The sequence below is a fragment of the Pristis pectinata genome, chromosome 16 (genome assembly GCF_009764475.1).
Source record: "Pristis pectinata isolate sPriPec2 chromosome 16, sPriPec2.1.pri, whole genome shotgun sequence".
Classification (NCBI taxonomy): Eukaryota; Metazoa; Chordata; class Chondrichthyes; order Rhinopristiformes; family Pristidae; genus Pristis; species Pristis pectinata.
In genome coordinates, this window is record NC_067420.1 from 11083398 (window position 1) to 11144452 (window position 61055).

A 61055-nucleotide genomic window follows, 5' to 3' on the forward strand; every position below is an offset into this window, starting at 1 on the left:
GGTACATATTGGGGAAGCTGAAGTCACCCAGCATGACAACCCTGTTTTTGCACCTTTCCCTGCTCTTCCTGCATATCTGTTCATCAATGTCCCAATGGCTACTGGGGTCCCTGCAGTGTAATTGCATCAAAATGATTGTACCTTTCTTATTTGACATCATCCTTTAGTAGGTGTTAGTTATACCTGGTGAGAGAGCTGACAGCAACTGTCTCCCTGTCCCCATTTTCCTGCCCCTCTGTGGATGGCGGAATCCATTGGCAGCATGTCCACTGGGAGACGTTGTGGCAGGAGTTGGGAAGAGGGGGAGGGGGAGGGGGAGGGAGATTCAGCTCACACATCTTTGGGACGATAGTTCTTTTGATTTTTAAACTGCTGCAAAGCTTGAAATATAGGAGGCGGTTTCTCAAAATATAGCACTGTACTTACAGTGCTTGTGGGATTTCTTAATTTGTTCAACGACCATAGAGAGAAAGATCCAGAGCTCTATTAAGAATTTTACCAAATTGAAAAAAAATGGACTTACATTCAAACCATAATCCCCCGTCATCACCACCAACCCTCCCCAAAACACTGCGGTTTCAGAATACCCAATTGTGAATATAGATAGGATATGGGTCAAACGCAGGCAAATGGGACCAGCCTAGATGGAAATCTTGGTCGGCAGGGACGAGTTGGGCTGAAGGGCCTGTTTCGGTGCTATCAAAGTCGAGTTTATTGTCATCTGCACATGTGTTGTATATGTTCGCACAGGTGCAATGAAAAACAACAGCATCACAGACACATTGCATCAGATAAGCAGCATTCACAAGTAAACCAAATCAAACATAAATTATACACAATTTTTACAGGAAAGAAGACAATTCGAACAAAACAAAGTCCGTTTTACTTTATGACTCTATAATATACGGGGCTCCGGGATCCCGGCATTGTGGTCACCTCTGGCTTTCATGCTTCAGTGTTCATGCTACACCGCACGCTGCAGGTCAATGATGTAAGAAACGGAGCCTCTGTGCACTTTGGGACACGCACCGTAATGTGATCCCAGGGACACAGCCGCACATCTCACACCTGCCCAACATGACCGACGCCGGGAGCAATGCAAAGGGGCGCAACTTCTCCCTGTCCTTAAACCTGGCCGGCACCGACCCACAGAAGGTGAAGGTGTCGGTTGTGGACGGCAAGCTCACCGTGTCCGGAGAGCAGATGCAGAAGGTGAAAGAAGATTTCGGCCTCAGTAGGTACAATTATTGTGGCTTTTCCAACGATTTCCCCCTCGACGCCGATTTGGATTTAAATACCCTCAAGGCCACAATTGTCGACGAGAAAATCATCAAGATCGAAGCTTCTTATTATCCCGAGCTCTCCGCTGCCCCTGAAGTTCACGCTGATCCGGTAGGGAGGAAAATCCCAGTCTTTCTGAAATACACCTGGGCGCATTCCAACACCAGCCGGAACAACAACTTCATCTGGACGCCTTGCGTCTTGCCTGTGCCCGGCTCTCCGTGCGATGGGGAACCCAACCCGTTAGCCTACCGTTGCCAACACTTCCTACCCGGCACACTATGCACCGACACTCCCCATTCCACAGGACAGTCCGCCAACAAAAGCCTCCACCCACAACCCGAGAGCAACCCGTGAGAAGCTGCTGGTCACTGCCAATGGAACCGTGCAGGTGGGTAGATCATTGTACAAACACACTGCTTGGTCGGGCAGGGCGATGGGGAAACCATGGTATCGAGCTTCGCCCTGTCCAACTCTGTCTTATGAAACCCCACGGAGTGCAAGTTGCCAGTTTGTTGTCAGTTTGAAGGTGGCACACGCAAAATGTGTTGCATAATAAAAGTGAGAGTTCACCTCTGTCCATTCGGTCAAATTCATTCACCCACATCACACTCGCGTTGGGAGGGTCGGGGGCTTTGTCTAAGTTTGTTAATTTATAAGTAATGTGAATTGGTATTGGTTTATTATTGTCACTTGTACCGAAGTACAGTGAAAAGCTTGTCTTACAAACCTATGGTACAAGTCAATTCATGACACTACAAGTGCATTGATGTAGTACAGGTAAAAACAGTAACAGTACAGAGTAAAGTGTCACAGCTGCAGAGAAAGTGCAGTGCAATAAGGTGCAAGGTCACAACAAGGTAGATTGTGAGCTCATAGTCCATGTGGATCATGTTGAGAAGAGAATTCAGGGAATCTGGTTAATTTAATGAGATACATCCTGACTGGAATGCAGTAATTAAACTGCAGAAATATCATCTGTTTGAATCTGTAAAACAAAAACACAGATGTGATCTATTTCCTGAATGTGCATGAACAATTGATTATGGCTTACAATAGCTTAACCTGGTGCAGTATAATTCATTCGATTTTGGGGACCTGGGGAAGCCAGCAGTTATTACTCGTCCCAAATTTGGCCTTGCCAAGAAAAATGGACCACAGTAATGAGAAGGAAAGATTATAGATTTTGGGACAGTGTTCCCATGTTTTGTCTAAAAATTATTGATTACATAACACCTTGGGCATTGAATCTCAACAAAATTCAAATTTGTATAAATTTAACATCTGCACATTTTCTAAAATAAGGAGAGCTTGGACAAACTAGGGTTGTTTTCTCTGGAGCGGTGGAGGCTGAGGGGAGACCTGATATAAGTCTATAAGATTACGAGAGGCATAGCTGGAGTAGACAGCTGGTATCTTTTCCCCAGGGTCGAAATGTCGAATACTAGAAGGTATGTAGTTAAGGTGAGAGTGGGAAAGTTCAAAGAAGATGTGTGGGCCAAGTTTTTTTTCACACATAGAGCAGCAGGTGCCCAGAATGGTGCCAGGCATGGTGGTGGAGGCAGATACGTTGGAGGCATTTAAGAGGTTCTTAGATAGGCACATGAATATGCAGAGAATTGAGGGATATGGACAACGTATAGGCAGAAGGAATTAGGTGTCATTAGCTTAATTAGTTCGGCACACAAGGGTTGTTTCTCAGATCAGAGGCCTGTGTCTCGTGGTGTGCTACAGAGGTCAGTGCTGGAACCTTTGTTGTTTGTAATTTATATAAACGATTTGGATGTGAACGTACAATGTATGGTTAGTAAGTTTGCGGATGATACTAAAATAGGCAGAGTTGTGGACAGGTTATGAAAAATTACAGGGGAATCTTGATTACAGCGGAATTGAAAAATTACAGGGGAAGCTAAGTATGTGGGCTGAGGAGTGGCAAATGGCTTTCAATCCAGATCAATGTGAGGTATTGCATTTTGGGAGATCACACTAGGGTAGGACTTATACAGTGAATGGTAGGGCCCTGGGAAGTGCTATGGAACAGAGGGACCTATGAGTGCAAGTGCATAGTTCGTTGAAAGTGGTGTCACAGGCAATAGAATGGTGAAGAAGACATTTGGCACGTTGGTCTTCATCAGTCAGGGCACTGAGTATAGGAGTTGGGAAGTTCTGATGCAGTTATATAGGACATTGGTGAGGCCTCACTTGGATTATTGTGTACAGTTTTGGTCACCCTATGATAGGAAGGATATTATTAAACTAGAAAGGGTGCAGAAAAGATTTACCAGGATGTTGCCTGGACTTGGGGTCCTGAGTTACAAGGACAGGTTGCTTGGACTAGGATTTATTCCCTGGAATGTAGGAGATTGAGGGGTGACCTGATTGAGGTATCTTAGATCATGGGGGCAGAGACAGGGTGAAAGCACATAGTCTTTTTCCCAGGGAGTGGGTGTGAAAAACAAGAGGGCATAGGTTTAAGATCAGAGGTGAGAAATTTAAAAGGAACATCAGGGATAGCTTCTTCATGCAAAGGGTGGTGTGTATTTGGAATGAACAGAAATAGTGGTTGAGGCAGGCACATTAGTAACATTTAAAAGCCATCTAGATAAGTACATGGATAGGAGCGGTTTAGAGGGTTCTGGGCCAAATGCAGGCAGATGGGACAAGCCTGCTGGGAAACACAGTTGGCATGGACGAGTTGAGCTGAAGGGCCTGTTTCCATGCAGTATAACTGTAAACATTGTGGACCGAAGGGCTTGTTCCTGTGCTGTACTGTTCTATGCTCTATGTTCTATTAATAACAATTCCGCTAATTTCCTAATGCTAGATGGCTTAAGTTCCTTAAGGACTCTACATCAGAGTGTAGAATATAGAACAGTACAGCACTAGGCAGACCATACAGCCCACAATGTTGTGCCAATCATGATGCCAATTTATACTAAATGCCCTCTTCCTGTGTATCATCCATATCCCTCCATTCCCTTCATATTCATGTGTCTAAGAGCCTCTTAAACTCCACCAAACTGCCCACTTCCCCTGATAATCCACTCCAGGCACCTACCACTTTCTGCATTAAATACTCGCCCCTCTCGTCACTGTTAAACTTCTCTCCTCTAACCTTTAAAGCATGCCCTCTGGCATTTAACATTTCTACCCCGGGAATAGATTCTGACTCTCTACCCTATCTATGCCTCTCATAATTTTATAAACCTCTATCAGATCTACCCTTAGCCTCTTACCCTCAGGGGGAACAACCCAAGTTTGTCCAACCTTTCCTTATAGCTCATACCCTCTAATCCAGGCAGCATCCCGGTAAACCCTTTCTTCACCCTTTCCACAGTCCCTGCATCCTTCCTGCAATGGGGCAACCAGAACTGCACACGATACTCCAAGTGCGGTCTGACTAAAGTTTTATACAGCTGCAGCATAACTTCCTTACTCTGATACTCAACACCCCTACCAATGAAATCAAGCATTACATACGCCTTCTTTACCCCCTTATCCACTTGTGCAGCCACTTTCAGTGAACTATGGACTTGGACCCCAAGATCCCTCTGTACTATTAATGTGCCTACCATTAACTGTAAACTTTCTCCTTTCATTTGACCTCCTAAAGTGCAACATCTCACACTCAGCTGGATTAAACTCCATCTGCGACCTCTCTGCCCATATTTGTAACTGATCTATGTCCCACTGTATTCTTTGATACACTGTCCACAACTCCACCAATATTGGTCTCATCTGCAAACTTGCTAATCCACCCATCTATATTTTCATCCAAATCAGTGATATCTATCACAAACAAGAGAGGTCCCAGCACCAATCCTTGCGGAGCACCACTGGTCATGGACCTCCAGCCAGACTAACAACCTTCCACCCTGACTTTCTGTCTTCTATGGGCAAGCCAGTTCCAAATCCAAACTTGCACTTCACCCTGGATCCCATGCATCTTTATCTTTTGAATCAACCTACCATGAGTGACCTTGTCAAATGCCTTACTGAAGTCCATGTAGGTAATGTCCATTGCCTTATACTCATCAAGCACCTTTGTCACCCCCTCAAAAACCTCAATCAAGTTTGTAAGGCATGACCTGCCCTACCCGACGCCATCATGACTGTCCCTCAGTGCCCTTTCAAATGTGCATAAATCCTATCCCTAAGTATCCTCTCTAATAGCTTCCCTACCACTGACGTGAGGCTCACTGGCCTATAATGAACTGAATTATCCCTATTTTCCTTCTTGAACAAAGGCATGACATTTGCTACTCTGCAGTCGTCCTGGGCCTCATCTCTTGCAAGTGAGCACACAAAGATCTTTGTCAAAGCCCCAGCAATCTCCTCACTTGCTTCGTTCAATATTCTGCGATATATGCCATCAGGCCCTGGGAACTTATCCACCTTAATGCTTTTCAGAAGATGCAGCACCACCTCCTCCTTAATCTCAAAATGTCCCAGCACATTAGCACACCCCACTCTGTTTTCACTGTCCTCCAAATCTTTCTCCTCGGTAAATTCTGACACAAAGTACTCATTTAGCAGCTCAGCCACTTGCTCTGACTCCAAGCACAAATTCCCTCCTTTATCCTTGAGTAGACCTACCCTCTCCTTAGTTATCCTCTTTTTCTTAATATAAGTATAAAATGCCTTGGGATTATCCTTGAACCTGCTCGCCAAGGACATTTTATGGCCCCTTTTTGCCTTCCTAATCGCCTGCTTGAGCACTTTCCTGCTATCTTTATATTCCACAAGGGCTCAGCGTGATTTTATCTTCCTAAACCTTACATATGCTTCCTTTTCCTTCCTGTCTAAATTTAGGACTTCTCAGGTCATCCAAGGTTCCCTTACCTTACCCTCCTTGCTCTTAGTCTTTACCAGAGCATGCCAATCCTGAACTCTGATCAGCTGGTCTTTAAACAACTCCCACACATCAGACGTAGACTTGTCTGACAGCAGTTGCTCCCAATTGGTGCCCCTTTGCTCCTGTCTTATCCTGTTGTAATTTGCCCTCCCCCAATTCCACAAGATCTAATCCCACAAGATCTAATTTTATCCTTACTCATAACTATCTCAAAACATGAGTTGTGGTCACTATTCCCAAAACGTTCACCCACTATCAGGTCTGTCACCTGGTCCTTTCCCCAAACTAGGCCCAGTATGTTCTTTCCTCCAGTTGGACTCTCCACATGTTGTTTCAGAAACCCTTCTTGGAAGGCACTGAAGAAATCCTGCCCCATCTAAGCTTCTTATATTAAGTTCCAGTCAATACTGGGGAAGTTAAAGTCCCCAACTATGACAACCCTGTTGTTTCTTCACCTTTCCATAATCTGTCTGCATATCTGTTCCTCCACCTCTCAGTGTCTATTGAGGGGGCCTATGGTATAATCCCATCAGCATAATTGCACCTTTCTTATTTTTTAGCTCCACCCAAATTGTCTCTGTGGATGAGCCCTCCAGTGCGTCCTCTCTGAGTACTGCTGTGACATTCTCCCTTATCAGTAGTGCAGCCCCTCTACCCCTTATAGCCCCTTCTCTATCACGTTGCAAACAATGAAACCCAGGAATTTTGAGCTGCCAGTCCTGTCCCTCACACATCCAGATCTTTGTAATGGCAACAACATCATAATTCCATGTACTGATCCAGGCTCTAAGTTCATCCTCCTTACCCATAATACCCCTAGCCCATCAGTCCCACCGTGTTTATTAGCCTGTCCCTTGCTCTCCTTCCTTTCAGTCTTACTTGTCATATCATCTTTCTTGCCCTCAACCCTACCCACCTGTTGCCCTGCTGCTGTGGTTCTCATCCCCCTGCCACTCAAGGTTAAACCCTCCGGAGTAGCACCAGCAAACCTCCCAGTGAGGGTATTGGTTCCCCTCCAGTTCAGATGCAAACCGTCCTGTTTGTACATGTTCCACCTGCCCTGGAAGAGAGCTCAATGATCCATAAATCTGAAGCCCTTCCTCCTTAGCCACATATTGAACTGCACCATGTATCTATTTCTCACCTCACCAGCACATGTTACGGTTAGTAATCCTAAGATTACAACCCTGGAAGTCCTTTTTAACTTTCTTCCTAGCTTCAAGAGATCACTTTGCAGGACTTCATCCCTGCTCTTGCCTATGTCATTAGTACTGATATGGACCATGACCTCCGGCTGCTCACCATCCCCTCTCAGAATGTCCTGTACCTGCTGCGAGACATTCTTAACCCTGACAGCATGGAGGCAACGCACCATCCTGGAGTTTCAATTGCGGCCACAAAAACACCTATCTGCGCTCCTTACTATCAAGTCCGCTATCAATATCGGTCTGCCTGACTTCACCCTTCCCTTCTTTGCCTCAGAGTCGGGCATGGTACCACTGAACTGGCTACTGCTGCTGGCCTCTGAAAGGTCATCCCCTCCAACAGTATCCAAAGGGGTATACCTGTTACTGAGGGGAATGGCCACAGGGGAACCCTGCACTCTATGGGTATTGGGTTTGTCTGTGTATTGGGTTTGTGAGGGGTTCAGTCATGGAAAGGAGAAAATGATTCTACTTCAATTAATTTTCAACTACTGAGGTCCAAGATGGGTAAAATGTCAGGGAAAAGCAGCATTTCTGAGAAGAGAAACTTACAAAGCAAGCACTGATGTATGCTTACAAAGACAGTCCTGAGGATGTATCATATATCCTTGGTTATGAGGCGAGAGTAGTGTGTCGCTTCAAAGTGAGTACTGAACAGAATAAAATATATTGTCCTGGATGGTTTGGAATCATCCAATCTTCCAATCTCAGCATCAGTATGTGGTTTGGGTAAGTCCTGGAGTCATGTCCTAGGAACTGTTACTGTGCCTTGTGCATTCATAAGGACTGCTTTCCTTGTTGCTGAATGGATCTCCTTGGGGCTGATCTTGTGAAGGGTACACAGAGCGTCTCTCGAGTCACTCCCCAGGGTGGTATGGACATTAACACAGAAGTATAAAAATCAAAACAGGAGGAGGCACCTGGCAAGTAGTAACGTTCTCAAGTAACAAGACTAAAACCATACACCATCCTTCATATGTGGTCTCGCTGAGGTCTGACACAACTGCAGTTTAACTTCATTACTCCTGCAATCAAAAACCCTCACATTACAAAGGCCAACATACCATTTGCCTGATGCAACTACATGTTGGACATGTACAAGCACACCCATGTCCCTCTGAACATCAATACTCCTCAATTTCTCACCATTTCTGTTATATATTTCATTTTTCCACATTACATTCCATGTGCCATGATCTCATTCAGTCATTCAGCTTGTCCATAAAGCCTCTTTACAACTTTCCCCATTCTCAAAACCCTTTTGAGGTTAATATCATCAAAAAAAATTGGAAATGTAATAAAAAATTATTGTGATAGATTGTGAATAAGTGTGGCCTGCACACTAATCCCACTAGCCAGCTAGAGAATGATTTGTGTACTTTTTGCTTTCTATCCAATAGTCAGTTCTCAATTCACGTCAGTATGTTATTCCCAATTCCACGTGCTCTAACCTTGTTGATCAACTTCTTGTTTATCGAAACTCTTCTGAAAATCCAGATCGACACCCACTGGTTCCTTGTCATCCATTCAACCATTCACATCCTTAAAGAACTCCAGCAGAGTGGTCAAACACAATTTTCTATTCATAAAGGCATGTTCCTATTGGGGAGAATGGCAAGGCTGGCAGATTTCAGGAACTCTGGTTGACAAGAGATATTGAGACTCTGGTTGAGAAAAAGAGGGAAGCGTTCACTGTGCATAAGCAATTGGGAACTAGTGAATCTCTTGATGACTACAGGAAGTGTAGGAGTGCACTTAAGAGAGGAGTTAGGAGGGCAAAAAGAGGATATGAGAAGGATCTGACAGGCAAGGTGAGGCAAAATCCCAAGAGATTCTTTAGGTATATTAAGGGTAAATGCGTGGCTAGATAGAAAATAGATCAGCATGGCTGTCTGTGTGTGGAACCAAAGGAAATGGGTGAGATTTTTAATGAATTCTCTTAACTTTTTACTGTGGAGAAAATGATGGAAGCTAAGGAAATGGGGGAAATGAGTGGTGATGTCTTGGAGCACATACGAATTAAGAGGGAGGAGGTACTGGAGGCCTTATTTATCCACCTTAGTGGATAAATAAGGTGGATAAATCCCCAAGGCATGACCTGATGCATTCTCGGACCTTGTGGGAAGCTAAAGAAGAAATTGCGGAAGCCCTTGCAGAGAATTTTGCTTCATCCCTGGCCACAGGTAAGGTTACAGAGAACTGGAGAGTGGTTAGTGTGGCAACATTGTTTAAAAAGGGGAGCAAAAACAAGGAAGGAAACTACAGGTCAGTGAGTCTGACATCGGTGGTGGGTAAATTGCTAGAGGGAATTCTGAGGGACAGGATTTACCAACATTTGGAGAGACCGGGTCTGATTCAGAACAGTCAGCACTGATTTCTGCATGGGAAGTCATACCTGACAAATTTCTTGGGGTTCTTCGAGGGTAGATGAGGGTAGGGCAGTGGATGTTAACTATATGGACTTTAGCCAGGCCTTTGCCAAGGTTCCACATGGCAGCCTGGTCTAGAAGGTTAGGTCACATGAGATCCAAGGGGAGATAGTGGATTGGAGTCATAATTGGCCCAAGTACTGGGAAGCAGAGGGTGATGGTCGAAGGTTGCTTCTCAGACTGGAGGCCTGTGTCTAGTGGTATGTCACAGGGTTCAATGCTGGGACCTTTGTTGTTTGTAATTTATGTAAACGATTTGGACGTGAATGTACAAGGCATGGTTAGTAAGTTTGGGGTTGATTCTAAAATAGGTGGAGGTGGTGTTGTGGATAGTGTGGATGGTTATGAAAAATTACAGGGGAATCTTGATCAGCTGGGTATGTGGGCTGAGGACTGGCAAATGGCTTTCAATCCAGATGCATGTGAGGATCTGTAGATCATACCAGGCTAGGACTTATAGAGTGAATGGAAGGGCCCTGGGGAGTGTTATGGAACAGAGGGACCTAGGAGTGCAAGTGCATAGTTCGCTGAAAGTGGTGTCACAGGTAGATCAGGTGGTGAAGAAGGTGTTTGGCACGCTGGCCTTCATCAGTCAGGGCACAGAGTATAGGAGTTGGGAAGTTACGTTGCAGTTATATAAGACAATGGTGAGACCGCATTTTTAGTACTGTGTACAGTTTTGGTCACCCTGTTATCGGAACGAGGTTATTAAACTAGAAAGAGTGTAGAGCAGATTTATCAGGATGTTGCCCGGACATTATGGGCCTGAGTTACATGGACAGGTTGAGTAGACTAGGACTTCATCTCCTGGAATGTAGGAGATCGAGGGGTGACCTGACGGAAGTATATAAGATCATGAGGGGCATAGACAGGGTGAAAGTACATAGTCTTTTTCCCAGGGAAGGAGTGCTAAAAACAAGAGGACATAGGTTTAAGATCAGAGGCGAGAGATTTATAAGGGACATCAGGGGCAGCTTGTACACACAAAGGGTGGTGCATATTTGGACCTGCCAGAAATAGTGGTTGAGGAGGGCATATTAGCAACATTTAAAAGCCATCTAGATAAGTACATGGATAGGAGGGGTTTAGAGGGCTATGGGCCAAACGCAGTCAGATGGGACCACAGCTGGGTAACACAGTTGGCATGGATGAGTTGGGCCGAACAGCCTGTTTCCATGCTGTAAGACTCTATGACTCTAACTCCCTGTTAACTCTGCTCAATCCTATTTTCAAGAATTGTACATGTTTCCTGAGGCACTTTGCAATTTAAAATAGTGTTTTCATTATACATTCGAGCATTTCCCCAACCACAGGTTAACAGGTGCGTAATTCCCATTTTTTTTCCTCTCTCCTTCCTGAAATAGTGGGGTCAGATTTGCTCCCCTCCAGTCAACAGGAACAATTCTAGAACTTAAGGAACTTTGGAAGATAATAACCAGAATAACAACTATCTTCAAAACTCTGGGATGTAAGCCATCAGGGAATTTATCAGCATTCAAACTCACCAACATCTCTAACTCTCCTTTAAATAAAGACTGGGACAAACAAAAGAGATAATAGAATCAGGGAAGAATTCAGCACAGAAACAGGCCCTTATGGCCCACCAGGTCCATGCCGACAGTGATGCCTATCTACGCTAATCCCATTTGCCTGGAGACGCCCGTATCGCTCCATGCCTTTCTTATCTAAGTACTTCTCCAAACGCCTTTTAAACATTGTAATATGATCTACCTCTACCACCTCCCCGGCGGTAAGTTCCATATACTCACCACCCTCTGTGCGAAAAGCTTTAAATTTCTGCCCTCTATTTCTTGATTGCCTTGCTCTGGGAAAAAGACTATCTATCCTCCTCATAATTTGATAAACCTCTAGCTTCCTGCAGTTTCCTACACCCTTCAGCAGAGAATAAACCCAGCCTATCCAATCTCTCCTTATTGCTACAGTCCTCCATTCTAGCAAAATAATGGTGAATCTCTTCTGCACTCTCTCTATTGCTACCACATCCTTCCTGTAGCGTTGCGTCCAAAACTGTGCACAATGCTCTAAGTGCAGTCTAACTGCAACACGATGACCCAACTCTTATACTCAGTGCCTCAGTCTACGAAGGCAAGTATTCCAAATGCCTTTTTCACTACCTTATCCATCTGTGTCACCACTTTCTGCATATGGACTTGCACCCCAAGCTATCTCTGTATATCAACACTCCTAAGGATCCCTGCCATTTACTCAATGTTCTACCAGAATTTGACCTCACACTTGTCTGGATTAGATTCCAGTTGATCTATGTTCCACTACCTCCTTAGACAACTTCTTCACTATAATATGACTCCACCAACTTTCATGTCATTTGCAAACTTACACTACACCTACATGCTAATCTGAGTCACTTACATACAGTATTACAAGCAACAAAGGTCCTAGCACTGATTACTACAGTACTCCATTTGTTACAGATTTACACTCAGAAAAGTACCTATCCACCACTACCCTCTGTCTCCTATCATTAATCTCAGGTGACTATGGGAGACAATTAATAACAAAATCTTAAAGTCTGAAATGTATCGATTTTGCTGAGGAAATATGACCATATTTTCATGGCCCCTGAAATTGTTCAACATTTTTGATCTTAAAGTGTCACTTATTCCAAGCATTACTGTAAACAAGTGGACGCTTGCCCTAACTTGCCAACACTATAGTGCAAAGTGTTTTGGCATAAATGGCACACCACAGCCGCTAGAAGAGCAGAATATCTCTGCCAGCAACATCTGGATTTTGCATTCCATTTTTGTTAGATCAAAGTGTGGGCTATGTATATGATTGTGTAATTCTGTCTGGTGGGTATTGGGGCAGTTGGCTTTTAAAAGTTGATGTTGGTGAGGGATTTTGAACAATATCTCCTTAACCACAACATCTGCTACTGCTGATAGAGTCATAGACATATACAGCAGGAAAACAGGCCCTTTGGCCCAACACAACCATGCCGACAAAATTGTCGACCTGAGCTAGCCCCATTTGCTCGCATTTAGGCCACGCCCCTCTGAACTCTTCCTGTCCATGTACCTGTCTAAATGAAAAAGTTGCAGCAGTGTTCAATTTTCAAGTTTTGGGAAGACTGAAAATTAAAGGATCTATATCTGGTAGGTGATTAAATGTGACAAAAATAAAATTGTGCATTATCTTACACATTCCATCCACATGTTCTCCACTGACAACTATCTTCAAATACATGGTCTTCACAATAACTTTCTCTGGAAAAAGGATGCAGATTTACAGAGAAAGGCAATCTGCATTGTGGTGTTAATACAGCATGCAGACTGCCTCTTCCTCCTTCCTTTCTGCTTTAGCTTTCTCTACCTCACTCCATTTGCGGTGTCATCCACGTCAGCATTAGATCGGGCCACAAAACTGGAGGCTCTGCAGCAGAGGGTGTATTTCCTTCCTTAAATGGTAGATCATGAAGATCGTATGTTCAGTTATATTTGTCACTTTATTGCATGCATTTTGTGGATATTCATTGAAAATTGCTTTTGTGGCTGCAGGAGCAAAAAGATTGTGGGGAATCTCGATAAAGCAATAGTTTGCCCACAACTGGAGTATTATGTCACTTGTGGACGCCGCAGTTTAGGGAGATGTGATGGCCTCCAAAGACACAGAATATTTTTCCCCAGTGATTCCTGGGATGAGGACTTTTCTTACAGGGATAAACTGGAAAAGCCAAGGTTGTTCTCCTTGGAACAAAAGAGGGTACTTAAATTCATGAGGAGTTTGGACAGAGCAGATAAAGAGAAATGTCTTCCAATGGTACAAGAGTCAAATACCAAAGGATAAGGCCAGAAGGTGACTGAAGACAACTAAGGTGATAGGAGAAACATTTTATAGAGCAAGTGGTTAAGATCTGAAATGCATCAGCAGAGAAGGAAGATCCTCTTGTGATGTCCGTAGGTAGCTGCGAAAGGAGGATCACGTCATATGTCATAGAGTCATGCAGCACAGAAACAGGCACTTCGGCCCACCCATCTAAATTAGTACCCATCTAAATTAATCCCATTTACCAGCACTTGGTCCATAGACTTTGGTGCCTTGGCAATTCAAGTTCTCATCCAAATGCGTGGCATCATATAAAAAAAAGAGTATTTTATACTAGAATGGGGACAAACTGAAGACTGTTAAGTCTTACAAATAGATAAATGTTTCAAACTCTCTGGGAATCTGCTTTACATAAAGAAAAATACTTTACACTGCTGCAAAAAGTAAAGTTAAGTGACTTGTTTAAGATAAACAATACAGCACAGAAACAGGCCCTGCAGCCCATGATGTTGTGCTGAACTAATTAAACTTGTCACTGAATGTCTAACTAACCTAATCCCTTCTACCTACACAATGTCCATATCCCTCCATTCTCTGCACATTCATGTGTCTCTCTAAGAGCCTCCTAAACATCTCTATGTTCCTCAACTACCACCACTGCCAGCACATTCCAGGCACTCACCAGTCTCTGTGAAATAAAACCTTGCCCTGCACATCTCCTTTGAACTTACCCTTCTCACCTTAAATGCATGCCCTCTAGTATTAGAGATTTTGACCATGGGAAAAGATACCGGCTGTCTACTCTATCTATGCCTCTCATAATCTTATAAACTTCTATCAGGTCTCCCCTCAACCTCCGCTGCTCCAGAGAAAACAATCCAATTTTTTCCAACCTCTCCTCATAGCACATACCCCTTTGACAAGCAGCATCCTTGTAAGCCTCTTCTGTACCCTCTCCAGAACTCCACACCCTACCTATAATGGGTTGACCAGAATTGAATGCAATACTCTAGATGCAACCTAACTAGAGTTTTATAAAGCAGCAATATAACTTCCAGATTCTTGAACTCAGTGCCTCAGCTAATAAAGGCAAGCATGCCATACACCTTCGTCACCACCCCATCAACCTGTGCAGTCACCTTCAGGGAGCTATGGACTTGGACCCCAAGATCCCTCTGTACATCAACACTGTTAAGAGTCTTGCCATTAACAGTGTACTGTCCCTTTACATTTGAACTCCCAAAGTGCAACACCTCACTTTTGGCCAGATTATATTCCATCTACCATTTCTCAGTCCATATCTGCAACTGATCTGTATCCCGCTGTATCCTCTGGCAATCTTCTACACTTTCTGTAACACCACCAATCATCCAAGTCACAAACAGCAGAGATCTCAGTACAGATCCCTGCAGAACACCACTCGTCATGGACCTCCAACCAAAATATGTCCCATTGACCACTACCCACTGTCTTCAATGAGCAAGCCATTTCTCAATCCAAATGGCCAAATCACCATGTACCCTATGCATCTTAGTCTTCCTGATCAGTGTACCATGAGGGACCTTGTCAAATGCCATTCTAAATTCCATGTAGACAACATCCACAGCTCTACCTTCATTCATCACCTTCATCACCTCTTTGAAGAACTCATTCAAGTTAGTAAGACACGACTTGCCCCACGTAAAGCCATGATGACTGTCCCTAATTAGGCCATGGTTTTCCAAATGCTCATAAATCCTATCCCTAAGCATCCTCTCCAATAGCTTCCTTACCACTGACGTGAAATTCACCAGACTATGGTTTCCAGGATTATCCTTTTTTCCTTTCTCGAACAACATTTAGCTACTCATGTAGAAGACAATGGGAAGGGAGCTCTGGTGAACAAAGCGTTACTCTCTCTCTACTGGTAAGCAGCTTGAGTCACCTGCTCTTGAAGCTCAGCAACTCCTCATCAGCTAAGCTGAGCTTCAAGGCCACAAGAACAGGGTTATTTGTGCACACAGCAGCCTCAGCTTGACCAATGGTAGTGTGAGCTGGTCAAGCATACCCAAATATGGGTATGCTTGTGCAGTAGGTGGACACCCACCAGAAAACAATGTACTTAAGTTTGTTAGCACCCTGTATTCCTTGAGTTGGGCCACATGCAGGGAAGAGCAGCACTGACTGTTTGTTCCTCCATGTACCCCCACTCCCGCTAGCGTTAAACTAACAAAGCATTGATTGTAAGTTCTTTGGTTCTGCTATTGTCTGATTTATTACAGAGTGCAGGTCGACTTTTACACTCGGCAGTCCTCTGGGATCTCGCCTGTAGCTAGTGAGGGCACAAAAATCTTGGTCAAGGCCCCAGTAATCTCATCAATCAAATCTCTCAATAACCTGGGGTATATTACATCAGGCCCTTGGGGACTTATCCACCTTAATATTCTTTAAGAGTCCCAACAATATCTCAAAATACCTTAGCACTTTAGCACACTCCTCACTGATCTATCATCCACATCTTTCTCCTTGGTAAATACCAACACAAACTACTCATTTAGGAACTCACCCACATCATCCACCTCCAAGCAGATGTTCCCTCCTTTATCTTCTAGTGGTCCTACCCTCTCCCCAGTTATCCTCTTGCTCTTGATTTACGTATAAAATGCCTGGGGAATCTCGACTCCTACTTGCCAAGGACTATTCATAGCCCCTCCTGGATCTTGAGTTCTTTTCTAGCTTCTTCATAATCCTCAAGGGCTCCATTTGATTTTAGCTTCCTCAACCTTACATACACTTGTAAGGTGACGGGTCATGGCTGTCACATGACACCATTGAGCACATGGTTGAAAGCCACATCACTGTCAATCAAGGTCTAGCTCCACCCACCCATTAGTGCACACCCTTGACCATTGGTTCCTGCACACACCTTTGTACCTTTCCTTGAATCATTGGATTGTTTGAATTACCTGGGCTGGATCACCCAGCCCTCCAGCACTATAAAGAATTCTACATGTGCGTGGTTCACTCTCTTTTGATTGCTCCAGGAATCGTGAAACAATGCTGAAGAGACCATTGGTAAAAGTGTACACTTCCACAAGGGTTAGGAGCGTCCTAAGTAGATTCCCAGGAGCGTGGAGCCGATGCTTGTACTGAGTCAGGGGGTCAGGCATTGTATTGTTTTTTCCTTGATCATTTGTAACCAGTTTGTTTTGCGTGTGCGTGTGCGCACCTCACCCTTGTTGCGATTTCCCCCATGTTGGCAATCGTGTGTGTGTGTGTGTGTGTGTGCGTGTGTGCGTGTGTAAGCATGCATCCATTCCCATTCATTCTGCCCCACATTTGTCTTTGTGAATAAATGATTTTTAAACTCCAAAGACTGTGTCCAGAGTCCTTGCCCTTTGAGACCTTAAATAACTTATCTTACAACAACACTTCCTTTTTCTTCTGGACTAAATTCATCACCTCTCTCAATATTCAAGGTTCCCTTATCTTGCCACCCTCGTCCTTCCTTCTTACTGGAACGTACGCATCCTGTACTCTGTGCAGTTGGTCTCCGCATGTCAGATGTGGACTTGCCCAAAGACAACTGTTCCCAATAAACTCTCCCTAGTTCCTGCCTAATAGTCTTGGAATTTACCCTGCTCCAATTTAGTACTCTCCTGCAAGATCCATACTTATCCCTATCTAAAGCCATCTTAAAACTTAATAAGTTGTGGTCACTGTTCCCTGTTCTCTCACTGAAAGGTCAGTCACTTGGCCAGGCTCATTTCCCAGCACCATGCTCAACAATGGCCCTTCCTCTCTTTGGACTATCTGCACACTGTCCCAGTCTATATTGGGAAATTTGAAGTCACTCATGACAATAACCCTGTTGTTTTCACACCCTTCACTAATCTGCCTGCCTACCTGTTCTTCAATGTCCCGCTAACTATTGGGAGTTCTGCAGTATAATCCCATCAGTGATTGCACCTTTCTTATTTTTGAGTTCTATCCATATGGATGAGCCCTCCATTATGTCCCCACTGACTGCAGCTGTGATATTGTCGATGTTGTCCCTGATTAATAGTGCAACTCCCCCCCCCCACCCTCTCTTACTTCCCTATCTTTTCTAAACATTGAAACCCTGGAACATTAAGCATCCAATCCTGTCCCTCTCTCAACCAAGTCTCTGTAACGGCCACAACATCATAGTTCCATGTTCTGATCCGTACTCTCAGTGCTTCACCCTTGTCCTGCTAATACTGCTAGCGTTAAAATAAACACACTTCAACCAGTCTGTCTCACCGTGTCTATTACTTTGCGGCTGCCTGTCCTTCCTTACAGAGTTACCAGTTAGGACATCTATCTTCTTCTCAATTCCTCCACTTCCTGACCCGGTGCTCTGGTTCCTATCTCCCTGCCAAACTAGTTTAAACCCTTCCATATAGCACTGGCAAACCTCCCGGCCAGGATATTGGTTCCCGTCCAGTTAAGGTGCAACCCATACTTACAGCACAATGGCTATTAACTAAAGAGTTATCCCTTACATACTTGTACAGCACAGAAACAGGCCCTTTGACCTACATGCCAACTGCTCTTGCCCATCTACATCAATCCAATTTGCCTACATTAGGTCAGAGGCCTGTATCCTTCTGTGCCTTGCCTAATTCTGTTACAGTCTAAATGTCTCTTCAACGTACTGATAGTTTCTGAATCCACCACCTCTGGCAGCATGTTCCAGATACGAGAGTCATATAGTATGGAAGCAGGCCATTTGGCCCACCATATCCACATTGACTTACTGGCACCCATCTGCAATTATCCTATCTCCCAGCACTTGGCCCATACCCTTCTATGCCTAAGTGATTCAAATGCTCATCTAAAATGCTCTGAGTTACCCAGCTTCAACCACTCTTTCTGGCAGCGTTCCAGGTACTCAGCACTCTGGGTGAAGGTAGTTGTCCTCACATCCCCTCCGAATCTCTTCCCTCATATCCTAAATCGATGTCCCTTTGTTTTGTCTACCTCTTATGGGGAAAAGTTTTCTGCTCCCTACCCTATCTATACTCTTCATAAGTTTACATACCTATGTTGGCACCGGATGCATGGCGGCACTTGCGGACTGCCCCCAGAACACTCTACACGAAAGATGCATTTCACTGTGTTTCCATGTACCTGTGACTAATACCTGTGATTTACATGTCCCCTCTTAAGCCTCTCTGCTTCAGGGAAGTCTCTCCAGTCTCTCCTCATAACTGTATCCCTTAATCCCAGGCAACATCCTGGTGAATCTCCTCTGCACCGTCCAGCACTATTACATCCTTCCTATAGTGTGGTGACCAATGTCCTATATGCCTTTCTAACCACATTATCCAGTGCACCTTCAAGGATCTCGGGACTTGTACACCAAGGTACCTCTGTTCATTAATACTCCCTAGAACCCTAGATGAAAAACACGATGATGGGTCAGGCAGTGTCCGTGGAGAAAAGCATGTGGTCAATGTTTCAGGTCAGGACCCTTCTTCAGGACTGAAGATAGGAAAAGGGAAGCCCAATATATAGGATGAGAAGCAGAGCAGTGATAGGTGGACAAAAGACGGGAGGCAGGGTGGGCACAGGGTGGTGATAGGTAGATGCAGGTAAGAGATAGTGATAGGCAGGTGCAGGGGAGAAGCAGAAAGCAGATCCACTGGGGTTTGAGTAAGGAGAGTGAGGAAAAAAGGTAGAAAAAGAGGCTAGGAAAGGGAAGAGAAGCATGGTGGGGGTGGGGGGGGGGGGTGCAGGCAATTACCTAAAGTTGGAAAATTCAATATTCATGCCTGTTTCCCAAGGACCCTACCATTCAGGATGTCTTACGCGCATTAGTACTCCTTAAATGCATCACCTCGTATTCATCTGGATTAAACTTCATTTGCTGTTTCTCAGCCCATTTCACCAACACATCGATATCACACTGTAGCCTATGACTACCATCCACATTGTCAACTCTACCACCAATCTTGTCATATGCAAACTTACTGATCATGCCTCCGACATCCACGTCATTCAGGTTTCTTATAAACAGTAGAGGTCCCAGCACTGATCCTTGTGGAATACCACTGGTCACAGACATCCAAACACAAACAACTCTCTACCATCACTCTGCCTCCTATTGCCAAGCTAATTTTGGATCCAGTTTGTCAAATTGCCCTGGATCCAATGGGCCCTAAACATTTGGATCAGTCTTTCTAACTGAAGTCCATGAAGACTATATCTACTACTCCACCCTCAGATACACTTAGTTACCTCTTTAAAAACTCACTTAGAGGGGGAAGCAGGGAAAGGTGGTGTGGGAGAGAGGGATAGAAACACAGTGGAGAGGAGGGTAGAGGGGATCGTGGGAGAATGGGAGAGGGGGTGAGGGGCAAGTGGGGAGAGAGCGACGTAGAGGGGGAGGGTAGTGGTCAATGTGACTTATTCTGGCTGGAGGTCCGTGACAAGTGGTGTTCCATAGGACCTCTGCTGTCTGTTATAGAAATTACTTGGACGAAAATGTGGATGGATGGATTGGTAAATTCAGATGGAGATGCAATGACAGATGGAGTTTAATCCAGCCAAGTGTGAAGTTTTGATTTTTGGGAGATCGCCCTTAACAACAATGAAGAAAAGAGGGACCTTGGTGTCCAAGTCCATAGTTCCCTGAAATGGGTGCACAAGTTGATCAGGTGGTAAAACTGTCTAGCATGCTTGCCTTTATTAGTTGAGGCATTGAGTTCAAGAGTCAGGAAGTTATATTTCAGCTTTATAAAACTCTGGTTAGGCTGCATCTGGAGGTTGAGGAGGTTCATCTTCTCACTGAACACTATTCACAAACTTCTACAGATGTACTGTTGAAAGTATCCTGACTGCATCATGGTCTGGTACAGCAATTTGAATGCACAGGAATGCAAGAAGCTACAGAGAGTAGTGGACTTAGCCCAATACATCACAGGCACATCCCTCCCAACCATTGGTAGTACCTACATGAGGCACTGCCTCAAGGCGGCAACATCCATCAAAGACCCCCACCACCTGGGCCATGCCATCTTCTCGCAGCTTCCATCGGGCAGGAGGTACAGAAACCTTTAGTCCCACACCACTAGATTCAAGAACAGTTACTTTTGTTTAACCACTTGCTTCTTGAACCAACCAGCACACTATGACCACTATGAAAACAAACCATTTTGCAAAGCCTTCTGAATTAGCACCATTATTGTTCTAAAAGTAAAACATTCCTAATGCAGAATGAGCCAGCTGGCACCAAGCAGGTTTTTTTGATTCAAAGTTCACTTTCCTTTATTCTGTTAAGTGTTGCACACAGATATAGTAAAATAGAATCAGTGTTTGAAATTGCAGTTTTCTGGTCTTAAAATAGATGCTTGTCCTTCAGGTGCTCTCCTCAACTGACTTAACCACACAGGGAACAGGCTAGGAAGTAAACAGAGAATAAGTAATGAGAACTTTGAGAAAGATAAGTGTGTACAACAACTGTGCTAAACTACTTTGATCTTGAGAACTATTATTCTTTTAAATCACAATTTTAAATAGTTGAAGTGCCTTACATGAAAAGCAGCAACTTGCCAATTACCCATCCTCAGTTGACCATCCCAATGGGCCCAGTGCACACAGTCATTTCACTCTGCTACCTTCTACCAAAGTCAGATTTTTAAATTCATTTGCCCAGAAACTGGATTACATAGTGAATTTTTGCTGCATGGTAGTGTAGCAGTTAGTGTAACGCTATTACAGCACCAGCGACCCAGGTTCAATTCTGGCCACTGTAAGGAATTTGTACGTTCTCCTTGTGTTTGCATGGGTTTCCTCCCACATTCCAGAGGTATGAGTTAGGAAGTTGAGGGCATGCTATGTTGGCACCAGAAGCGTGGCAACACATGTGGGCTGCCCCCAGAACACTCTACACAAAAGATGTATTTCACTGTGTTTCGATGTATATGTGACTAATAAAGATATCTTTATTAGTCACATATACATCGAAAGTACCTCCTTTCTTGGATTAGATGAACAAAACTGGACACAATACTCCAAGTGTGGTCTCACTGAGCCCTTATATACAATTTCAACAATAAAGGCTAACATACAATTTGACTTCCTGATCACAAGCTGTACCCACAATGCTGGCCTTCAGTGATCTGTGCAGGAAGACACCCAGGTCCCTTTGAATAGGAACACTTACCACTTCACTCTGCCCTTCTATTTAGTGCACTGAAGTGGATGAGCTCACACTTTTTCACATTCTATTCCATCTGCCATATCCTCCCTCACTCACTCCACTTCCACACCCCAAAGCCCCTCTATATCCCCCTGCCCACTCACACACAATCCTAGTTTAGTACCATCAGCAAACTCAGAAATAGGGCATGTGGCACCCCCAGACAAGTGCTTGATCCAGGTTGTGAACAGATTTACTGTTATTTTAAATTTCTCCCATCACCCACAGCTGAATCAATTCTCCTTTGGGACTATGTTCCCCAAGACCATATATATTTTTTGAAATGAGCACATTTCTTTAAGTGTCAGACACTACCTGTCCACCATCACACCTTTCAATGTGTTTGTCCAATCAAGCACAACTCCTTTTAGATTCAAGACCCTACTTTCACATTGAACTCCATCACCTTCAAACACAAGGCAAAATTCTATAATATCATGGTCACAATTCCCCAAAGGTTCCTTTACAATGAGTTGAGATTTCTCCACTATGTGAAGAGTGAAGGTGAAGGTAGTGTTTGGCACACTGGCCTTCTATACTCAGTGTCCTGACTGAAGAAGTTGGGATGTTATGTTACAGTTGTACAAGATGTGGCAAGGCCACAGTTGGAATATTGTGTTCAGTTTTGGTCACCCTGCTATAGGGAAGATGCCATGAAGATGGAAAGATTGCAGAGGAGATTTACAAGGGTGATGCCAAGACTAGAGGGACTGAGTTATGGAAAGAGGTTGTGCAGCTTAGGACTTTTTTCTCCCCCCATTGGAGCATAGGAAAGTGAGGGGCGATCAGTTTATAGAGGTGTACAAAATCATGAGGGGCATAGATACGGTGAATACACACAGATTTTAACCCCACAGTTGGGGAAACAAGAACTAGAAGGCATAGGTTTAAGGTGAGGGGAGAGAGATTTAACCTGAGGGGCAACATGTTCCACACAGAGTGGTCAGTATATGGAATGAGCTGCCAGAGGAAATAGTTGAGGCAGCTACACTAACAACGTTTAAAAGGTACTTGAACAGTACATGGATACTAAAGGTTTAAAGGGATATGGGCCAAACACAGGCAAATGCAACTAGCTTCGACAGGAATCTTGGCTGGCATGGACCAGTTGGGCCAAAGGACCCATTTCCATACTGTGTGGCTCTATAACTAAAGTTGACCCTGATTACTGTATTACCCTGTTACAGGCAATTCAAATCTTCTGATCTCTACCAGATGTAGTATTGCTACTACTATTTAGTAATCTATAAATAACTCCCACCAATGTGTGTTGCCTTTTGTCATTTCTAAGTTGGATCCAAATTGATTAAAATTCTACACCATGATCTTTTACACCAAGATCATTTCTCACACATCACCTCCCCCATTAACAGGACTACACCATTCCTTCCTTCCAGTCCTCATAAGGTCAGACAGCATTCGTCGAAAGAGAACAAGAACTCCCGTTTCAGATTGAAGATCCTTCATGAGGACTGGGAAGGAGACTAAAGTTTGTTAAGCTGCAGAAGCGTGGGAAGCAGGGTGTCTGATCGGGTAAAACATAACAATAAACTGTAAACAAGATCCCAGCTCAGCTGAGGTGTGACTTGTCTGACATGTAGAAATCCCACCTGTCCCAGACACAGTCCCACTGCCTCAGAAATGTAAATCCCTCCTGAATATCTCACCTCTCCAGCCACACATTCATCTGATACACCCTCCTACTGTCAGCACATCTGACAGTGCTGAGTTTCACATGTGGTAGGGAAGCTATTGGAGAGGATTGTTAGGGATAGGATTTGAGCATTTGGAGAAGCATGCCCTAATTAGCAACAGTCAGCATGGCTTTTTGCAGGATGGATCAGGTCTTACTAACCTGATTAGGAGGATTTTTTTTCAAGAAGAGAAGATAAGGAGATCGATGAAGGCAGAGCAATAAGTGTTGCCTACATGGATTTCAGTAAGGTATTTAACAAGGTGCCTCATGGTAGGCTCATATTAGCCACTCTGGTCCTCCGGAACCTCACCTTTGGCCAGAGATGAAGCAAGCGTCACTGGAAGGGCCTCTGCAATTCCTTCTCTAGCTTCCCATGAGGTCTAAGAATGCACCAGGTCAGGCCCTGGGGATTCATCCACCTTAATGTATTTAAGGCCTCCAATACTTACTTTCTAATTTGTATGACAACACCACAGATTTCCCCAATTTCCTTAGCTGCAACCATTTTCTCCACAGAGAACAGAGAGATTTGGACCACGTGCATGCAGAACAGATTAGGTGTCATTAGCTTAATTAGTTCAGCACAACATCATGTGCTGAAGGGCCTGTTCCTGTGCTGTAGTGTTCTATGTTCTGTCCTTGACCCAGACACCAGATGGACAACATACTATCGACCAAGAAGCCATCGCCCCCAAAAGAACCCAACAGGAAAAGTCTGTCAGTGAGTGAGATGGACTCAATGGGGGAGAAGTTCACCCACCTCATCTGCCCAGAGGTTCCCCATTCTCCCTCTGCCTGCTCATATTTCATTGACAATGTGAGCACCTCCCAGAACGAGCTGTCCATGAAATACTCAGCCTCATAGATATGCCACAGTGAGTTCAGCCACCGCTCCAGCTCTGACGCAGGGAGCTACAGCTGGAGACGCTGCACATGGTCTTCAGGAATACCAGGAGCATTACTCTTGTAGAATGTACATCCCACGTGGCTGAGCCACCCTGCCCTGCTTCACCCTCACCAATAACCTTGTGGATGAGTCTCGACGTTTCAGGGAAACATCAGTCCCATGGTTAAGCACAGCTCTAATGCCATATTCAAATTTGCCGATGTCACCACTGTCGTTGGACTAATCACAGGTGATGACGACTCAGTGCGCAGGAGTGAGAAAGGAAATCTGGTTGAGTAGTGTTGCAACAACAGCTCAATGCCAGTAAACTAAAGACCTGATTGTTGACTTCAGGAAGTGGGGAGATCAATAGCTCATCCGCAGCTTTAAATTCTTGGGCACTAACATGACCAGTCCTGGGCCCAGCACAAACTTCTACAAATGTACTTATGAAGGTATTCCGACTGGTTGCATTAGGAACTGGTATGGCAATTCAAAGCACAGGAACACAAGAAGCCACAGTGAATAGTGGACTCAGCCCAATACATCACAGGCACATACCTCCCCACCATCGGTAGTATCTGCAGGAGTTGCTGCCTCAAGAAGGCAACATCCATCAAAGGCATCCACCAGCCGGATATGTCATCTTCTCGCAGCTACCATCAGGCAGGAGGTACAGAAACCTGAAGTCCCACACTATCAGGTTCAAGAATAACGAAGTCCCTTCAACCATTCGGTTCTTGAACCAACCAGCACAACCTAATCACGACGGTACAGCAACACCAGAAGACAGGAGCAGAATTAGGCCATTCAGCCCATTGAGTCTGCTCTGCCATTCGATCATGGCTGATTTATGATTCCTTCTCAACCCCATTCTCCTGCCTTCTTCCCATAACCTTTGACATCCTTACTAATCAAGAACCTATCAATCTCTGCTTTAAATATACCCAATGACTTGGCCTCCACAGCAGTCTGTGGCTATGAATTCCACAGATTCACCACCCTCTGGTGGAGGAAATTCCTCTTCATCTGTTCTAAAGGGGTGCCCTTTTATTCTGAGGCTGTGCCCTCTTGTGCTAGACTCTCCCAGTACTGGAAAGTCTATCCAGGCCTTTCAAAATTCAGTAGGTTTCAATGAGATTTCCCCCTCCCCCATCCTTCCAAACTCCAGCGAGTACAGGCCCAGAGCTAAACACTCATCATACGCTAACCCTTTCCTCTCCGGGATCATTCTCGTAAACCTCCTCTGGACCATCTCCAACGCCAGCACATTCTTCCTTAGATATGGGGCCTAAGACTGCTCAATACTCTAAATGTGGTCTGACCAAAATCTTATAAAGCCTCAGCATTACATCCTTGCTTTTATATTCTAGAAATGAATGCTAACATTGCACTTGCCTTCCTTATTACTGACTCAACCTGCAAGTTAACCTTCAGGGAATCCTGCACTAGGACTCCCAAGTCTCTCTGCACCTCTGATTTCTGAGGTTTCTTCTGATTTAGAAAACAGTCTAAACCTTTATTCCTTCTAACAAAGTGCATAACCATATGCTTCCCTATGCTGTATTCCATCTGCCACTTCTTTGCCCATTCTCCCAACCTATCCAAGTCTTTCAACTTGTCTCTGCTTCCTCAATTCTACCTGCCTCTCCACCTATCTTTATACTGTATCATCCGCAAACTTGGCCACGCAGCCATCATACAACGTGAAACGTGGAGAACCCAACACTGACTTTCTGAGGAACACCAGCAGCCAACCAGAAAAGGCCCCCTTTACTCCCACTCTTTGCCTTCTGCCAGTCAGCCAATTTTCCATCCATGCCAGTAACTTTCCTGTAATACCATGGGCTATTTTGTTTAGCAGCCTCATGTGCAGCTTGTCAAAGGATTTCTGAAAATCCAAATAAACCACTTTGATCACTTTGCACTAAAATGGACTTTTTGTTCTAATTGTTCTTTCTTGTAAAAATGTATAATTTAATATATTTTTCAGTGAATGCTGATCTGATGCTATGTGCCTGTGATGCTGCTGCAAATAAGTTTTTCATTGCACCTGTACATACATAATATAATAAACTAGACTTTGACTGGCACTCCCATTGCCCACATCCACAGATGCCTTGGAAGGTGGGTTGAAACTACTGCCCCAGCCAGTTGAAGGAACTGTCTACAACAGCTGGCTGTGGGACACAGGCTGTACAAGAGGCCAGGAGATGAGAGAGATGGCTCACTGCCAGTGAGGGGGAAAAATGCCTGTGCGATGAAGCTGCCCTCCAGGCCACAGTGGTCCACTAGAACCCAGAACCTGTTTCAAACCCCCAGACCCCACAGCTAAGCTGCTAACAGACAGAAGGCATTTATGTACTACGGTTTACACCCAGCATCAAGTATCCTTAGCACTAGTTGACCAGAGATTGAGAATACAGAACAGTACAATACAGGAACAGGCCCTTCAGTCCACAACATCTGTGCTGAACACAGTGCCAAATTAAACTAATCCCTTCTGCCTGATCCACATCCCTCCATACTCATGTCCATCTAAAAACCTCTTAAATGTCATTATTGTATCTACTTCCACCCATGGCTGCCCATTCCAGGCACCCACCACTATCTGTTTTAAAAAAAACTGCCCTGCACAAATCCTTTAAACTTTTCCCCCTCCCACCTTAAATGCATGGACTCTAGTATTTGACATTTCTACCCTGGGAACAAGATTCTGTCTACCCTATCTTTGTCTCTCAGAATTTTATAAACTTCAGTCAGGTCTCTCCTCAGCCTCCAAGGCGTGTGAATGTGGGCAGGGAGTGGGGAGACAGATTCCAGCACCTTCCTCATCATTTCCTGCCTTTGGGCAGCACCCACCTTCTCATTGAATAAAACACAGACCTCGTGTCCCCACATTAACTACATCTCTTGCCATCCCAGACGCTGCCTGACCCAGTGTTCTGTTTGTTGTTCCAGACTCCAGCATCTGTGGTCTCTTTTGCCATTATCAATTTCAAGGTCACACATTTGGAGGCTTGACCTCTGGAGCAGCTGAAGTGGTAAAAGGTCAGCAATGGGAGACATGGGATGAACAACAGTTTGTACATATCTGCTTGTCACCCCATTATAGGAAGGATATGGAGCCTCTGGAGAAGGTGCAGAAGAGGTTTACCAGGATGTTCCCTGTATTAGAGGGCATATGTTTTAAGGAGAGGTTGAGCAAATTTGTTTTACAGATTCATAGAGTCTTACAGCATGGAAACATGTCCAACTCATCAATGCTGACTGTATTGCCCAGCAAGCTAGTCCCATCTACCTGTGTTTGGCTCACAGCCCTCTAAATCCCTCCTATCCAGATAGCTTTTAAATGTTGCTAATGTGCTCACCTCAACTATTATTTCTGGCAGCTCATTCCAAATATGCACCACCCTTTGCATGAAGAAGCCGCCCCTGATGTGACCCTTTTAAATCTCTCACCTCTGATCTTAAATCTATGCCCTCTAGTTTTTTTCCACCCCTCCCTGGGAAAAAGTGTGCTTTCACCATGTCTATGCATATCACATTTTTATATACCTCCATCAGGTTACCCCTTAATCTCCTACATTCAAGGGAATAAAGACCTAGTCTACACAACTTCTCCCTGTAACTCAGGCCCCCCAAGTCCAGGTAACATCCTGGTAAATCTTTTCTGCACTCTTTCTAGTTAAATAAGATCTCTCCTATAACAGGGTGACCTAAACTGCACAATACTCTAAGTGAGGCCTCACCAACATCTTGTATAACTACAACATAACTTCCCAACTCGTATATTCAATGCCCCAACCAATGAAGGCCAGCATGCCAAATGCCTTCTTCACCAGCCTATCTACCAGAGATGCCGCTTTCAGCAAACTGTGCACTTACATTCCAAGGTCCTGCTGTTCCATAACACTCCCCAGGGTCCCACCATTCACTCTACAAGTCCTTCCCTGATTTGAGCTCCCAAAATGCAATAACTCATTTATCTGGATTGAAGGCTATTTGCCAATCCTCAACCCACAATCCTAGCTGATCAAGATCCCCCTGCAATTTTTGCATAACCTTCTACACTGGCTACACCACCTATTTTAGATATCTTCCCAAAACTTACTAACCATGCCTTGTATATTTACATCCAAATCGTTTATATGGACAAGCGATTTCATTTACAGACAAAGACAAAGGCATATATAGACAAAAGCACCTACCCATGGCACACCACTAGCCACAAGCCTCAAATCCAAGAACTAACCCTGGACCATCACCTTCTGCTTCCTAGCACTGAGCCAGTTGTGAATCCAATCCACTGTCTCCCCCAGATCCCATGCAATCTAACTTTCCAGGCTAGCCTGCCATGAGGGGCCTTGTCAAAGGTCTTGCTGAAGTTCACAGACAACATCCACTGCCCTACCCTCACCTACCCTCCTGGTTACCTCCTCGAAGAACCATAGAACAATACAGCACAATACAGGCCCTTTGGCCCACCATGTTGTGCCACCCTTCAAACCACACCAAAGACTATCTAACCCCTTCCTCCCACATATCCCTCTATCTTAAATTCCTCCATATGCTTATCTAACAATCTCTTGAACTCGTTCAATGTATCAGCCTCCACCACCACCCCAGGCAGCGCATTCCATACACCAACCACCCTCTGGGTGAAAAACCTCCCTCTGACATCACCCTTGAACTTCCCACCCAATACCTTAAAGCCATGTCCTCTTGTTTTGAGCATTGTCGCCCTGGGAAAGAGGTGCTGGCTGTCTACTCTATCCATTCCTCTCAATATCTTGTATAACTCTATCACGTCTCCCCTCATCCTCCTCTTCTCCAATGAGAACAGCCCTAGCTCCTTTAGTTTCTCCTCATAATCCATACTCTCTAATCCAGGCAACATCCTGGTAAATCTCCTCTGCACCCTTTCTAATGCCTCCACATCCTTCCTATAATGAGGTGACCAGAACCAGACACAGTACTCTAAGTGTGGCCTAACCAGAGTTTTGTAAAGCTACATCATCACTTTGCAGCTCTTAAACTCAATCCCCAGATTTATGAAAGCTAACATCCCATAAGCTTTCTTAACTACCCTATCCACCTGCAAGGCAACTTTCAGGGTTCTGTGGATATGAACCCCCAGATCACTCTGCTCCTCTACACTGCCCAGAATCCTGCCATTTACCTCGTACTCTGCCTTGGAGTTAGTCCTTCCAAAGTGTACTACCTCACTTCTCTGGATTGAACTCCATCTGTCACTTGTCAGCCCAGCTCTGCATCCTATCAATATCCCTCTGCAAGCTTCGACAGCCCTCCATCCTATCCACACCACCACCAATCTTTGTGTCATCTGCAAACTTGCTAACCCAGCCTTCCACCCCCTCATCTAAGTCATTAATAAATATCACAAAAAGTTTTATATTTTATGCGGGACACCACTAGTCACAGCCCTCCTATCTGAATGCACTCACTCCACCACAACCCTCTGCTTTCTACAGGCAAGCCAATTTTGAATCCATACGGCCAAGCTTCCCCAGATCCCTTGGCCTCTGATCTTCTGAAGCCTACCATGTGGAACCTTGTCAAACGCCTTTCTAAAATCCATGTTGACCACATCCACTGCACTACCATCAATCTTCCTGGTCACCTCCCCAAAGAACCCTATCAGGCTTGTGAGGCAAGATTTTCCCTTCACAAAGCCATGCTGGCTGTCCCTAATCAGTTCATGTTTCTCCAAATGCTCATAGATCCTCTCTCTTAGAATCCTTTCCAATAGCTTATCCACCACAGACACAAGGCTCACCAGTCTAATTCCCTGGACTATCCCTACTACCTTTTTGAATAAGGGACAATATTCACCACCCTCCAATCCTCCGGTACCATCCCCGTTGACAACGAGGACTCAAAGATCCTAACCAACGGTTCAGCAATCTCCTCCCTCGCCTCACAAAGCAGCCTGGGGAATATTCCATCAGGCCCCAGGGACTTCTGTCCTAATATTTTCCAACTCAAACACATCCTCTCTTAATATCTACATACTCTAGAACATTACCCTCACCTACACTGTTCTCAGCATCATCAAGACCCCTCTCCTTGGTGAATACTGAAGAGAAGTATTCATTGAGAATCTCACCCACTTCCACAGCTTCCAGGCACATCCTCCCACCTGTCTTTAATTGGACCTACCTTTACCCTAGCCATCCTTCTGCTCTTTACGTACGAGAAAAAAGCCTTGGGATTCTCCTTAACCGTACTTGCTAAAGCCTTTTCATGTCCCCTTCTTGCTCTCCTCATCCCTTTTTTAAGTTCCTTCCTTGCTACTCTATATTCCTCACAAGTCCTGTCCGATCCTTGCTGCTTACACCTTATGTATGCTGCCCTCTTCTTCCTAACTAGTTGTTCCATCTCTCTCGTCACCAACAGTTCCTTCACCCTACCATTCCTTCTCTGCCTCACCAGGATAAATTTATCCCTAACATCCTGCAAAAGATCCCTGAACATCGACCACATCTCCATAGTACATTTCCCTTCAAAAATGTCACCCCAATTTACACTCCCAAGTTCTCGCCTTAGTCTCATAATTTGCCTTTCCCCAATTAAATATCTTCCCATCCTCTTTGCTCCTATCCCTGTCCATGACAATTCTAAAGGTTATGGAGCAATGATCACTGTCCCCCAAATGCTCACCCACTGATAGATCTGTCACCTGACTTGGTTCATTACTGAAAACTAGATCTAATATGGCATTCCCTCTAGTCGGCCTGTCAACATACTGTGTCAGGAATCCATCGTGGACACACTTAAACTGCGCCCCGTCTAAACCTTTGGCACTAAGTAGGTGCCAGTCAATATTTGGATAGTTGAAGTCTCCCATTATAATAACCCTTGCATCTCTCCAAAAACTGCCTCCCAATCTGCTCCTCAGTATCCCTACTGCTACCGGGGGGCCTATAGAATACTCCCAGGAGGGTAACTGCCCCTTTCTTATTCCTAACTTCCACCCATATTGACTCTGGAGAGGATCCTTCTACATTTTCTACCCTTTCTGCAGCTGTAACTGTGTCCCTGACCAGTATCGCCACCCGTCCTCTTCTCCCCCCTCCCTATCCCTTTTAAAATACTGAAAACCAGGAATATTCAATATCCATTCCCGCCCCGATGTCAGCCATGTCTCTGTAATAGCCACAATATCATAGTCCCATGTACTTATCCAAGCTCTCAGTTCATCTCCCTTATTCCTGATGCTTCTCGCATTCAAGTAAACTCACTTTAGCCCATCCACCTTAACACTTTTGTAGTCTGTACTCTGCTTCTCCTTCCTCAAAGCCTCTCTACCTGTCAGATCTGACTTTTTCCCCATCCCCTTCTTCCTCTGACCTACTCCTCCGGTTCCCTTCCCCCTCGCAATCTAGTTTAAACCCTCCTGAACCACCCAAGCAAAGGATATTGGCCCCCTCAGGTTCAGGTGTAACCTGTCCTCTCTGTACAGGTCCCACCTTCCCCAGAAGAGATCCCAATGATCCAAAAATCTAAAACCCTCCCTCCTGCACCGACTTCTCAGCCATGCATTTATCTGCCATCTCCTCCTATTCCTACCTTCACTATCGCGTGGCACTGGCAGCAATTCCGGGATCGCTACCCTCGAGGTCCTGTCCTTCAGCCTTCTGCCTAGCTCGCTAAACTCACTTTTCAGAACTCCAAGAGATTTGTCAGACATGACTTTACACGCACAAAGCCGTGCTGACTGTCCTGAATCAGACCCTGTCTCTCCAAATGTTGGTAAATCCTATCCCTCAGAATCCCCTCCAGCAATTTACCCACCACTGATGTCAGACTTACTGGCCTGTAGTTATGTGCCTTGTTTTTGCTACCCTTTTTAAACAATGGTACCACATCAGCCACTCTCCAGTCCTCCAGAACCTCACCTGTGGAGACGGATGAAGCAAAAATCTCTGTAAGGGCCTCCACAAGTTCTTCTGTAGCTTCCCACAAGGTCTGAAAATGTGCCAGGTCAGGCCCTGGGGATTTATCCACCTTAATGCACTTCAAGGCCTACAATACCTCCTCCCTGCTAATTCGTATGTGGTCTAAGACATCACTACTCATTTCCATTGCCTCCACTGTTCTCTCCACAGTAAAAACTGAAGAGAAATATTCATTAAAAAATCTCTTCCATTTCCTTTGGTCCCACACAGACAGCCATGCTGATCTTTTAGGGGACTTCTCTCTCCCTAGCCACCCTTTCATTCTTAATGTACCTATAGTATCTCTTGGGATTTTGCCTCACCTTGCTTGCCAGATCCTTTACATATCCTCTTTTTGCCCTCCTAACTTCTCTCTTCTTAAGTGCACTCTTACACTTCTTAGACTCATTGAAATTCACTAGTTCCCAATTGCTTATGTGCAGTGTATGCCTCTCCCTTTTTCTTAACCAGAGCCTCAATCTCTCTCAACTAGGGTTCCTAAAACCTACCAGCCCTGCCTGTCACTAACAGGAACATGCAGGACCTGACACTTGACATCCACTTTAAAAGCCTCTCAATTGGCAGCTGCTCCTTTCCCTGGTAGTAATCTCACCCAATTAACCTCTGCAAGATCCTGCCTAATGGCTCCAAAGTTTACTCTGCCCCAGTTCAGGATCCTGTGAACCAATCGTATCCTTTTCCATAAGGATTTTGAAACTAATAGAGTTATGGTCACTGGACCCAAAGTGCTTGCTCACCGACACTGCCACCACTTGCCCTACCTCATTCCCCAGGAGGAGTGCCAGTGTCGCACCCTCGCCAGTAGGTCCCTCTATATATTGAGAGAGGAAGCTTTCTTGGGTACAGTTCATAAATTCCACTCAGTCCAAGCCTTTTACAGTATGGTTCACCAAGTCTAGATTAGGGAAATTAAAATCTCCCACTAGTACAACCAGCTGCAATCTCTGCATATCTGCTCCTCCAATTCCCACTGACTATTGGGAGGCGTATAATACAATTCCATCAGAGTGACCATGCCCTTCTTGTTTTTAAGGTCCACCCATATGGCTTCACTGGATGATTCCCCCAATATTGTCCTTTCTAATGACCGGTTATATCCTCTTTCACCAAGAAGACAACTCCCCCTCCTTCCCCTTACCTGCACCTCTCTCACCCCTATAGTATCTATATCCTTCTACATTAAGGCAAGTTCAAAGGAGATGTGTAGGGCAAGTTTTTTCTAAAAAAAACAGAGCAGTAGGTGCCTGGAATGTACTGCCAGGGGTGGTGGTGGAGAAAAATATGATAGAGGAATTTAAAGTGCTCCAAGATAGAACATAGAACACTGCAGCACAGTACAGGCCCTTTGGCCCACAATGTTGTGCCAACATTTTATCCTGCTCTAAGATCTACTGTATCTAACCCTTCCCTCCCACATCGCACCCCCCCCCCATTTTTCTATCATTCATAGGTCTATCAAAGAGTCTCTTAAATGTCTCTTATGTATCTGCATTCCATGCACCTACCACTCTGTAAAAAAAAACTTACCCCTGACATCCCCCTTATACCTTCCTCCAATCACCTTAAAATTATGTCCCCTTATGTTAGCCATTGTCGTCCTGGAAAAAAGTCTGACTGTCCACTCAATCAATGCCTCTTATCGTCTTGTATACCTCTATCAAGTCACCTCTCATCCTCCTCCTCACCAAACAGAAAAGCCCTAGCTCATTCAACCGATCCTCATAAGACATGCTCTCCAATCCAAGCAACATACTGGTAAATCTCCTCTGTACCCTCTCTATAGCTTCCACATCCTTCAGATATAGGCACATGAATACGTACAGAATGGAGGAATATGGAGTTTGTGTAGGCAGATGTGAAAAGTTAGGCATTTAATTAGTTTAGTACAACATCATGGATTGAAGGGCCTTTTCCTGTGCCGTACTGTTCTATGCTGTATAGATAAGACATCAGTGTTTAGCAGTGCTTGCAAGCACAGGAAATTTCTTACAACATTGCTGCACCATCCAGGAACCTCTTGCTTCTGGAGTTACTGACTGCCTGGTCTTTTAATGAAGGCTCTAGCAGGTCTCCTGGCTCCTCCAGTGTCCAGCACCATCCCCTGATGGACACTTCAAAGACCCTTCCTGCATATCATGGGAGCACTCCCTCCTGTGGCAGTCATGGTCTGTACTGCCACGATGTGGCTGCCATGGGAAATGTGGCTTCAAGGCCCTTCTTTGATTCCTACAGCACAATGTGTCGACAGGTGGTCTGAATTTGGTCCAATCCCTTATGAAGTACTACAGCACAGAAACATGGTCTTCAGCCCATCTAGTTCATGCTGACCTGATCTTCTGCCTTGTCCCATCTACCTGCAGCATATCCCTCCAAACTTCTCCCATCCATGTACCTATCCAAACCTCTCTTAAGGCAGCTTGTTCTACACTCACACCACCATCTGAGTGAAAAAGTTCCCCCTCAGATTCCCTTCATATATTTCACCCTAAACCTATGTCCTCTGGTTCTAGTCTCACCCAACCTCAGGGGAAAAAGCCTGTATGCATTCACCCTATCTAATTTTGTACAGCTCTGTAAGATTTCCCCTCATTCTCCTGTGCTCCAGGGAATAAAGTCCTAACCTATTTAACCTTTTCCTTTCACTCAGGTCCCAGCAACATCCTTGTAAATTTTCTCTGCACTTTCAAGCTTGTTGATATCTTTCTTGAAGGCAAGTGACCAGAACTGCACACAGTACTCCAAATTCAGCCTCACCAATGTCTTGTGCAACTTCAATGTAACATCCCAACTCCTGTCCTCAATGCCCTGATTTATGATGGTCAAAGTGCCGAAAGCTCTCTATTACCCTATCTACCTGTGAAGCCACTTTCAAGGAGCTATGGATCTGTATTCCCAGGTCCCTTTGTTCTATCGCATACCTCAGAGCCCTATTCACTGTACAAGTCTTACCCTGGTTTGTCCTCCCAAAGTGCAACATCTCATACTTGTCTTCATTAAATTCCATCTGCCATTTTTCAGCCCATTTTCCCAGCCGGTCAAGATCACACTGCAAGCTTTGATAACCCTCCTCCCTAACCACCATGCCCCCAATCTTGGTGTCATCCGCAAACTTGCTGATCCAGTTTACCATATTATCATCAAAATCATCGATATAGACAATAAAGGACCCAGCACCAATCCCTGCGGCACACCACTAGTCACAGGCCTCCAATCAGAGAGACAACCACCTACCACTCTCTGGTTTCTCCCACTTAGCCAATGTTGAATTCAATTGGCTACCTCATCCTAAATATCAAGCGACTTAACCTTCTGGGACAGCCTCCGATATAGGAATTTGTCAAGGGCCTTGCTAAAATCCATGCAGACAACATCCACCACCTTTACCTCATTGACCTTCTTGGACATCTCCTCTATAAGACTGGTTAGACATGACCTACCACACACAAAGCCATGCTGACTTTCCCTAATTAGGCCCTGTCTATCCCAATACTTGTATATCCTATCCCTTGGAATACTTTCCAATAACTTACCCACAACTTGCAGGTTACATTTTAAGGGTGGGCACCATGCAAACTCTACTGTGTGCTTGCTTCCATCCAATTTTGCAAATTCTTTGGAGGTGAGACGGATTTGCTGCCAAGACCAACTGCAATGCTGTTTTAGTGGACCAAAAACTGGCACAATCAAATTTAAAGGAAATCGTGGGACCATAGTAAACAGATCTTTGCCCTTCATGTGCTTGGTGGAATTAATGCAGAGGTAGATGCTTTGGGACACAGACCACCTGTCTGTCCCCCTAACTATTGAATCATTATTTCACTGAACAAATTCATGTGCCCCACACTGAGATAGAACATAGTACAGCACAGGAACAGGCACTGCAGCCCACGATGTTGTGTCAAACTAATTAAACTTGCAATTACATGCCTAACTAAACTAATCCCTTCTGCTTACAATGCCCATATCAAATCATTCCCTGCACATTCATGTGTCTATCCAAGTGCCTCTTAAAAACCTCTATCATACTTGCCTCCACTACCACCCCTGGCAGCACATCCCAGGCACCCACCACTCTCTGTATATAACAAAAACTTGACACACACACTTTTGAACTCCCCACCCCCCCCACCTTAAATACATGCCCTCTAGTATTAAGCGTTTTGACCTAGGAAAAAGATACCTGCCATCTACTTGTATTGATGCCTCTCAATCTTAGAAACTTTTCAGGTCTCCTCTCAGTCTCTGCCACTCCAGAGAAAATAACCCCAAGTTTGATCCACCTCTCCTTATAGCACATGCCCTCTAATCCAGGCAGCATCCTAGTAAACAACTTCTGCATCCACTCCAAAGCCTCCACATCTTTCCTGTAATGGGGTGACCAGAATTGAATACAATGAGAGAGGCTAGAAATAGGAGGATATTGCAGCTAAATACGTGGCTAAAGAGATGGTGCAGGAGGGAGGGCTTCATGATTCTGGACAATTGGGCTTTATTCCAGGGAAGGTGGGACCTGTTCCGACGGGACGGTTTGCACCTGAACTGGAGGGGGACTAACATACTCGTGGGTAGGTTTGCTAATGCTGCTCTGGGGGGTTTAAACTAGATTTGCAGGGGGAAGGGAACCAGAGTGTTAGAGCAGATAGTGAGGTGGAGGAGGTTAAAGGTCATGCGAGGACTGCATGTATGGACAAAAATCAAAGGTTTGTACGTGATAGAAATGTTCTCAGTGCATCTATTTCAATGCAAGGAGTATTGTAGGCAAGGCAGATGAATTTAGGGCATGGATTGACATGTGGGATTCCGACATTTTTGCTATTAGTGAGACTTGGTTGCATGAGGGGCAGGACTGGCAGCGTAATGTTCCGGGGTTCCGTTGTTTCAGACGTGATAGAGGGGGAGGGATGAAAGGGGGAGGAGTGGCATTACTAGTCAGGGAAAATATCACAGCTGTGCGGAGACAGGACAGCCTGGAGGGCTTGTCTACAGAAGCCACATGGGTGGAGCTGAGGAACAGGAAAGGTATCACCACACTAATATGGTTGTATTATAGACCACCCAATAGTCAGAGAAAATTGGGGGAGCAAATCTGTAGAGAGATGTAAGAAACAGGAAGTTGTAATAGTAGGGGATTTTAACTTTCTACATATTGACTAAGACTCCCACACTGCGAAAGGGCTGGATGGCTTGGAATTTGTCAAATGTGTTCAGGAAAGTTTTCTAAATCAATATATAGAGGTATCAATGAGATAGAATGCAATATTTGATCTCCTATTTGAGAACCAGACAGGTCAGGTGACAGAAGTATGTGTAGGTGAGCATAATGTCATTAGTTTCAAGCTAATTATGGATAAGGATAGGCCTGGTCTGAGTTGAGGTTCTAAATTGGAGAAAAGCTAATTTTGTGGGAATGAGAAAGGATCGAGGAAGAGTGGATTGGGATAAGTTGTTTTCTGGCAAGGATGTGTTCAGTAAGTGGAAGGCCTTCAAAGGCGAAATTTTGAGAGTGCAGTTTGCATGTTCCTGTCAGGATTAAAAGCAAAGTTAACAAGCATAGGGAACCTTGGTTTTCAAGGGATATTGGCGATCTAGTTAAGAAAAAGAGGTGTATAGCAGGTATAGGCAACTAGGAACAAATGAGGTACTTGAAGAGTACAGAAAATGTACGAAAATACTAAAGGAGGAAAATCAGGAAGGTGCAGAAGGCTCTGCAGAGGGTCATCAAGACGGGCCAAAACATCATTGGGGCTCACTTACCAGCGATGGAGGACATCTATCAGGCTTGATGTCAGAGCAGGGCTTTAAACATCATTCGAGAACCAGCTCACCCTGCTCACTACCTTTTTAAATTACTCCCCTCTGGTAGGCGATACAGGACAATACATACACACACTACAAGACTGAAACACAGCTTTTTTCCCCCAAAGCTGTTAAATTGTTGAACATGGACTGACACCTCCTATACATACACATATTATGTCTTCCCCCCTTTATCGGCTGGACTCATCATGGTGTTATTTAATATATTGACATGCTGCTTATTATCATTATTATCATGGTTCATTTGCACAATGCCTTTTTATTTTTTTTATACTTTATATTTGTGTAAGTATGTTTGTTTTATTTTATAGTTATAATTGCTCTTATTAATTTACTGTTTTGGTTTTTATTAGGCAAGGGAGTGCCATCGTAATCTCGTTGTGTTGTTGTTGCAACAGTACAATGACAAATAAAGAATTCTTGAATCTTGAATCAAAAAGACATGAGGTTGCTCTGGCAGATAATGTGAAGGTAAACCCGAAGGGTTTCTACAAGTATATTAAGAGTAAAAGGATAGTAAGGGACAAAATTGGTCGCCTAGAAGATCAGAGTGGTGGGCTATGTGTGGAGCCTCAGGAGATGGGGGAAGATCTGAAACAGTTTTTTTGCATCAGTATTTACTCAGGGAACTGGCATAGTGTATATGGAAGGAAGGGAAACAAGCATATAGAGATTAAAGAGGACAAGGTGCTTGATGCCTTATAGTGAATAAAGGTAAATAAATCCCCCAGGCCTGACATGATATTTCCTCAGACCTTGAGAAAGACTAGTGTAGAACTTGCAGGGGCCCTGGCAGATATATTTAAAATGTCCTTAGCCATGGGTGCGGTGCCAGAGAGCTGCTCATGTTGTTCATTGTTTAAAAAAGGCTCTAAAAGTAAACCAGGTAATTACAGGCCGGTGAGCCTGACATCAGTAGTAGGTAAATTGTTGCAAGGTGTTCTGAGAGATCGGATATACAAGTATTTGGACAGCCAAGGGCTGATTAAGGATAGTCAGCATGGCTTTGTGCGTGGTAGATCATGGTTAACGAATCTTGTAGAGTTTTGAGGAGGTTACCAACAAATTAGATGAAGGAAAGGCTATGGATGTTGTCTATATGGACTTTAGTAAGGCCTTTGACAAGGTTCCACATGGGAGGTTAGTTTAGAAGGTTCAGTCACTAGGTAGACAGAGTGGTAGTGGATGATTGTTTCTCAGACTGGAGGCCTCTGACTAGTGGTGTGCCTCAGGGATCTGTGCTGGGTCTATTGTTGAGTGTTGTCTATATCAATGATCTAGATGATAATATGGTAAATTGGATCAGCAAGTATGCTGAAGACACTAAGATTGGAGGCGTTGTGGACAGCGAGGAAGGCTTTCAAAGCTTGCAGAGGGATCTGGACCAACTGAAAAAGTTGACCAGAAAATGGCAGATGAAATTTAATGCAGACGGAATTTAGTGCAGACAAGTGTGAGGCGTTGCATCTTGGAAGGACAAATCAAGGTAGGACAGACACAGTAAATGGTAGGGATCTGGGAGTTCAGGTACATAATTCCCTGAAAGTGGCGCCACAGGTAGACAGGGTTGTAAAGCAAGCTTTTGGCATCCTGGCATTCATAAATCAAAGTATTGAGTATAGGAGTTGGAATGTTATGGTGAGGTCGTATAAGACATTGGTGAGGCCAAATTTGGCATATTATGCACATTTCTGGTCACCTAACTATAGTAAAGATATCAGTAAGATCGAAAGAGTGCAGAGAAGATTTACTAGAATGTTGCTGGATCTTCAGCTGAGTTGAGTTGCAGGGAAAGATTAAACAGGTTTGGACTTTACTCCTTGGAGCAGAGAAGAATGAGGGGAGATTTGATAGAGGTTTACAAAATTATGAGGGGTAAAGACAGTAAATGCAAGCAGGCTCTTTCCACTTAGATTAGGAGAGATGAGGACATGGCTTTAAGGTGAAGAGGGAAAAGGTTCAGGGGGAACATCTTCACTCAGAGTGGTGGGAGTGTGGAACGAGCTGCTGTCTGACGTGGTAAATGTGGGCTTATTTTCAAGTTTTAAGAATAAATTGGATTGATAAATGGATGGGAGAGTTCTGGAGGGTCATTGACTGGGTGCAGGTCAATGGGACTAGTGGAATAAAGCTTCGGCACAGACTAGAAGGGCCGAATGGCCTGTTTTTTGTGCTGTAGTGTTCTATGGTTCAATGCTCCAGATGCAGTCACACGAGTTTTAGAAAGCTGCAACACAACTTCCTGACTCTTGAACTCAATGCCTCAACTAATAAAGGCAAGCATGCCATATGCCTTCTTTACCACCCTATCAACCTTTGCAGCCACTTTCAGGGAGCTATGGCCTTGGTACTCAGATACTCAGTTAATAATTTAGTTATCCATCTTTACTTGCACAGTCCAAATGCAGCTATCAAAAACCAATCTGCCATTTGAATGAGGTGAATGACTGCTAACAAACCTTCAGTTTTCTTCCCAGATTTCAATTAATTATTAACAGTGTCACTCACAGATTGCAGTGGGAGACCAGACAATTCCTTCACTTTGGAACCTGTACCTAAAAAGGAAGCACAGAAGTTAACATCATGATCACATGTTGCCATAACATTTGTGATCAAAGAATCATACACCACTTCCAGGGCTTTGAATGAATTATCCCAATTAGACCCACTCTTATTGTCCAGAGGAAAGTAAATAATTTCTCCTCCAGAGGTAATCCAACTTACATTGACCATACCACTCATTCAGTGAATTTTAGATTACAAAAGCTTCTGAAAAAAAAATCCACTCCTTTAGAAATCTGGTTAGGCATTTTAAATGAAAGAATATGTTTGATGTGCAAAGGAAAAAGAGGCTATGTGTATCCGTGAGACACTGGGCTGGAACACAATGAGACCCAAATAGAATGAAGAAGTCACTGTGCAATAAATACTGTGGCGAAATTCACTCTGAAGGGAGGCACTGCTGATGGAGGGAGATGCAGTCTGCTTCCCTCGTCTGCTGCTCAAAATTTATCCCTCAATTCAATTTATCCTTCAAAGTGCATTGCTATATTCCATGGTGTTTGGCAACTTGCTGTGTACCAATTAGCTAGTGTATTTTTCATATTTCAAGAACTATTCCACCATAAATGGCATTGTGCTGTCAGCAGTGAAACACTGCCATTAAATGGTTTGGCCAGCATCACTGCAGCCTGTCCCTTGTCTCCTCAATGTAAACACCACCAACATTGCATTTCCTGAATGACACTTGTAGCTTTGTAAACTGATAAACTGGTTTACACAGGCTGTAGAAAGGGGGAAAATCATCTGACATCAGACCAGCTTGCTAGAGACATTTTTAATGACACCCTCATTAACCCAATTTTATTCTCCCCCTTACCAATTCTCCAAGGACGAACAAATGGAATCGATCCCAGACGAGTACTTGATGATGAAAGCTGCTCTGGAAAAGATTTAGGAGCTCTGATCCCAGCAGTGATATTGTTGCTGTTTTCATAAGCTGAAATGGAACTGCAGATAAGGGAACAATGAAATACCCACAGCTCTGCCAATGATCACAATAAGCTTTACTTCAACTGAATATCCATATTTGGAAAGTAGAACTTTGCACACATCCACATGAAGGAGTTACAACACCAAAATGCCTATCAAAACCAGAGCCAAACTTCCCTCTACATCGTCCCATCACACACGCCTAGGGTTAGGCGCAGATTGAGGCTCCCTTACATGGTCCCGTCACACACTCCCAGGACTTGACCTGGATCAACTAAGATGCCTGAAATCATTCTGTCCTCTCTCGTGATAGAACTCTCCTGTTATTATGCAACAGCTGCAGCCATTCCTGTTGACATGTCACCTTTCACTTGCTGACATTCAAGTGGGGTAAAGAGTCACATTCACCCCAACACTGACACTATGTAAAGGGCGTGGCTGAGGTTGTCAGTCCTTCATTCACTTCACGCCTTGAAGATGTATGGGAGGGCTGGGTTGTTCCTGAAAACTGAGTGGGCAGGGTTCCTGGACCTAAATGGGAGGGGGGGTGTGGGTGGTGGAGGAATCAGAGCAGAAGTGATCTTCCTGGTAGGGACCCACTGCGCAGAGGGTCATCCTTTCAAATAGCCCATCATTCCTGGACAGCACTTCCTCCCCCCACCTGCACCAGCTGGGGGGAGACGGGGTCAGACGTCATCCCAATCCCACTCATTGGGAGAGCAGTCTCTGCCGTGTCTTCTGAGACTTCCTCTGTGGTGGAGGTCTCCGAGCCTCCCCACCCCTTGGGGGAAGAAGAGGAGGAGGCACCATTATTAAATCTTTTTTTTAAAATGGGGGGCACTCTGTCCAAGGGGAAACAAAAATATCACTGTGACGCTGTTAGCCGTTCAAGGTAACCAAGACAATAGATGAGGGTAGGGCAGTGGACGTCTATATGGACTTCAGCAAGGCCTTTGATAAGCTCCCACATGAAAGGCTAGTCTGGAAGGTTAGATTGCATGGGATCCAGGGAGAGATAGCTAATGGATACAGAATTGGCTCAATGGGAGGAAGCAGAGGGTGATGGTCAAAGGCTGTTTATTGGACTGGAGACCTGTGATTAGTGATATGCACAGGGCTCAGTGCTGGGACCTTCGTTGTTCATCATTTATATAAACAACTTGGATATCAGTGTACAATGCATGGTTAGTAAGTTTGCAGATGACAGCAAAATAGGTGGCATTGTAGACAGGGATCAAAAATTACAGAGGGATCTTGATCAGCTAAGTAAGTGGGCCAAGGAATGGCAAAAGGTTTTCAATTCAGATAAATGTGAAGTGTTGCATTCTGGAAAAGTCAAATTACGGTAGGATGTTCACGGTGAATGATCAGGGCCCTGGGCAGTGTTGTAGAACTGAGGGACCCAGGAGCACACAGTACATAGTCCCCTGTAAGTGGTGTCACAGGTAGATAAGGTAGTAAAGGCAGCTTTTGGTATGCTGGCATTCATCAGTCAGGGCACTCAGTACAGTGGCATTCATCAGTCAGGGCACTCAGTACAGCAGTTGGGTCTATGTTGCCATTGAACAAGACATCAGTGAGGCTACACTTCGAGTATTGTATAAGTTTTGGACACACTGCTACAGGAAAGACATCATTAAACTGGAAAAAGTGCAAAGAAAATTTACGAGAATGTTGCCTGGACTCAAGAGCCCGAGTTACAGGGAGAAATTGGGCAGGCTAGGACTTTATTCTTTGAAGCATAGGAGGCTGAGGGGTGATCTTACAGAGATGTACAAAATCATGAAGGGCATAGATAAGGTGAACATACAGTCTTTTTCCCAGGGAAAGGGAATCAAAACCTAGAGGGCATAGGGATTAGGTGAGAAGGGAAAGATTTAATAAGGACCTGTGGGGCAACTTCAGTCAGAGTGGTGCATTTCTGGAATGAGCTGCCAGAGAAAATAGTTGAGACAGGTACATTGACAACATTTAAGACTTTTGGACAGGAGCATGGATAGGAAAGGTTGAGGGGAATATGGGCCAAATTGGGCAAATGGGACTAGCTTAGATGGACTTCATAGATGGCATGGATGAGCTTGGCTGACGGGCCTGTTTCCGTGCTGCATGACACCAACGCCCCCCCACCCAAAGCACTCCTGTGGAGCAGAGTGAAGGTGCCCTCTGGTTGGGGACCCTCTCAGAGCTGTCTCTGGGCTTGGTGTCCTGGGTGAGGAAGGGAGGGGCTGTCCATCTGTCCTGTCTCCAGTTGCTATGGAGAGGCCAAATGCCAATTGAAAGAACAACATTTCATATTTGAAATGTTGCTAGCTTACAACCCAAATGGTATGAACACTGAATTTTCCAATTTCAGGACATGGGAAGAACATGTTCTCCTCCCACACACACCCACCTGTCCACCTAGGTTTTTCTCCCTTTGTTCATCTTTCCCAAACCCTCTCCAACCTGCTTCTGTTTGCCCATCTCCTCCTCATCTGGTTCTTTCTATACCCAAGCAGACCATCTCACCCCCTTTCGTACTGCAGTTTTTCCTCTTCCTCCTCAGTCCTGGCGCAGAGTCACAATCCTAAACCTTTTGCCTCCACAGATGCTGCTTGACACACTGATTCCTCACAGCATTGTTTTGTTCCCTCACTACTTCTAGTGAAATAATTTCTTGTTCCGAATTATCTTCATAATACTTCCAGGAATTAACTTAAATTTAAGCTTCACAGTTTTGAGTCTTCTAAAGGGAAAGAGCTCCTTACTGCTCACCCTAGCAATTACATCTGTTATAATTACAAAGACCACACTTAAATCTCCCCTCAGCTTCCCCTGTTCCAAAGGACAAAGCCCCAGTTTACAGTCTCTCCTCATAAATACAACTCTGGCCCTGGTAACATCCTTAGGAATCCCTTCTGCTGTCACATCTTTCCCCACAGTGTCATAACCAGACCTGGCCCCAATAATCCATCTGGGACCTCACTAGTGTTTCATCCAGATACAGCGCAACCTCCCTGGTCTTGTACTATGCCTCAGCCAGTAAAGGCCAGGATTCCGTCCACCTTCTGAACCACCTTAATGACCTGCCTAAGGAACTTCAGCATGTCTCCGTTGACCCTCAACAATTCTTTACAGATGCACCATAAAAAGCATCCAATCCAAATGGATCACGGCTTGGTATGGCAACTGCTCTAACCCAGACCACAAGAAACTGCAGAGTTCAGCCCATCACAAAAACCAGCCTCCCCTCCAGGGACCGTCTATACTTCACTGCCTTGGTAAAGCGGCCAACATAATCAAAGACCCCACCCACCCCAGACATTCTTCTTCCCCCTCCCATCGTGCAGACAATACAAATCCCTAAAAGTACATACCACCAGGCTCAAGGACAGCTTCTATCCCGCTGTTATAAGACTATCGAATGATACCCTAATATGATAAGATGGAGTCTTGACCTTAATCTCCCTTGTTATGGTCTTGCGCCTTATTGTCTGCCTGCAATATCTCTGCAACTGTAACTCTATATTCTGCATTCTGTTATTGCTTTTCCCCTTGTACTATCTCAGTGTACTGATATGATGAAATGATCTCTATGGATGGCATGTGAAACAAAGTTTTTCCACTGGACCTTGATATATGTGACAATAATAAACCAATTTACCGATTTTACCAATTTACCCTGCTTTTTATTTTACTTTTTTTTCACAGCGTGGTAACAGGCCCTTCCAGCCCAACAAGTCCACGCCGCCTATTTTAAACCCAAATTACCCTACCCGTACGTCTTTGGAATGTGGGAGGAAACCGGAGCACCTGGAGGAAACCCACACAGACATGGGAGAACATACAAATTCCTTACAGACAGTGACTTTCTTCAGGGCTCTGTGGTCATGCACTCCAAGATCCTCTACACTTCTTGGTATGCCACCAGTTATCCTGTACTCCCTCACCTGGTTTGTCCTGCAGTGTCTTCCTCACCTACCTCCTCCCAGTGGTAGTAGAGTAGCTCCCTGAATCACTGTGTATCCATCCATCCAGAGGATATTAATTGCACTCTAGAACATCTTCAATAAAAATGCAGCAAGCAGCACCAGTCACCATAAAATTCCTTCATCAACCTCACTCAAGACCTCAGCCGGGAGTGATGGTAGAGGACCCTCCTCAAATTTGGCTGCCCACAGACACTCCTCTCCACCTTACATGTGCTCCACAAGAGAAGGCAAGTCATGCTACTAACCAATGGATCTACAACACAATTATTCCAGGTGAAGACCGGTTTCAAACAAGGGTGCCCCAACTCTTTCTTCAAATCTTTCTCACTGCAATGCACAGCATTCCGGAGATAGCACAACTCCTTGACCTTTAGCATAGCCATGGACAAGGATAGGAGTAAACAATATAGGGAAGATTTTAATTAGGGGAGGCCTAATTGCAACTGTAATAGGCAGGAATTTAGGAGCGTAAATTGGGAAGATATTCTCAAGAAAGTGCACAGAAGAAATATGGAGGCTGTTCAGGGAACACTTGCACGGGGTTCAGGATCGGTGTGTCCCACTGAGACAGGGAAAGGATGGTAGGGTAAAGGAACACAGTTGACAAGAGGTAAAATATTTAGTCAAGAGGAAGCAGGAAGCATACATAAGATTTACGAAGCAAAAATCAGGCAGGGCTCTTGTGAATTATAAGGTAGCCAGGAAGGAGCTTAAGAAGGGACTTAGAGCTAGAAAGGGACGTGAGAAGGCCTTGGCAAGTAGAATTAAGGAAAACTCTAAAGGCATTCTAGAGGTACATGAAGAACAGGAGGATAACTAGAGTGAGGGTAGGACCACTCAGGGATAAAGGGAAAAATGTGCCTGGAGGCAGAGGAGGTCATTAATGAATATTTTGCTTCAGTGTTCACTAGAGAGAGGACTTTGAAAAAATGCGATGTCAGCGTAGAACATGCTAATATGCTGGAACCTGTTGAGGTTCAGAAAGAGGCACTATTAGAGCTCCTGAAAAATATGAGCATAGATGAGTCCCCAGGGCCAGACAGGATATATCGCAGAAGCAATATACATCTACAAGAACCATAGAACCATACAGCACAAAACAGGCCCTTCGGCCCACCATGTTGTGCCGTCCATCAAACCACCCTCACACTACCTAACCCCTTCCTTCCGCATATCCCCCCATCCCACACTCCTCCATATGCCTATCCAACAAGCTCTTGAACCTGTCCAATGTATCTGCCTCCACCACCACCCCAGGCTGTGCATTCCACGCACCAACCACTCTCTGGGTGAAAAACCTCCCCCTGACATCTCCCCTGAACCTCCCACCCATAACCTTAAAGCCATGCCCTCTCATCTTGAGCATTGGTGCCCTAGGAAGAAGGCGCTGACTGTCTACTCTATCTATTCCTCTCAATATTTTATATATCTCTATCATGTCTCCTCTCATTCCAGTGAATAAAGCCCTAGCACCTTAAGCCTCTCCTCATATTCAATACTCTCTAATCCAGGCAGCATCCTGGTAAATCTCCTCTGCACCCTCTCCAATGCCTCCACATCCTTCCTATAATGAGGCGACCAGAACCGAACACAGTATTCTAAGTGTGGCCTAACTAGAGTTTTGTAAAGCTGCATCATCACCTCGCGGCTCTTAAACTCAATCCCGTGACTTATGAAAGCCAACATCCCATTGGCCGCCTTAACTGCTCTTTCCACCTGTGAGGCAATTTTCAATGAACTGTGAATATGAACCCCCAGATCCCTCTGCTCCTCCACACTGCCATTTACCCAGTACTCTGCCCTGGAGTTTGTCCTTCCAAAATGTACCACCTCACACTTCTCTGGATTGAACTCCATCTGCCACTTGTCAGCCCAGCTCTGCGTCCTATCAATATCCCTCTGTAAGCTCCGACAGCCCTCCACACTATCCACAACACCGCCTATCTTAGTGTCGTCTGCAAACTTACTAACCCAGCCCTCCACCCCCTCATCTAAGTCATCTATAAATATCACAAAAAGTAGAGGTCCCAGAACCGATCCCTGTGGGACACCACTAGTCACTGCCTCCCAATCCGAGGGCACTCCTTCCACCACAACCCTCTGCTTTCTACATGCAAGCCGATTCCTAATCCACACAGCCAAGCTTCCTTGGATCCCTTGGCCTCTGACCTTCTGAAGAAGCCTACCATGAGGAACCTTATCAAACGCCTTACTAAAATCCATGTACACCACATCCACCGCACTGCCCTCATCAATCTTCCTGGTCACCTCCTCAAAGGACTCTATCAGGCTTGTGAGGCAAGATCTTCCCTTCACAAAGCCATGCTGGCTGTCCCTAATCAGTCCATGATTCTCTAGGTGTTCATAAATCCTATCCCTTAGAATCCTTTCTAACAGCTTACCCGCCACAGACGTGAGACTCACTGGTCTATAATTCCTTGGCCTATCCCTATTACCTGTTTTCGAACAAGGGGACAACATTCACAACCCTCCAATCCTCTGACACCATCCCCGTGGACAACAAGGACTCAAAGATCCTTACCTGCGGTTCAACAATCTCCTCCCTAGCCTCTCGAAGCAGCCTGGGGAAAATCCCGTCAGGCCCCGGAGATTTATCTGTCTTAATATTATGTAACAACTTCAACACATCCTCTCTCTTGATATCTACAACCTCGAGAACATTACCCCTACCAGCACACCCTTCCGCGTCATCAAGACCCCTCTCCCTGGTGAATACCGAAGAGAAGTACTCATTGAGAACTTCTCCCACTTCCGCCGCCTCCAGGCAAATTCTCCCACCTTTGTCCCATCTATTTACCTATCCATTTAAATGTTGTTATTATACTATATCTGCCTCAACCACTTCCTCTGGCAGCTCATTCCACATATTGACCACCCTCTGGGTGAAAAAGTTGTCCCTCAGGTTCCTATTAAATCTCTCCTCTTTATGCCTCTAGTCAATGTGCATTGAGTCTACCTCTGCCCCTGATTATTTTGTATAGTTCCATAAGATCACCCCTCATTATCCTATGTTCCACTGAAAGAAGTCTCAACCTGCTCAACCTCTTGCCATAACTCAGTCCCTCAAGCCCCAGCAACATCCTCACAAATCTCCTCTGCACTCTTTCCAGCTTAATGGCATCTTTCCTATAGTAGGGTGAAGAAAACTGAACACAATAATCTAAATATTGTGTCACCAACTTCTTGTCCAACTGCAACATAATGCCCTGACTGAAGGCCAGCATGCCAAAAACCTTCTTCGCCACCCTCTCTACCTGCGACACTGCTTTCAGTGAACCATGTGCTTGAAGATCAAGACCTCAGACCTGGTACAAAACTCATGGTCCACTGGGCAGTGGTGATCCCTGCCCTTTTGCTTGCTTCTGAGATCTGAACCACCTTCAAGTATCTCAACGCACTGGAGATCCCACCAATGCTGTCTCTGCAAAACCCTCCAAACCCACTGGAAGGGCAAGTGTACCAACATCAGTGTCCTCTCCCAGACCAAAGTCCCCAGCGTTGAGGCCCTGGTCAACTCCAATGGATAAGCTCATCATTTACATACCCTATACCAGACTCCTGAAACAGTCACTATGCTCAGAGCTCTCCTGGGAAAAGATCACCAGGTGGGCAGAGGAAGATTCCGGGATGTGCTCAAAGCCTCCTTGAAGAAATGCAACATCACTGACTCCTGAAATCCCTGGCCCATGACTGCTCAAAGTAGAGAAGGAGCATTCAGGATGGGATTAAGAACCTTGAGGCAGTGTCAGGAGCGCACAGAGACCCTGTGGAAACTATCCACCTTCTGCCCCTCTCATGGAAGAATTTGCAGTTCCAAAATTGGCTTCACCATTCACCCCAAAATCCACAAAACTGGCATGCAAATGTCATCTCTAATCCCAGGAACTGGCTATGAAGAACATTCATTCCAATCCTTTAACCAGCTGACACACGTGGCCATTCCCATCTCTCACAGGACCTATTCTTTTTTATTTCCTATCACTTGTTCACAAAATAGCTTTAGAATTTCCTCAACCTTAAGTGCCTACATTATTCCATTTAACACCCCCCCACCCCCGAACTTCCTAATTTCCTTTTTAAATTCACTTGCAATGTCTGTACTCCTCTGGGTTGCGTTGGGCTCTTGCAGTTGCCATAGGCTTCCTTTTTTTGCCTCATCCCACTCTGAATATCCCTCAACAGGTGATAGAAAAGGCATGCAAAAAGGGTAATGTTACGGTAGGGATGGGGGATTTCAATATGCAGGTAGATTGGGAAAATCAGGTTGGTACTAAATCTTAAGAGAAAGAATTTGTAGAATACCTACAAGATGGCTTTTTAGAGCACCTTGTGATCAAGCCCACTAAGGAAAAGGCAAGTCAGGATTTGGCGTTGTGCAATGAACCAGATTTGATTAAAGAGCTTAAGTTAAAGGAATCCTTAGAAGGCAGTGATCCTAATATGATTGAATTTACCCTGCAGTTTGATAGGGAGATGCTAAAATCTGATGTATTGGTATTAAAGTTCAGTAAAGGTAACTACTGAGGCACTAGAGAGGAGTTGGCCAAAGTTGAATGGAAGGGGACCCTAGAAGGGATGATGATAGAGAAACTCCTGCCATTACTGCTCTAAGTAATTCGGAAGACACAGGATCAGTTCATCCCAAAGAAGCAGCAGCATTCTAAAGGGAGGATGAGGCAACCGTGGTTGACAAGGGAATTCAAAGACAGAATAAAAGCAAAAGAGAATGCATATAATATTGCAAAAATTAGTGGGAATCTAGAGGATTGGGAAACTTTTAAAAATCAACAGGAGGCAACTAAAAAACAGTTAGGGGAGAAAAGGTGAAAATATGAAGATAAGCTAGCCAATAATATAAAAGAGGATACCAAAAGTTTTTCCAGATATATAAAGAGTAAAAGAGAGGCAAGAATGGACATCAGACCACTGGAAAATGACACTGGAGAGATGGTAATGGAGAACAAAGAAACAGCAGATGAACAAATACAACTGGATAACTATTTTGCATCAGTCTTCGCTGTGGAAGACACCAGCTACATGCCAAATGTTGGAGAGGGTCAGGGGGCAGAAGTGAGCGTCGTCACTATTAGCAAGGAGAAGGTGCTTAGGGTGCTGAAAGGTCTGAAGGCAGATTAGTTACCTGGACTGGATGGACAATACCCCAGAGTTCTGAAAGAGGTGGCTGAAGAGATTGTGGAGGCATTAGTCGTGATCTTTCAAGAATCACTAGATTCCTGAATCTCTTGATTCTTGAAAAGTCACAAATGTCACTCCACTCTAAGAAGGGAGAAAGGCAAAAGACAGGAAATGATAGGCCTGTTAGCCTGACTTCAGTGGTTGGCAAGATATTAGAGTTCATTATAAAGGATGAGATTTTGGGGTCCTTGGAAGCACATGACAAAATAGGCAGCAATGATTTCCCGAAGGTGAAATCTCCCCTGGCAAATCGGTTAGAGTTCTTTGAGAAAGTAACAGGCAGGGTAGACAAAGGAGAGTCAGTGAATGTTGTTTACCTGGATTTCCAGAAGGCCTTTGACAAGGTCGCACACAAGAGGCTGCTAAACAAGATTGGAGCCCATGGTATTAAAGTTACTGGCATGGATAGTCAATTGGCTGTCTGGCAGAAGGCAAAAAGTGGGAATAAAAGGGGCCTTTTCTGGTTGGCTGCTGGTGACTGGTCATGTTCCACAGGGGTCGGAGTTGGGTCCTCTACTTTTCACCTTATGTTAATGATCTGGATGACGGAATTAATGGCTTTGTAGCCAAGTTTGCAGATAATACAAAGAAAGGTGGAGGGGCAGGTAACGTTGAGGAAGCAGGGAGTCTGCAGAAGGATTGGACCGGTCGGGAGAGAGGGCAAAGAAGTGGCAGATGAAATACAGCATAGGGAAATGTATGATCATACACTTTGGTAGAAGGAATAAAGGCGTAGAACATCTTCTAAACAGGGAGCAAGTTCAGAAATCAGAGGTGCAAAGGGACTTGGGAGTCCTAGTGCAGAATTCCTGAGAGGTTAACTTGCAGGTTGAGTTGATAGTAAGGAAGGCAAATGCAATGTTAGCATTCATTTCAAAAGGACTAGAATATAAAAGCAAGGATGTAATACTGATGCTTTATAAAGGCATTGGTCAGACCACATTTGGAGTACTGTGAGCAGTTTTGGGCCCCATATCCAAGGAAGGATGTGCTGGCATTGGAGAGGGTCCCCGTGGAGGTTTACCAGATCCCAGGAATGTAAGGGTTAATGTATGAGGAGCATTTGATGGCTCTGTACTCACTGAAGTTTAGAAGGATGGGGTGGGAATCTTATTGAAACCTACCAAGTATTGAAAGGCTTGGATAGGGTGGAAGTAGAGATGACACTTCCAGTAGTGGGAGAGTCTAGGACCATAGGGCACAGCCTCAGAATAGAAGGACATCCCTTTAGTACAGAAATGAGGAGGAATTTCTTTAGCCAGAGGGTGGTGAATCTGTGGAATTCATTATCACAGATGGCTGTGGAGGCCAAGTCATTAGGTATATTTAAAGCAGAGGTTGATAGGTTCTTGATTAGTAAGGGTATCAAAGATTACGTGAAGAAAGCAGGAGAATAGGGTTGAAAGGAAAAATATATCACCCATGATCGAACAGCACAGCAGACTTGAAGGGCCTAATTCTGCTCCTATGTCTTATGGACAGCCATCGAGATCTAGGTTTGGGAGAACCTATTAATTTACAACATATTTGGTCTGAACCTTCACTGTTTCCACCACAGATGTCCGGCTGCTCCAACACTGATTGATCCTCATCCCTGGTTCCAGTCCATCATCTCAGCCCAGTGAAAGTGACCTTGCCCCAACCTACAACTCTCACTCCCGGTACACCTCCAGACTCTTCCATAGCTCTGCTCCATCTAATTGAACTCTGACCTCTGCCTCTCACATCTTCCACTGTCGTCCTTCTCACTTGTCCAGGTTATTCTCAAAACCAAGTCCCCTCCCACTCCCTTCTCATGAGACCCATTTAAGATGTTCCCCAGGATGTAAGTTTTACTCCCACTGTCCCCTTTACTGCCGTCCCAGCTAATGTTACAAAAATAACATAACAGGGATTGTACTTCACAAAAAACCTTTCGACACTTTTTTTTTTAAGTACCAATCAAATTTTTCTGCTTCCCAACACTCCTCTTCCCCTCCAACCATCCAAGAGGACTTTTAATCTGGGTAATATTGTCAGCATCAATTTATACTGAATATGATTAAGACTGAAAAACTTGTTTTTAATGGTGCATTGCTGTCAAGCTTGTTTTTTTAAAAACAATAGCTACCTTTCTTTGATGCAGTTTCTGTTCAGGTTGGTGTAGCCATAGATGAATGTGCCAGAAGATTCATCTTCATCTTCAGAAGATCAGTTACAAGGGTAAAATAAACAGCAAAAAGGTGAGCAGGAAAATACAAAGCTTAAATATCATTGCTGCAAGATCAAGTGTACTATGAATAATGGTGATATTGATCAGCACACATAGGGAAATACAAATATACGAATCAGGAGTAGGAGGCTGCTACTTGGCCCTGAGCCTGCTCTACCATTTTATAAGATCAACTGCATTCCCACCAACCCCCAGTAACCCTTCACCTGCCTTAAGAATCAATCTCCCTCTACCTTAAAAATATAGAGACACTGCTTCCACCATCCCTTGAGGAAGAGAGTTCCAAAAACTCACAACACTCCATGAGAGAAAAACAAAAATCACGTCTGTCTTAAACCCCTGACCCCTTATTTATAAACAGTGAGCCCTCGTTCTAGATTCCCCCACAAGAGAAAACATCCTCTCCACATATACCCTGTTGAGAACCCTCAGGACCTGGGATCTTTCAGTCAAGTCCCCTCTCATTCTTCTAAACTCCAGCAGTTACAAGCACATCCTGTCCAACCTCTCCTCACAAGACAACCCACCCATTTCTGCTATCACAAAGAGGTACAGCAGGGAAACAGAGCCTTCAGCCCACCAAGTCCATGCCAACCATCCATTTACACTAACCCTTTGTTCAACCTACTACCATTTAGATAACATGCTTCTTTTTTGGCCAAAAAGGACAATTCCATATTTTCCCCACATTACACTCCATTTGACAGATTTTTCAATTCACTTAACCTATCTATATCCCTTTGAAGCCTCCCATGCCTTCTTCCCAACTCACTTTCCTTCTTGACTTTCAATCACTATAAAGATTATAAGCATTTCCACAGGAGGATGGAGGTTCCTTGCATCACAGGGCATTCCTTGCAATCCCTGCAATAGGTAGAAACTGCAAGACATCTGATATGCAGGAACTTCCTCCAGCTGCATGAATTCAAGGGACTGAAACTCACATCTGAAGTGGGGTAGAGGCAGAAAAATTTATCACCACATTTATTTATTCTGCCAAAATGTTCCACTTCACACGTCTCTGTATAAAATTCCATCTGCCACTTTTCTGCCCCTTTTGCCAGCCTAGCTATCTTGTAACAGTTACTATCCTCCTCACAGTTCACTGTACTTCCAACCTTTGGGTTGTGACCAGATTAGCACCCATGTCTAGGTCATGAATATACATGAAAAGCAGCAGTCCCAGCACTAACCCCTGGGGACACCACTGCCCACCATCCCCCAGCCTGGAAAATAACCTTTTACCCCTCCTCTCTGCCTGCTGCCTTTAATCCAAGTTCCCCTCCTTGCTGCTATTGAGCCTTTAATTCCACAGACGTCAATTCTGTTGACCAATCTGGGACTTCTTAATGTTTCCCTATTATTTGTAAAATCTTCCCCACATCTGAAGTTGAACAGACTGCCCTGTGTCTGCCCGGCATTTTGTTTTGAACAAGGGTGTTACATCACCCATCCTCCAGTCCTTTGATCATGCCCTGTATCCTGGGACAATTAGAAGATCACGACAAGTCCTTCTGCAACCTGTCCTAGGGCCCTCAGCAACCAGGAATACATCCCATCTAGACCAGGGGGCTAGTTTATTTTAAATATCATCAGCTTTTCCAGCCAACCTCCTATCAATTTTCACTCACCATTCTGTCAACCACCACCCTTCCACTGAGATTTCACTAGTACTCTCTTCCTCAATAAGAGTTACACCAATTTCACCTCCCTCCCCTGTTTATTCAATCAAAAGACAGAAGTGGGTGATGGTGAGAAAAGGAGAAAACAGAAATAAATTGAGCAAAGGAAAAATCAAAGTATACTCAGCACCAACCTTTCTCCCAGTCTTCCTCAGGGGCAGGACACTGCCATGTACTTTGAGGGATGTCACAAGGCTTTCTTTGGGCACTGCAAACTGAAATGGGAAAACAACAACCACAACTTACAAACTTCAATCTGGCAATTTCAGAACAAAGTACCCTAATACAGAAACACCCCAATCTTCGCAACTGCTCACATAATCAGAACCCACCAGACAGCAATTTGGCCCAGAGGGGCTTTAAACAGAAAGTGCCCCAATCTCAGCATCCCAAATAGCATGCAACCCAAACACCAAGCACACCCAACGTGACCCATTCACAGCAAGCACCCTAGTCTGTATCCCAGAGAGCCTTCTGATTTCTGTGCCTCTGCAACCACAGCCTAATTTGCAAACTACAATATAGAATTATCTGACTAAATTTTAATGCTTGCACCTGAAAAGAGATTGCAGATGCAGGAATCTGGAGCAATAAACAAACTGCTGGAGGAACTCAGCAGTTGAGCAACATCATGAGTGATGGTCAATGTTTCAGGTCATAAACCTGTATTGCATTCTGATCATTGCTCTGCCTCCACAGATGCTGCCTGACCCACCAAGTTCCTCCAACAATAGTTGTAATTTTAATTGCAAAATCTGTACTTAAACTTCCCTTCCCCTTATGTACAATGGCATCACTCTTCTTACCAAACTCTTCCTCAATGACCTTCTTGTCCACACAATTGGTGATATGATGCTTCATTTCCGCTTTTGGAATACGGTGTCTTGCATTAAAAGGACAGGACTCTAAATTCCGAGCTATGTCAGGGAAATTCTTATAAAGTCAGAGTAAAAATTTAAAAAATTATTTGGAGACCATTTAACTAGATGTAAAACACAGCATACATACACTCCCTGCCTATAAACCTTTTGGGTCAATATCCTGTCTGTATTTAAGATTATAAATTATTTTGGTAATGCCAGATTGAAGTCCTGATCAAATAGTAAATACTAAAGGTAGCGCAAACTTGTTTGCTATCAAACATCACTAACCACTGTACAGGAATATAACACATAGTTCAACACTGACAAAGGTCCAAAAGCTTGGTCAAAAGAGATAAGTTTGAGGAGGAAACAAGTACATGATGGATTAATCAAATTGATCTATGCAGCCAATTCCCTCAATAATTTGGTTTGCCAAACTTCAGAATCTGACAGAAAAGCACTGCGACACAAGACACCTAGATATTTCACAAAATGGTTTGGGAAAAAAAATACCAGAGTGCAAATTTTAAGTTTAACTTCAAATTAAGAGTACAGTTCAAATATACACATGTACAGAATGTGAATAAAAATAACATACTAATTTATGCATTTGAGTTACTGAAGCTCTGTAGATGTCAGAGAGCAGGTTAGTTATCCAGAGGTCAAACCAAAACTTAGTTCAAAAATTCTCACTTGGTTCTGCAAACCACTCTGCATCAGCTGTTGTCCGGTCACCCAAACAAGATCTTCCTTCTCGTTACAAATGTAGCTCAAGTAGAAGAACATAAACGGGTTAGTAATACTAATCGCTTCTTAAAGATCAACTGATATGGAAAATTTATCCCAAATGGACTCAAGTTTTATTCTCAAATTTGCAAAGCAATTTATAAATGAGATCGCAACAAGAGCAGCAATTTATCTTCTTCGACAGTCCCTCAGGTTTGACAATACCTTACCTCCACTGAACTTTTAGAACGGGCTCTTTGACCCACCATGTCCACAACAACCATCAAGTATCCATCTACATCAATCCCATTTACCAGTACTAGGTCTGTAGACTTCTACACCAAGGTGACTCAAGTGTTTGTCTACATTCTAACCATCCACTGGGTGAAAAAATCCTCAGATTCCCTCTATACCTCTTACTCCAAACCTATTCCCTATGGTTTTAGACACTTTCTAATGGAGAAAAGTTTCCTATGATCTACCCTATTTATGTACCTCATCATTATTTAAACCTCTGTCACCTTCCCCCCTCAGCCTCTTCTGTTGAAGGAAAACAAATGCAACCCATCTTCTCACAACTGAAACACTCCATCCCATACAACATCCTGGTGAATCCCATTATCTCTAACCTTTTGTACCAGTCTTCCATGTGGGACCTCGTCAAAGGCCTGACCGAAGGTCATGGAAACCATATCAACACACTGCACTCATCAACATTTTGTTGCATCATCAAAAAATCCAATCAAGTTAGTCAGGCAGAATATCCTCCTAACAAAGCCTGCAGATTATCTTTGATTAACCCCTGCCTTTCCATGGGTAGATTAACCCTCAGATTTTTCTTCCAGTAGCTTCCCTACTACTGATTTCAAACTCCCCCACCTGGCTTATTCCTGCTGCCCTTCTTGAATAAAAGTACAGAATTGCTCTTCTCCAGTCATCTGGCACCTCATTTGTGGCTAATGAAGATTTAAAAATGTGTCAGGGTCCCAGCAATCTCCTCCCTTGCCTTCCATAGCAGCCTGGGATATCTCTCATCAGCATGACTCAGGAGGCATGGACTCAATGTGAACCATGGACTATTCCGTAGATGGGGCAGGAGGTGCCTGGTGGTGCACTCCTCCTGATATTTATACAGGGCTTCTGTGCAATTGCATGCATCTTGAGATTCTCAATGTCAAATGTTCTTCCCTACTTCGAGAGCCATGGTCCAATGATTCCAGATATTAATGACATTGAGCACATAGTCAGAGTCATACAGCACAGGAACGGGCACTTCAGCCCGTGCCGACCAAGATTCCCATATATGCAAGTCCCATTTTCCTGCATTTTGGCCCATGTCTTCTTAACCTTTCCTATCCATGTCCCTGTCCAAGTACCTTTTAAATGTTGTTAATGTCTCAAGCATTCCCTCTGGCACTTCATTCCATCTACTGACCACCCTTCCAGTGAAAATGTTGCCCCTCAGAGTAAATCTCTCCCCTCTCACTTTAAACCCATGCTCTCTAGTTCTAGATTCCCTAACCCTGAGAAAAAGACCATGTGCATTGACCCTATCCATGCCCCTCATGATTTTATACGTTTCTATAAGATCATCCCTTATTCTATGCTCCAACAAAAACAGTCCCAACCTGCTCAAACTCTCCATAACTCAGTCTCTCAAGTCCTGGCAACATTCTTGTAACGCTCCTCTGCATTCTTTCCAGCTTAGTAGCATATTTCCTAAACTGAACACAATATTCCAACTTTTGGATTCTAACTTTTTAACCCTTCTCACTTTTTTCTCAGTTAGACAGTAGAATTGTGGAATAAATTTCAACTAGGCTCAGCTTGTCTTGAGGTTGTACTGGATAAATTCCTTTGAGGATGGGCACATGGGACTGCTAATTGATGATGTAAAGCTGGAAAGGGTTCCTCAGCCTTCTCACCAATTCCCAGGGCTCTCCAAAGCACGATACCATGGGCAACCAATTGAAATACTCCACTCCCACATAAATCAGAGACCAAAATGCTCAGCCAATCTCATTTTTGGAGCCGTCCAACAGCAAAGGATCAGAGCATGACCCAGAAAATACAGATCACTTCAGGCAAACATCAATGACAAAATTCGCCACCGCTATCTCTGCGCCACCAGGTTCTTTGGTTGATCAAGAAATAGGTAGTTTGAAGATCAAGACCTCAAACCCACTCAGTCTACTGGGCAACTGCGATCCCTGACCTCCTGTACTCTTCCGAGACCTGGTCCAACGACAGCAGGCAAATCAATGCATAGAAGAGATGCCACCAAAACTGTCTTTGAAAACCCTTCAAATTCACAGGAAGGACAAATGAACTATGTCAGCATCCTTGCCCGGGCCAACGTCCAACACAGAGGCCCTAGTTATTCTCCGTTGACTCCAAACGACAGGCCATGTCACTTACACAGCCGATACCACACTCCTGAAAAAGACAATGAGCTATTGTGGGAAGAGATCACCAGGTGTACAGAGGAAATGATTCAAGGACATCCTCAAAGCCTCCTTGAAGAAATGCATGAAATACCGACTTGTGGGGATCTCTGACCCACAACTGCTCAAAGTGGAGAAGGAGCATTCAGGATGGGATTGAGAGCCTTGAGTCCATACACAGATCTCTGTGTGCTCCTGATGCAAGTGGTGGAAGGAGTGCACCACCTCACAAACCACACACCTATCCATCTCATCCGCCATCTCAGAACACAAAGAACTGGAGTGGAAGCATTATCCTCAATCCCAAGGGGCTACTTAAAGGAATGGTTAACAATATTTTCAAAAAATGGCAAAGTTTTTGTGATTTTATAATCCATATTCTCTGCTCATCTTCTTCCACAGAATGAAATTACACTGGAGCACATTTGGCCCATTTTGTCTGTGCTGGCTCTTTGAAAACCAACTCAACAACCCTCCAAGATCTCTCTACTCTTACACTCTGTCCTCATGATCATCCTACGTTTGCTTCACTCCACGTAGCCACGTCACAAGTTGCCTGGACCCTTAATTCTGGAATTCCCTCCACAAAACTATCACCAGCCATAAGAAACTCTTAAAAATTTGGTGACACTTTTGCTCACTTATTCTCGTGACCTTTCTTCAATTTGGATGTTTGACTCTGGCACAGTTGGGAGATCACTTATAAATCTGCATACTCTGCAGCAGGCTATTGTTGAGTGGCTGAAAGCTGTGAATCTCACCTTTCTGCATTTGACCAGGTGGTAGGGGAACCTGCTGGCACGGATGTGGTGGTTCCTGTCATAGGGACACTGCAGGAGGTCTTCAGGGTCAACGGAGCTCATTCTGCAAACTACAGACTTAAATTAGCACCGAAGGCGACAAACTTTCCTCCTTGAGAACTTGGGCATTGGCGATAAAATTTGGAGGGGAGGAGGGGGTGTGGGGAAGTCAGTAGGTACCGAGAGACGGAGCAACTGTCTAGTCAGAAGCTCCAGCCGGGTCAGACACCCCGACCGACACTTCCCCTGCTCCTGACACCCCCTCACCTTCCGCATGACACCCCCATCCACCCCACGACCCAAACCCCGGCCCACAAGCTCACCCTCCCGACCTCCTCAACCCTGACCGACACAATCAACCACCTCCACCCCGCGCCCCCCGACCGGAACCAACACCCTCACCTCCCCCGACCGACACCCTCAACCCCCGCTGACTGGGACTGGGACCGGGACCGGGACCGGGACCGGGACCGGGACCGGGACCTCCGCCCACCCCCGACAGGGACCGACACCCTCCCCTCCCTCCACCACCGACCGGGACCGACTCCCCTCCCCTCCACCCCCCCCCACCCCACCCCACCCCCGACATCCTCTCCCCACCACCCCCGACATCCTCTCCCCACGTCGCGTCACCCCACCACCCCGCTACCGGGACCGGCAACCACTTACCTTCCCCCAACACCGACCACGCCACCTCGCACAGCACCACACAAAATTAGCGCCGTCACCCCGCCCCTAGCAACGTCTTCCCGCCAGTGATGTGAGCAGAGGGGGATGGGCAGAGAGATTGAGAGAGGGGACTGGGGAAGTGTTAGGAGGCTGGGGAGGAAGTGGGAGGAAATGGGGAGAAGTGGGAGGGGTGGAAGTGGAGGAGGGGGAAAGGGGAAGTGAGGGGTTGTGGGGAAAGTGGGGGAGGGAGGAGAGGTGTGGGAAGGGGGAAACGCGGGGATGGGGAAACGCGGAGGAAGGGGGGAATGGGAAATGAGGAGGGATCGGAGGTAACTGGGGAGGGGGTGTGGAGAGGAGGGATGGGGGAAGTGGGGTGGATAGGAGGGATGGAGAAGTGGGGAGGGGAGGAGAGTTGGGGGTCAGGGGTGGTGGGAAGGAGGGAGAGCTGGGAAGGGGGTTGGAGTGGGAGGAGGAGGAGGAGGAGGAGGAGGGGGGTAGACAGAGGGCCAGGGACAGAGGTGGGATTGGGGAGGGTGAAGGGGTGAAGACAAGTGGGGAGGAAGGGGTAGGGAGGAGGCAGGGGGAGGGGAAGTGGTAGTGGGAGAAGTGGGTAGGGAGAGGAGAGAAGAAGGGGAGGTGTGTGAAGGGATGGGGTGAGGAGTGGGGATGGTAGGGGGAGAAGTGGTTAGGGAGGAGGGGGAGGGAGGGGGAAGGGGATGGTAGGGGAGGGATTAGGAGAAGGGAGAGGAGGGGAATGGAAGGGTGGTAGGAAGAGGGGAAAGGAAGGGAGTATTGGTATTGATTTATTATTGTCA

General features: G+C 44.9%; 1 protein-coding gene across 1 annotated transcript; it reads right to left on the reverse strand.

The window, feature by feature from the left end:
* Positions 1-20833: 20833 nt before the first annotated feature.
* On the reverse strand, positions 20834-60360 carry LOC127578937 (gametocyte-specific factor 1-like). Its single transcript, XM_052031525.1, has 8 exons — positions 60241-60360; positions 59533-59642; positions 55545-55671; positions 54873-54953; positions 52955-53024; positions 41544-41674; positions 40673-40719; positions 20834-20981 (listed from the first exon to the last, which is right to left on the reverse strand). Exons 2-8 carry the CDS (start codon positions 59632-59634, stop codon positions 20940-20942), a joined length of 600 nt encoding a protein of 199 aa, XP_051887485.1. The 5' UTR covers positions 59635-59642; positions 60241-60360; the 3' UTR covers positions 20834-20939.
* Positions 60361-61055: the final 695 nt, after the last annotated feature.

Coding starts and splice junctions, on each gene's coding strand:
- LOC127578937 (XM_052031525.1), bottom strand. CDS start 59,634: ATGAGCTCCGTTGACCCTGAAGACCTCCTGCAGTGTCCCTATGACAGG. Junction 55,672..59,532: donor ACCTGGTCAAATGCAGAAAG/GTGAGATTCACA, acceptor TGACTTTATAAG/AATTTCCCTGACATAGCTCG. Junction 53,025..54,872: donor TGAGGAAGACTGGGAGAAAG/GTTGGTGCTGAG, acceptor GATCTTCTGAAG/ATGAAGATGAATCTTCTGGC.